The sequence below is a fragment of the Semicossyphus pulcher genome, unplaced genomic scaffold (genome assembly GCF_022749685.1).
Source record: "Semicossyphus pulcher isolate SPU_LCO1_2020_fin unplaced genomic scaffold, fSemPul1.0.p SCAF_1, whole genome shotgun sequence".
NCBI classification, from domain to species: domain Eukaryota; kingdom Metazoa; phylum Chordata; class Actinopteri; order Labriformes; family Labridae; genus Semicossyphus; species Semicossyphus pulcher.
In genome coordinates, this window is record NW_027211603.1 from 19781635 (window position 1) to 19846239 (window position 64605).

The following is a 64605-nucleotide window of genomic DNA, read 5'->3' on the forward strand; positions in this document are numbered from 1 at the left end:
TCCTCTGTCTCTTTCACTTTTTCTCTCTACCATCCCCAAACTCCTCCTCCGCTCTTCCTCTGCATGTGTGTCTCGCTCCCTCCTCTTCTTCTCTTTCTCTCTCTGCCCTTCCTCCTCCGGCCTGCCACGCTCTCATTTGTCACATTTACAATGGAAACATCCAAATTTACAGATGCTATCAATTAATCACCTCCGCTCTAATTACAATCCAATTAACCTCTGTTTCCATGTGCCATGCTGCAGGACGGCCGGCACCCTCCCTCCTCAATCACAGCGCTCAGAGAGAGACAGACAGAGCGACAGAGCGGGGGAGAGAGTGAGATTTAATGGAAGAAAAAGTAAGTCAGGAGGGGAGAGAGATACTGGAGGGAGACAGAGAGATAAACTATGTGGGCAAAAGTTACAGAAAACCTCGTCCACATTTACGGCTAGTTCCCTTTTTGATCATTAAAGGGAAGTCTTGTTGCTAAAGCATGCAGATATGTTAGACAATACTGTGCCTTTAACTTGGAGACAACTGTTTCCTGTTTCAACCCTGTGCAAAAGCAAGATAAGAAGCAATGATGTTGCAAGTTAGCTCTGGCACAACTTGACTGGCATCTTTGGGATGGACTGAAACACTAATTGTGAGTCCATAATACATCCATACATACTTGTAATATACACACATAGATGGGAAGGTGAAAGAAAGGGAGATAGGAGAGGAGACAGCCAAGTCATGGCAAAAAATGAGAACAAAATGAGAAGTAATGGGAGGGGAAGGAAAAAAATGAAGCTTAGCTCAAGAGCTGATGTCTCGGCGGAGGATCACAGGTGTGACTTGTGCCGTGACAATGGAAGAAGAGAAAGCTAGAGGAAGGAAGAGAGAGACGGAAGGAGAGACAGGGAGGGAGGGAGGGAGGGAGGAAGAGCTGTTGCTGCTGCTGTCAGGAGGATTGAGGAAAGAGGAAGGATGTGTCCATTACAGACGAGACTGTTCTCCCTGTGCAGCGGGAGACCAGACTGTCACCATGAACCACCTGTGTGCGCGCGTGTGTGTGTGTTTGAGGTGTGTTTATATGCACATGCACACAAACACACTCACATACATCGTAAGCCAATGTATCCGCTCCAACATGCACGCACATTTTGATGCATGTGCTTAGACCCATACATGGAAAATAAGACGCACATTAAGATGCACGCACATGTACAATACATGCATTAACATCTAGAACAGAAGCACACACACACACACACACACACACTGTGATCCAGCTCTAACACAGATGGATATACAGCAGCACTATTAGCAGCTCTGGATTTACAGTGGCCCGTCAGCCTTCAGCTTTTAATGCCACGTGGGGCCTGTTTTACAGCTCTGCCCCAGGGCCCCAATCGGCTTTCAATTAGCAGGTGAGCTGCAGCCCTGTTCCCAATCAATAGCCCAGTACAGGCAGGCTGCAGGCACCCTGGGGCCCCCAGCTTGGAGGGAGGAGAGCGGAGGAGGTGGGAAAGGGAGGGGAGCTGGCAAGACAGGCCGAGGTGGAATCATGCCATGCTGCCCGGCCGGAGGGCTGTTTGAAGGGGTTGGACCTGTCACTTCCTCTCTCTCTTTCCACGCACACACAAACACTAAGAAAGAAAGGCATCAAGGCGCAATTTGTCTGCAGATTCAATCTTCAATTCCTGCTTTTCTTAAACAAGACGAAGCAGGCTAATAAAATCGACACACTTAGTGAGGAGTGTTAACACGCTGTTGGCAGCATCGGAGGAGGAAGCTTGGAAATAAAAGCCGTGTTTCTGTGTGACTGAAGAGGGGATATGAATAAATAAAACTCACTACAAGTTAAAATCCATATTTTGGATTTCACAAACTCTGCAAGTAAAAGTTTGGAATCCGTTTATTCAACACAACCATTTTTAAAATCGGCTATTCAGTTTGATGAATGCATTTAATTTTAACACTCGCTTTGCTGTCGTTAATCTCTCTATACAGGGATAGTCTAAAATAAGACACAGATAGTCGTGCATGTTTCTTATGCAGCTTCCCCAAGTCGTCCTTAAAACAAGGGACAGTATTTTCAAAGATGGCGATAATGTGCTTTTCAGGAAAATCTCCGTTCATTCAGGAAGCTGTTGTGAAAGAGTTTCATTAGGCGCGTATGAATTTGTTTCAGAAAAAGCGAGACGGCTGATGTAAGGACAGATAATAGGATGAAATAATACAAGCTGAAGATTTTTGGCAGCGTGTCTTTCATCGAGGAGTCTGGGGAATCGGTCTCGTGCTTCTCTGCAGGAACGTCAATAAAAGCAACACGAGTCGAGTCAAACTCAGCTGATAAACTGCCTGACAAGAGCACCTCAATTTCTACACTTTGTGCTCCGGACATTTTAATGCTCCTGCGCTGGAAGTTAAATTATTTATGACTATAGTGCTGAATACAAATTAGGCAACTTATTAGATTTTTTTTTTTTTTGGCAGCGCACACACACACACACACACACACACACACACACACTCATGTAAATTGAGCATCTCCATGCATGCCCAGCTGTCAAATCTCTCATCAAGGCTCAGCTCGGTCCGACTCCGCAGAGAGGAAGAACCAAGCGAAACAAAATTAAGTGTTTCAATTCTCATCCACCTCTCCGGGACACCATCGCATGGCAAAATAGCCAAGTCGTTTTAATTAGACTCACAGAGCAGCACATGCTTTGGTCCCTACCTCCAACACATGAAAAAGAAAAATCCCATTCCCCTCAGTGACAGCAGAGAGAGAGAGAGAGGGAGAGAGGAAGAGGAGGGGGGGATCTGCCAAAGCTGGCAGCTTGGCACACAACCGGCATTCGCTGAATAACGGAACGGGGCGGCCATTTTTACATCATGGTGTACCGATTCCTCTGCCTGTTTCTTTTTTATTTATATATATTTGTGTCTCCTCCGTGTTTTGCAACCTTGCAAGAAGCTTGTAGCAAAGGGAGCGAGGTGCATGGAGGAGAGGTTAGAGAAGATTGGAGGGCATTGAGGAAGAGGAGCTAAAGGGCTACTGGAGTGACATGGGTGACTTTGAAGGCCACACAGCATGGGTGGAGGGGGTTGGGGAGGTGGAGGGGGTTGGACAGATAGGGGAGAGGTGGGAGAGATAACCAGGTCCCCTCCAACACCCTGCTCCTCTGCTTCGATCACTGCGCCGCTTTTTATCAGAGGGGGGCAATGAGGAGTCTTTGAAGGCATCCCAGCAGGAGGTGTGTGATTGTGTGTGTGCATGTGTGTCATATATGTGCATAGGCTTATTCGTGCAGGTTTGTGAAGCTTAATAAATGACCTCAGAGGCGTACTGCATGTTTTTTTTTGCATGCGTGTCTGCATGTGTGTTGGGAGAGCATCCCCGCTACAGCGTACATCTCACTCTGAGCGTTTGAGAGGCAGAGCTCGAGCTGCTGGAAGGCGGAGAGACAGGCAGCTCTTCCCTCCACACATCTCTGTTCAAAGGCACCATCAAAGTCTGGCAGAAATGTCAGTGCTGCAGGCAGGGGACCGGCCTCTGAATGTCAGTCCTTCTCAGGTCAACACCGAGAGCCAGCCTGCCTCGCATAGACAGACAGAGAGAGGGAGAGGGAGAGGGAGAAAGAGGTGGGAGGGGGGAGACGGAGAGACACGGGGAGTAGATGAAGATAAAAAGAGAAAACAAGGAGACAGTGATTAGGGGAACATGATAAAATGATGGAGGAAGTTTTGGAGGGAAGAGAGTGTTGAGGATGTAGATGTAGATTAGAGGGCGTTATAATAACAGAGAAGAGAAAAGAACAAAATGTTGGCTTTGGCTGTTTGTGGCAAGACTTTGTTTCATTCATTCTGTCCGTGTGTTCCTGCGGCTGCAGCAGGATGTCAAGTGACTCCGGGCCGGAGATCTAGGCGAGACTTTGAGTGAGAGAAGTAATAGGGAAAGAAGCTGAAATGAAAAGCGAAGCAGACAATGCACAAAAACATCCCTGCTTCTGTGTGTATCTGAATGGCTGGAATACACTCGCAGAGACAGATATAATAGCCACATACACACATGCACACACACACTCACACACACACACACACACACACCGGTGATTGTCCCGGTGCAGGCCATGAGGAGCCTGTCAGATTACAGGAGGGTAATTGAATGGTAAGGGAGCAGACAACACATCTAGCACAGCCGGACTCCAGAGGCGGCCGCCACCACACCAGAGCTCAGGGGAAATTCAGGGCCCACTTAATAGTGAATTGGAGATGGGACATTGCGTGTGTGTGTGTGTGTGTGTGTGTGTGCCAGCCAGGGTATGAGTTTTTGCGTGAGTGCTAGGTAGGTGTGGGACAAAGAAGAGCGCGGCCATGGCTGCAGCAAAAACTGGTCCCTAAAAATCTTGAGGAAGGTTGATTTGAGAAAGTACTTGACATGAGCGTGAAAAAACACCCTGGAAAATATAGAGAGGTGTCACACGGTATGGGGAAAGAGACATTAAAAAAGAATGAAGAACAAGAGATGCATACGAAGACAGAAAGAAATCAGAGGGACAGACTGATGCAGGCAGATAGAGGAAGCATAGAGGAAGGAAGATGAGGCAAAAGAGGTTTTGAGACGGAGAGAGTGAATGCAGAGGCAAGGAAAGGAAAAGATGGAGATGCGAGGAATGAAGGTGAAGCTGCTGAGAGTCCGTCTGCCAATGAGCGTCTCTAAAAGCAGATGAAATCGACAAATGAGAGTCGAAAGGAAAGCAATACATCGAATGGAGAGGAGTTAAAGATGTATGTAGATTTTATTTCCCAGTGGCTCTTAAATGGCAATGAACAGCTTCATTTTATTCCCATATATGAATGTGGAGAGCAGACATGACCTGCACAGTGCACACACACACACACACACACACACACACACACATTATGATAGGGATTGAAGGAGGTGTGAAGGTGTGTGAGACAGGCAGACAACTTCTGTTGGAAGCTTGTCTCTGTAGTCGGGAGCCCAACAGCGTGGTAGAAACTTCACACTGGTGAGAGAGACAGAGTCGGGAGGATGCACAGAAACTGATAGAAGAAGAGAAAAAAGGGAAAGTGAGAGACATAGGAAGAGCACAGAGAATAAAGAGAGAGAGAATTAAAGAGGGGGGGGAGGAGTGAGACAGGAAAAGAGTGGAGAAAACAAGGAGGTCTGCTGGGTGTAAAGTTTCCCCTGGATATGATATGTGGATATGGGGATGTCATGAAGCCTGTGAAGTGGAAATAATAAAGAATTAGGATTGTCTCTGAAGACAGGGGGAATTAATCCAAAATGAATTACGAAGGGGGGGAGAGAGAGAGGAGGAGAGGAGGGGGAAAAAATCAACATCAGCTATTTCCTTTTTCCTCTGCTTGGAGGCAGATAGGGGGCGGTTTGTGCGAGTACTGTGAATCCCATAAAAATTAAATTAATAACAAAGGAAAAAAACACACACACACACACACACACACAAATAGAAGCGGAAAAATTAGTAATACGGGGGTGGAGAGAGATAGCCGAACAGAGAGCAAGGGTACAGATGGAAAAAAAAACAGAAGACAAGAGAGAGATTTGAGGGAGCTGAGGGTGGGCACTGTTGCTGCCAGATTGCACTGCTCTTTTGTTCCCCCTTCGTCTTTCTGGAAAGTGCTGCCGGTGTTAAAGAGGAGATGCCACGGAGGCCATTGTAATAAATGCCACTTGTAAATTGCGGAGTGGAATTATACAGCGTGCAGATGGATCCATACGCCTGAGCAAAACGTGGCCAAAAAACCGGGAGCGATAATTAAGACTTAGGGGGTGAATGACAGAGCCATTTGTGACGACGGAATATGGCGTCTCCCAGCTCTCTGGGAAACAGAAGGGCTCGGAGAGGCTCGGTGTCACAAAACATTACCCACACAGCTGTTGGCTTTATGAGCAGCAATGGTGTACTCCCTTTCCTCCCTCCCCTCTCCCGCTCATCCCCTTCCACTCTCTATCTCTTTCAGCCTTCTCCTTCTCCACCCACGAACACCCGTCTCCCCCTGGTCACCACACAGAGGTGCTGTTCTTTCGCAGTTTTGAAAACGCCACCATCAGCTCTTCCATGCATAGCCGCCCTTTTCGCCTTTTTCGCTTCACACCACCATCCTTGCCATTTCAGAGGGACTAGACAAGGACTTGTACTCCATCATTCATACCCAGGGAGCAGGAGGAGGAGGAGGAGGCACTCGGCATGCACACAAATATAGAGTAACACCCGAGCTGAAAATTCAATAAAAAGCACTGACACTGACAGTGGTTGGTGCTGTTTTGAATGGGAGTTTGGGCTTACTGGGGCTCTGGGCTGACTGTAAAGTAGGAAGTTCGAATTCTGTTGTTTTTTTCTCCTCTCTTTTTGTTAAAAGAAAACATTTTCTGTATGCCATCCCTGCCCTCACAATGTCCACACAGCTCCATGCATGCTGCACTGCTGGTAAGGCTCAGGAAACATGTCCATGCTTGTTCGTACTGTAGTATTTCTGTCTGAAAATCACTGGACACTGGTTCCGTTGCTCTCCTGGGATTTCACCACACCTCCTGCTCAACAAGTGCACCTGTCAGGCACCTGAATACCTCTTTTGTTCTGCGCACTGCATACATCGTGGCCCTATCTCTGCGCAAACACAACCAAGAGAAACTCCTACACATTCATCCTACTTGGCGAATAAAGCGATTCTGGTTCTGATGTGTCCCCCAATCTCTGCCCTTTAGTCTCCGTCTCTCCGTAAAGTCCATCTATCTCTCTGCCTGGCTGGCCAGCCTGTCTTCTGGTCTCGTCTACCTCTTTGTCTCTGTCCCCGGGGCCTCGGCAGCGTGCAGAGTAGCCTTACGAAGTCTTAACTCAAACGAGACCCCTTCGCGCCCCGTTAAACCACCGACCTTCTCTGTCACTCCTGTCGCCCGCTGCCGCAGACGACGGGGGCCTGAGCTGCAAGCTAAGAGACCCCAAGCTCAATAAAAGTGTGGGTGATTAAACAACTCCCTGTAATTGCTCCTTTTGTGCAGGAATCAAACGGTCACACTTATTACGGAGGCAGGAGAGAGGGGGAGGTTGGGAGCGGTCGTTTCCGCCGAGGGCCAGACACCCTAGGTGACCTTCTGGCCTCCCGTCAGTGCTCCTTTATCTGACCAAACAACCTCTGTGTAGTGTGTGTGTTTACCTGCACAAGTGTGTGTGTGTGCGTGCTCGTGCCCAGGACGTATGTGCCAGAGTGTGTGTTAAGTATGCAAAGAAAGCAGCTGAAACGTGGCAAAATAGAGTGACACCAGAGCTCCCCTCAGTGGTGGATGTTGGAACTACAGGCTGGATCTTAGCAGTCCTCTGCCACCAGCCAGCTGGCTTTGGTAATGGGGGACAAAGCCAAACCAGGGGACCGTGTCCAACATGAGGGCCGGGTTTCAGAGATCATAGTAACACGTGAACCATACACATCATCTGCTACTCACACACACATGTACAGATATCAGTACAAGGGCCCAGGCACAGGCCCCGTCAAATAGGGTCAGCTCACGAAGGGAGGGGCCCAATTACCGTAGCCACAAATACACACATAAAGTGCCTTTCAAGGGTCCATGAGTGCTTCAGCTTCCCCGTGATTATGCCCACTCTCTACACACCCAGCACTTGTCGTACACATGCAGCGCCTCCTGTGCCAAAACAGCTATCAGATTGGACTTTTGCAGCAGAGTAGCGATGAGATGTGTCTGAAAGAGGAGAGCTTTCTGTGGTCAAAGAGAGGAAAGGGAGAACAACTATTAGAGATCTGCTCTCTTTCGGGGTGAAAGCGTACCTCGTCATATTCAACCAAGGAGTGGAAATCAATGTAAACTTGAATTCATTTGTGATGCAATAGAGTGAAAACATTTGGATGTACTTTTAGCTAGCCTGTAGGTACTGAAATATATCGGTCTGTCCTGCACCACTTCCTGCAGAACTGAATCAATAGCTTTGAAAGGGAAAATCAGTTCTAAGGCTTAAGGACTGTGTTGTCCTGTTTCATTCACTTATTTTTATTCCCTTTTAGATGATGTGATGTATGGGCATGTTTTGCCAATCCAATGCATATATATTTCTCATTTTGGTACCGTACAAGTAAAGAACTATTGGACTTCTTAGGTTATTGCCACAGAGGTGATTTTTCATCCTGTTTTCCTAAGATTTCTTTATCCATGGCCGACATTGACGTAGTCTCATATTTGTATGCTGTCTGTGACAACAAATAAGATAAATTATATTTCTGTAAAGTACATTTCAAGGCAGGAAATAATGGCTTTATGAAAAGAAGTATGATTGCAGATAATTGATTTACGCCACCACGTGAACTTAAGAGCAGATTTGATTGAAAGGAAAAGTTCCTCTAAATGTGATTATGCAAACAATACTTCATCAAAGTTTTCTGAGTAATTATATACGGAGGAGTTGTGAAAAACACAAGCTAGACTTTGAATAGAGGACCGAGGTGGTCTGTGTATCTGTCTGTGGAGTAATGGTGCCCCCTTCTGCCCAAACTGCCTGCACAAAGCCTCAGCAACAAAAGACAATTCTGCACTTAATGGTCAAATTGTTTCCCACCGAGACATCAAAGAAAAGGAGAGTGTATGTAAAACTGTGCAAAATCAGGCTTTATTCTTTTTTTTTCTGCATCTTCGCCTTTCATCATAATCATCATAATCACCATCATTGTCGTCGACATCATCTTTGAAAACTCACAGACAGCCAGAGAACCGATTCTCAGAGAGACTCGCAGCTCAATCCTCTTGGCAAAAACAGGCATCAGCTTTTAGCACAGTCCCGCAACACAATGAGTAAGCTGTACATGTCCACTTCTTTCAGGGGTAATACATTTCAATCGGGTCTCCAATGTGCGTATTTACAGTTTGCTCTTTTTCAGTGCCTCAAAGTCCGTTCAGTCGTTAAAGTTCCAGGAGACACTGAGAGCCCGTCTCAGTACACACATGGTTATGATGTTGGATATTATAGTCTTGCTATCTCCATAAATACTCTTCTTCCACTAGTGCCCGTCTACTGCAGGCCCGAGGACAGTCCGTTTCTCCAGCTTAGGCAAACTTTGAGTAAGTGCAATGTCTATTATAATGTCAAGAAAATACAAACCCACACGTACATACATACATACAGTACATGACTAACTGATAAACTTGATTAGCTATACAAGGTTGCCATTCTCCAAGGTGAAACCAAAGAGTTGCACATTAGTGCACATCATCCAGTGTCCACTATGCAGGGGCGGGGAGGATGTGAGCTCACCTCGACTGGATGCTGTCAGTAGATAGTTTGGTTAAGTGTCCATGATTTTCTGTACAGGAGATTTTGCAGGAGATTGTGAATCCAATGAGAAGTGTAGTGCACACTGAAAGAGATTCAATTCAAAGAGAGATTTTGTCCACTTAAAGAAAAAGTGAAGAACATTTGAATAAAAAGATGGCGAGCAACCTATTGTGGACATTTGTTTGGACATTGAACAGATATGCCACCAGGTTCAATCCAATCCACTTTTTTTTTCTCCAGGGACAATAAGATGATGGTTTTATACGTGTAATTAAAACAATATACTGTATCTATGTTGCTGGTTTTAAGTGGCACACCTCACAGGTACTCTTTGTTTTTACCTTCCACTCATCGTATGTCAACAACCAGGGAGCAAGGAGACATCAGACCCACTGTAACTGGGCCTCAACACACTGTTTCATTCACAGCATTGAAGAACGTCAGCTCTCATCGGTCTTCAACAGAGACACAGAATCAAAAACCTAATGAGCACAGTAGTTGATGAATATGACAAAATAGTACTTTTTTCTCTTTTTTTTTTAAATACCTTAGTACCAGGTTTCAGCCTTTCAAACACTCAGATGTGTGAAGTATTGAAAAATAACTAAGTGGAGGCTGGAGGAACAGAAACATTACAGTGAACATAAAGCATCTGAAAGTGCACACAGATTCAGACGTGGGTTCTGACTCTCAGCGGGATCGGCAGTAATAGCAGCCCTTTAAATGAAGCTGTGAGGAAACTTTTGTTCAGTCTTTCATGTTGCACTTTTTAGTCAAATAAAGTGTTTCTGTTCTTTTGAACGTCTAGTTGCTATGACCTTTTGAAAATGCATCAATGTCTTCATTTTGTCATGAAAAATCAGAACACAGTTAATAGCTGGATTTCTACATTTCATAATGTTATCAAAAACAAAGTGCCGACAGTGAATGTAACTAGAGTTCAAGCCACACCTCGCTTATAGGATACTGGGAACTTCATTCAGGGAACAAGGGGGAAAAAGATCATCCATCAACATGTCACAGACCTTAATATGTCATAAAACATCAAATGAATAAAGGGAGATGATGCCTTCACAAAGACAAGAAAAGAACAAACTTCAATGTGCATGTAAGTCCATCACTTGTTGCCACAAAGGGATCAAATCATCATTTTACATTTTTTTTAGTAGATATTCAAAGGATCAGTAAGGGTGCAGAAAAAAAGGGAGCAAGTCAAGTTGACCCAGGTTTTTTTAAGTGTTAGTTTGGACAGCTTCGTTCTGTCTTCATCAGAGGGAGATGGTTCTGTTGCAAAAGGACGTGAACTGAGAATAGCAGACTGACTTTTACACCTTTCTGAAGGTTAAATAAACATGTAAGCACTCGGAGAAGAGGAACAAAGGAGAGGGAGGGGGAAATGAGCGGACCAGAACAAAACGACAATAGAAATAATGTGCTCGAGAGCTCCCTCAGCCGTCAGTAACAGGCCTGAGGTCGGCTCGCCCAAACATTCACCGTCTGCCTGCCTGTGTGCCTCCGCCAGAGAGACTCAAGGAGAACCTCCATTAGCTGGAGTAGATCTGGGTCCCAATCACACGCATGATCTCCTTCTGCACCTTCGGCTCCTGGGTGTTGATGTTGGCATCTCCTACTTGGCCATCCTCATACCTGCACAAACGGATAGATTAGTTGACATGTGTTTTTCTTTAATCCCCCTCTTGTGCTGCTACTACTTTATGATATAAAAGCCCAGTTTAAAGTCTCATTATTAAGAGTTCCAGTTTACATGTATGTAATCAAGAAGGCATTATACTTAAGATAAAGAAATAAGCTTTCCATTACAAATAAGCCTCTGTGAGTTGTTCTTATCTGGGAAGTAAGTGAATTACTGCGATTGCAGAGCAGGCTTTGTTTAAATCTCCCAGTTATTACTCTAACAATATTAACCATTTCTTCAAGCTGAAAAAAAATACGACCATACACTCAGCGCAAGTTCTGAATTGAATTATATTTAGCTGTAATTTAAATTTGATTGCAGGCCATCTCAAATCTAATTTCCAACCCAGAAAGCAGCAGTGGACATGATAATAGACTTTGCCATCTGGTGAATTGTGAGTCCAAAGCGTGGACTAAAAGCTCTAACATCAGCAGCCAGTGTGGATGCCATGTTTTATCTGCTGAGCTCCAAAACACAGTTTAAAACATGATATTGAAAGGCTGTAAGCTGAGAAGAACCCTATCTAGTGGAGTGGTAGCACCACTTAACCACCAGCACTGTTTACTCACTGCTGATTCCAAATGATGAGGGATGTAGGACAACTGCAGCTTATACTGTCGTTTATTTGAGCATTTAACTGTGCATTTTAAATCGTGATAATGATTTTCAGACTTACTAGTAATCACTCTAACTGTATGTTGATCTGGGAATCATCAAGGATTTAAAAAATGAATACTCACACAAAGAAGAAGCGAGTACAGACGTGGTCGGACACTGGACACACCCAAATGTTGCCGTGTTTCTGCAGATCCTTAGATGTGATCACTGTTCAAGAGATGGAGACGCATTTTAAATTATTAACTGTTATTATTATGCACTCTTCTTCTTCTATTGTTCTCTTGTTGTTTTTGGTATTAAACAAGATAATGTAAGGCCATCCTCTGCCTGTTTTGTTTCTGTTTATCAACTGATTTTCAAACTTTAAGTAGACTGAAAATTGTCATCAATTCAATGTAATGTTTATTTGTTAAGAGAAAAATACACATGCAGGAATGTTTAATAAAGCCATTTTATAACTCCTACTGTACTTGTGATGTACTCAACCTTCACTATAATACATGTTTTATGAGTGTATACGCCAGCTTACCCGGAGACTCAGGTATACACAGCATAAAATGCCACATATCAATTACTGTCTCAGCTTTAACATGCATTACACCCTCTGTGTTTGTGATTACCTTCACACAGAGCGATGCAGTTCAGATTTCGACTCTGAAGAAATCTCGATTGTATCGGACGACTCTGAAAAGAAGAAGCGGTCAACTCAAGGTGTCTCTGGTTTCGAGAGGACTGAGAATTACAAACACAGAGTGTAACAGTCACAGCAAGGTTATACTCATAGTGAGAACTCATAAAAGACATCTTCAGAGACCTCAAATCCTTCCCGTCTGTAATACGTCCGTTCCCTCACCTGCGGTATGGTGTTCATGCGGTTGTAGCGCTGCACCAGCTCATCTTTGGTGGGCATACGGTGCTGTCCTTTCCCCATTCCTGCAAGACGCAGCACACAGAGAGCAAAGAACCCCAGAGTCAGAACGACCTTCCTTTCAGTCACTCAAGCTGTGAAAAACCTTCCTCTAGTGGTCCTGAACTGCTTCTACAGAGAAATTATTACCCACAGTGCCAACCTTCAGGTGAAGGTTATTGTTCCAAAATGCTGCTGAGTAGTTTTACATTAAGTGTAGCATCCATTACTCACGCAAAATGGTGACGCAGCAAGGAATTTTAATATCATAAATGGAAATCTATGGCAGAAACTGTTGGTTTTTTTCACATTAACATAAATCCATACCCATCCATGAAACTGGGAAACCTTTCCTAAAGGGCTTGTGAATAGTGCCAACAGTTGGGCTACTTTAGCAACCTGCTGACCTCCAGTCCAATCAGGACGGCCATAGTAGGACCTCAAAACCAACATCGTGTTTCAGTGGAAATACACAAGGAATGTAAGGTAGTGACTGAATTTTTAGTATAAGTGGCTCAAAATCCACAACAAACAAAAATAAAATAATAGAAAAAGCCAAAAGTAACACACACAGATCCACTGACAGCCCCACTTTACACAGCCACAGTAATGTATGGTGATGTATGTCACACAAGCTGAGAGAAGGCCTGAGGCCCTGCACCAAAAACACAACACAGAGCAGCGCAACAGCACGGCATGAAAACTCCCACGTATGAAAATGAAGTGTTCAAGGATGATCATCAGGCCATGTCACAAACACGGAGCTTAATAAAACGTAGAGGGGGGGCCGTAGAGGGCAAGGAAAGAGTCGTTCCTACCTGAGTATCCGAAAGATATGCTGGAGATGGGGCTCAGATAGATGCCCTTTCCGTACGCTGCCCCATGCAGCTTGGGTTTGAAAAGAGCAGGAAGGAAGGGTCACTGAGCGGCTGCACAGGACAACCTCACACATACAGATGTATTCACACGCGCGCTTACAATTCATACATGTCCTACTGTAGTTGAATAACAAAACGTAAGTCTGTTCCCTATGTGTTTTTGTGACAGTGTACCTGACAAACCCCACCGACCAGGCATATTAAATACACACACACACACACATGCAAATCCAAAGACGGTAGATAGCAAAGAGCCAAAGAGAGAAAAGGTAGTTTTGTAATTCCATTAATCTGTAACAGCCCCCTATTCGTCACACAGACATACCTTTTACCTGCTAATATAATTTCGTCTTATAACATGATGTAGCCCAGTGAAGATCATGCAATGCTTGTAATTTGTGAATGAAATTTGTGCATACAATTTTCAGCTATTCAAGGACTGGCTTCAAAGTAAAGATGACTAAGCATGAGGATGACTGAGAATGATGATGAGCCTCCACACAGGAACATCCAGAATTAAGGAAAAGAAAGGACCTCAGGTGCGACATGAACAAGTGATCACAGGCCACTGTGAAGCCAGGGAGAAACGAGTGGAAGAACAAAGAACGACTTGATAGATTGGAAATAAAAAAGTGAGGCAGATGAGGTCAGGATGTGGCACATTTAGATGAAAACAAAAGGAACAATAAACACGAGGTTTTGTTCTGGAGCTGGAGGCAGACTCCATTCTCCTCCAACTATGAAACACAATGACAGAGGAGGGGGGGTGTGTCAATGCTCAAGGTGAAGAGGAGAGGAGAAAGAGGAGGCAGACGAGCAGTGAGGCAAGATCAAAGATGGCGAGGTTCAAAAAGTTGGAGAACAAAGACGGCATAAATGAAATACATCAGCATGATAGAGCAATCAGGGCCGACGTGAAAGTTTAAAAGATCCTTGATATTCCTGATTTAATTGTGTTTCATCTCTTTTCAGGACGTGCCGGTGTATCTCCGAGCAGTCATTATCGACCGTATTGTGCAAATGAGACAATTCTGCGGCCTTTTTTTCTTATTATTTATCTATGTTTTACAGACCTGGGTCGCCGAGTGAGACGGCAACCTTGGCAGAATGATACAAAGATGCAGACATGAGTGAAACAGGAATATATGTGTGATAAAGAATGGTTTTGTTTTCTGCCTTAAAAATTATCCTCATGGTTCTCATGAACTTAAATGAACTCTCGAGGCTGTTATCTTACCTGAAAGCCCTCCTTATGCAACCACAGGAAGTCTATACTCACTAATGTGGAGTTTGTCCTTCGCCTCCTTCAGCTTCAGACCTAACCTACTCCGTGCTCTAAGTGGTTTACCCCAACAGGGCACACCGGCGGCTTCCCGGCATCACAGCTGACACCACGGCCCCCTCCCTTTGTCCCACAACAGGAAGGGACGTGCTGTCTGCTGCTGCCGGCTGAGGAGGCAAAAATGTGCCAACATGGGCCAGGAAAACCTCCAAGTGTGCCCCGCTCGCTAAAATGCCAATGTTGCAAAGCTGACGAAAAGGGAAGCTGGCATCCATTAACTGCAAAAATGAATCAGCCGGACAGCGAGCCTGCTCTGTCCGAGAGCAGGTTCACTGTCCGAGAGGAGATGCATCGTAAATTCCATCTAACTGCCAGGGTTACATACCTGCAGTTTGGTATAAGAGGCATTGACTAGTCCATTTCTCAGAACAGAGTGCCAGTTCTCTATATGGGAACCACTAGAGCAAGTGTAGAGAGGGAGAGACGAGAAAGAAGAGATAAAACAAAGTGCTGTGTGAATATAAATGGTGTGGATCTCAGCGTGCTGCCACTGTGGCCAGATCCGTGCTGTTTAACACCAAAGTGTCTGTAAAGTCTGATGCACATACATGGGACAAACATGGACATTTACGCTTATTAATCTACTTTTATATTATTTACTGTCTTTGAATATGTTTCTGCTACATCATTATAGTCCTTTACGTTAATTTCAATCCTCTCATAATGAAAAAGTATTGAAAGATAAAGCTGACGACCCATCACAGCTGTCTCTCAGTACAGGACGGGTTTGAATACATCTCCCTGCGTGGGTATCTGGACTGTCTTAAAATACAACACAGCGGTCACAGCAGTGTCATGAGTGTTGTTATTTTTAACTACTTTTGAATCAGTAAGACGTGTTTGTTCCCACATCCTAATAAATAAGCAAGGGACAATTTTGAATTCCACTTATCAGCTGTTCCAACATCGTGCAGATTCAGATTAAAGTGACTCATAGCATGTCGTTATATTTTGTATGTTTCTATTAATATCAGAGTAAAATGACGGCAGCCGAGCTGACATGGAAGTTTGGCGTTCCCTTGTAAGAATTATTAAATTTGTAGTAATAACCAGCAAAGAGACTGTAAGCACTGTTGGTGAATTAGTTGTACCCTGCAAGTTCCCAGATGGGCCGTGTGTATCTAAAATATTCAGCAAAGCCCCATCTGCTACAGTTCAAATCTCTATCTCACAGATAGTGCTGGCTCCAAGTGCTGGCTTAGCAAGGTGCTTTCAGTGTCCAAGAGAGCAGCCACTGCCCTGTGCTGTTATTTGTTATGGTCCCATAAAAATCTGCTAGAGTGGCTCCCCCGTCCGCAACATAATGACCAGGTGTTACCCTGAGACGCGTGCATGTTTGACAGAGTGTACTGCTGTACTGCTAAATTATGCATGCATTCCAGTGACTATGCATGATTTGAGATCAATTATTTACAGCAAGTGATTTCTCACATTATAACAGCCACAAGCTTAATAATTAAGCTCGCAAATTATTTTCTGATATTTTATACATAGCCTAAATTATTTTGACTCATGAGATTTATAAGCTTTAAAGTAGTAATTTAATGAAAATAGAGTGTCCATTGTATAAATGCAGTGTCAGCTAATGAGAGGAACAAGGTGGACTCACTGGAAGGCGAAGGTGCTGCCATATAGCTTCTTGGCAGTGCGAAAACGAGCCTCCTTGGCAGGGGGGCTGCTGAGCAGCAGGAACTGGTGGGAGGTGTGCATGAATTTCAGTTGCTATCACAATGAGGTCATAAGGGACAAATGAGAACAAGAGAGGGAGACAAACATACGGCGAGAATGAGCACAAACTGTCAAATTACATGATGTAGTATTAAATAAAACTAATTTGACATAGGAGACTTCAGAGAACGTTGTTCTGGTTTCCTACCCTACTCAGAGGCAGCTTGACGATATGAGATCTGTTACTGGAAATAATCCTGTTAAAAGACAGAAAGGACCAAAAAAGAAATTAAATAATCAACAATTAGCAAAGTAGCCTCCACTGTGCACTTTGCTTGAGCTACAAATGGCCTTTTTAAAGCACACATTTTGACTTAAGTAGCAAAAGCATGGGTGTTGCTAACATATCAGGTGACTGATTAATGATCATTCACCTGGTATGTTAAGTTTGTAATGATCTTACTGATTATTATTGCTGTATGTTTTTCTGAATTGACATTAAACCTTGTTTTCATGCAAAGCAGAGTACACTCGTGTTTGGAACAGATCCTCTCTACTCACCACTGCAGCAGGGGGTGGGCCAAAGGGTCAAGTTTGTCCATCTGTTTCTTGATCTCTAGATATGAGCCCTGGAAAACAAACAGGTAACAATGTGTTGATTTCAATCTGCTCCACATATTTTTATCCAAAGCCAAATGAGGAAGTGTCTAGATACATTCATATGATGTCTTTAAAACATTATAAAAAGAATAGCAGGAGCAACAGCTAAAACACCACAGTCCGCTACACACAGAGCTGGGTAAAGGACTGTTTAAGTAATACATGATTTCAACTGTGGCTTTGATCCACTGCTGCCCTCCCCTTCTTCCCCACCCATCTCCTTCTTGTACCTGGGTCATTTCCCGAATGGACATGACGCTGTCCAATGCTTTCTGCAGTCTTTCATAATTCTTCTTCTGTGTTCATCGGTTGAGCCAAACATCCATTGTATGCAATGAGAGAGGGAACAACATACAGGCATCTAAAATCACTTGTACAGATACCAGTTTGCAAAATATTGTAACTATTTAGAAATTCCTCCAATACATGTTGTTAAAGAAAATGTATCTTATACTATATGTCATGCATTTTAGTTCGTGACAAGCTACAAAAATGTTTTCAAGTTTTGTCCTGACAGCCGCAGAGGTTTTAACAGAGTGAGATTTATTTTTCACTAATATTAATGTCATCATGGAATAAAATGTGTGTATTGTTTTAGGTAGTTATCAAAATTGAAGCAGTGAGGATGCTGACCTTTGGGTTGAAGGCCAGAGTCTTGGGGTCATTGGGGTCAACGACTGAAGGGTAGGGCTCAAAGATGATGCTCTTACGAGGAGACTCAAGAGCAGCTCGACACATAGCCACAAGTAGGTCCACCACCTGAGAGGAGAGAGGTTTTACATTTAAATCATATGCCTTTATCTGATGCATGTGTTATAGCATCAAACTTTAGCCTTTGACACTTGTGTTTTGTTTTTATAACATACATAGCTTTTATTCTCTGATCTAAAATTAATTGGGAATTTCAGGAAGATAATAAATAGGCATTGCAGAAACAAAATACAAATCATATACTATCTGTTGTGTTGTTGTCACCTCTGCTCCAGTGGCCACCTCCTCTGCAGCTCCAGACATCACACCCAGAGTGTAAAAGGAGAACACGCACAGCTCCCTCGTGCAGACAGCAGGCTTTATAAACACAGAAGAACAAGGGAATGAAATGCACTCATTTCAATCTGTACTGCATATGTCCACAAAAACAAGCACACTCATGCACGAAAATACTGGAAATCTCTATCAACTACAATTGAGGAGAATTCATAAACAGGAATAGATTATTCATAAAGAAAGAAAACATAATGAACATGCTTTTTATAAGGATTTATAAATCTATACTGTTTCTCTTTCTTGTGTCTGGTACCTTCAGCATGGATCCATTCTGAAAGACGTGCTGTTCGTCACACACCACGCAGTACTCGTTGAGCGTTGGGATCCTCTGCTCTGAGTACTTCATTATCTGTTAGTAGGAAAGCACAGTTGTGTGCCCAGTTATCACTCCCACCTCATGTGCTGCCATGTAAAGGAAAAAAGCCTAGGCAGCAAAATTGTCGCAAAACTACAATTTTATACTACAATGCACAATGGGCCCCACCTCTTGTCGCAGTCTAAACAAGGTCAGCTATACACTGTATGATATTTTTATATGCTGGATCACAGGGTTTCTTATCCTCATATACAGAAACTGCTTACAGACGTTATCCTTATGCACATCCCAAGAGAAAAGTAACTGATTCGACAGATCGTCATGTTTATAGACTGTACAAAAGACTCTTAAAGTACAGGTTGTATAGTTAGACTCTTAAATCCTTGAGGTCTAACCTGCACTAAGAAGCCGTATTCCAAGGTAGGGATGTTCTTGCAGTGGCCGCCCGCCTGGGATGAGAAAAACAATTCAATCAGCTGCCTCGTGGTAATCTGCGCTGGGGCCCTGGCCGCTGGGACAGCCACAGTCTGATGAGTCAAGTGAAGACAAAGCATTATGGGAAAGGGCGCAGCAGCCATGTTACGGAAGGGGTAAGGAAAGGCTCAGGAGGGAACAGTGCAGGTAGCAGGTGACTGAGGAGAGGGTCAGAGTGGATCACAGTGCATTAAAACAGCATGAGAAAAAAGTGCCTTAAAAACAGCATTCATTATTAATGTTTTATGGAGTTGTGATTATAAAATCCTTATCATAGTATCATGAGTTCCTACATCCGTGTTTGTAAAGAGTGTGAGTGACAATTACCACAAAATGGCATGCAAGTAAGACACATTAAAGGCATATAAGAGGGAGGACAATGAACTCCTAATCTTAAAGAGTAGTAAGGGTACAGATTTGTCCGGACTGTCACTGACCTGGCTGTTGGGTGGATAGCTGAAAAGTTCCCCTTTAGGGTTCTTCATGGTACATGAGATAGAGCGGTTCATCAGGCGGGTCACTCTCAGCTCGGGGACGCTAAGCTTCCCTTTTAAAACTGTGTCTTGGATCAGAGGAAAACTTGGAGACCTGGAGGAAAAAAGACAAGATTCACATGCATCAGTTCAAAATGCTGATGTTAATGTTTTTGTTTTTTCCCATGTTTTTGTAAAAATTACAAACAGGCAAGTTTGACTTTAAAAGGACAACTTCGCTAAATGAAATCTGTTCAGGCAGACGCTCGAGTCTCTAACTGTTGTTACACAAGAGCCACTGCTTTTCAATTTCCCTCTCAGAATATTATCTGTACACACTCCCGACATGAGACTTGTGTCAAGTTTTGAAGATATGATGACAGTCCAGTTGTTAGTGACGCTGACCCCTTTCGAGCAGGCCGGGATTCAATCCCTGAGCACCGATAACTGTCAAAGCATCCCAAAGTACGACAGAGGCCAAGAAGACTCCTCTCCCCCAGGTGGAAATTGGTGTGAAATCTGTGAGCGTGTCAGATTTTGAATTCAAGTCAATCTGCAACATGCTATGTCAGAGCTCTCTTTCCCTTGCTTGTATTCTTTGCCATGGTTCATCTTTCATTGTCACACTTGGAATAAGTATCTCTGTCATTATCTTTAGAGCTAGCAGGACATTTTACCCCGATCCCTCAGAAGGTCAAAGAGTATTAGTTTAAAAAAGTGAAAAGGCATAAAATAGAGGCACAATATAGACGTCAGAAGTAAAACAGACCAGACTGTGGAAAGCATTGCCCGTAAAAAAGGATATTTACAGATAAAGAAATCTCCAGAATTACATGTTAAAGGGGACATATCTTAGCCGTGCAATCAACATTCTATTATTCTAACATGTTTTTGTATCACTTTGGCAAAGTTAGTTTCGTTTTAAAAATTGTATATATATTTTAATTCAGTTTTCACTTTTTTCACTGTGAACAATAAACACCCCGAAATGTGAAACCCATGCAAAATATGAGAATATCCATTTAAAAGATATTTAAGAATGTTTTGTGACCAGGTACAGATTGAATCACTGAAGTTTAATGGTGTGCAGTACATTTTGTAACCCTACACTTCTACATAATGTATTCTTTAGAATTAAATGTCCATCCACATCAACAACGCTTTGTTATTTTTTGCTAAAAATATTCGCGACAATTGAAATTTCAGTTGAGTTACACGAAGCAAGCATCACAATCCCAGTACAGCAGGTGAACTCTACTACTGGGAACTTCAGACATCTGTATAAAAATATCTGCATTAGACTTATATATATTGCATCCCTACTTCTGTACTAGTCTGTATTATTGGTCACTGTTAACACTCACCCTGCATTGGAGTGTCTGTTACTAGTGTAAAATGTGTAGCATGCTGTGTATGAAACCTGAATATTGTTGTATAGATGCCTTGAAGGGTAAACAGGGAGAGAAAGAGAGACCTACTTGGGTATGGGGGAGAAGATGCTGAGCCCGGCACGGAACTTCTTGATGGTTCCTCCGGCTTTGAACCAGCTGTGCCTCTTCTCCTGCTGGGCCTTGAGGAACTCATTACTGAGGTGCTTCCACTGCTGTGAGGTGAACGTGCTCAGGATCCTGCCGCGTTACAAAAAGGAAAGTTAAGCAGAAGAATTGTGAGTGAGCTTCTTTAAAACACCAAGTTTTGCTGTGCTTTTTTTATTTATTTTGAATGAGCAGATTAGTCACACATAAGACTATTATTAAGGTTTTTCCTTTTGCATCTATTATGTATGACTATTGGTGAATTTTAATTAAATAAAATAATAATCGGTGGTTTCCTGATGCTGTATACTTCAACACAATTTTACTTTTTATACTATGCACCATTTCCCTATAGACCTGATCAGGCAGTAAAAACAACAGATTACATGACTCACTTTTTGAGCTGCAGGCCGAGACTGAAGCCTTCTTTATTGGAGGGCTGGAACACCTCTACTGACGGCTCTGAGTAAACATGACTCGCATTATTACACAGTTGACAGATACACACAGGCTCTTTCTTTCACTCTCCCTCTGGTATAGCACATAGTGTACTCACCTCCCACGCTCAGTGAGTGGCACAAATACCTAAAGTCCCTCCCAGAAAACCAACATCCAACACTGACATCTTTACTCACCAGGTCCATCGAGGTACTGAGAAAGAGAAAAGCGCAGTCTCAGAATAATGGGCTCTGTTCTGATAACTTTCCAAGCTGTCGCAACCTCCTCCTGAGTCAGACACACATACACGTACACACATACACACAAATACACAGAGTTAGCATCCTAATTAGGGCCATTTCTCATGACATAAATAAATTATGAGCACAGGATGCATTATAAATGATGTGTTACTTTGCAAAATGTCAACTTTAGAATAGTAATGGGGAAAGACGGAGGAGGTGTGTGCAGGGAGAGAAGACTGCTGACTCACGTCTAAGAAACCGATGTTAATATGAAGATCGATGTCCACGTCATCGATGGTCCCATACTCCCTGTTCAGAGACACAACAGATCCTATTAATTTATCATGAGAAATGGTGCGCATTAAACGCTTGCATTTAAGTGATTTACCCCTTGAGGAGCTCAGTTTTTCCTATTTTGCCAAACGAGCCTATTTAAATAGCACATGATATCTTTAAATCATACCTGTGGGCAGCGTGCAGCATGAAGACGTACAGCAGACTAAATCATATCACCGCTAAGTTTTTTTGTTTGTGTGTGATTGTGTGTGTGCTGTACCTAACAGAGACAGCACTGTCAGTGTAGATATCTTTTACAGCCTCAATATCTGCATCCAGTTGAGGGTGGCGGTACAGGTCAGCAGCACAGCTCCCCTGTAACAAGCAACACTGGACACAATTACAGTACAGAAAATGCTATAAAAGTCGTTCTCGGATTGTTGTTTGACAAACTTAATGATACAAGTGTTGAATTTGTTACAATAATGTTTTCACACCTTTAAACTGCCAGTGTTTAGGTCATTTTGGTCAAGTTAGCATTCATAACTAACCAGTCAAAGAAGCTAACGTTTTCAACCAGTTATCTATTACTTTAAGCTAGCTATTTTAACCAGTTAGCTATTGGAGTTAGCTTTTAGCTAACTATTACCACCATTTACAAATTACATTTAGCTTTTTAAACTATCTGTCCATTACTTTAAACTATGTGTTTCAATTATCTATTAACTTAATGTAGCCATCTAGTTAAACATTTAACTGTTGCTATATCAACCATTCATCTGTTGCAATAAGCTATCTACTTAAGCATTTATTTAAAACATTTATTTCTTTTGCTATATCAACCATTCATCTGTTGCAATAAGCTATCTACTTAAGCATTTATTTAAAACATTTATTTCTTTTAGCATTCATAACTAACCAGTCAAAGAAGCTAACGTTTTCAAACAGTTATCTATTACTTTAAGCTAGCTATTTTATCCAGTTAGCTATTGGAGTTAGCTTTAAGCTAACTATTACCACCATTTACAAATTACATTTAGCTTTTTAAACTACCTATCCATTACTTTAAACGATGTGTTTCAATTATCTATTCATTTAATGTAGCCATCTAGTTAAACATTTAGCTGTTGCTATATCAACCATTCATCTGTTGCAATAAGCTATCTAAGCATTTATTTAAAACATGTATTTCTTTTAGCTTAATATTTCAACTGTTTATGTATTTTCTCTTTCATTCCTTTTTAAGGAATTTATAGATTACTTATGGCTGCCTGTTTAGACCTCTTAGCTAGCTTGCTAACTAACTCTTAACATACTCTCAATTGCAATACATACTGTTACTGCTGATTCACTATGGAAACATTTTTATTCAAATCAGTTTCACTTTTTGTCAACCGAGATACTTTTTCCCTTTCAACCACACCCCCAGCTTTTCATGGCATTGGGACATATTGCAATTCGGACAAGTATTCAGCCTCTCTTAGCTCTGGTCCAATATTAAGCTTGTTTTATATTTGCAATAAAATCAGAACATTTGTTTAATCAAGTTTTATAAATAAGAGAAATATCTTTTTCAGAAAAACATTAGTAAAACGGTAGGCACTGATCATTTCTGAATGAGATGAGTTTAGCCAAGGTGTCAAACTGCAGTAAATAACCCATTTTGTATCCTCCTATAATAAGTGTTAATGATAATCACTGGGCCAAGTTTGTCATACGTGTTCTTGGTGTCTAGACTTGAAGTCAGACTCTCATCTCCTCAGCTCTGAGTGCATATAACAGATCCCACACTTTCATCCTTATCTTCTCTATGCTGCTTTCATGTTCTCTGACTGCATAGAAATGGGCTTTAAGTCCCAGACTGGATTTACATTTCAATCACAAGACTTTGAAGATAACAGTAAAAAAGAATGACTAATAGATTAAGGTCCTATATGGAACTTTACGAGCTGAGATGATGGCAGCCGAGGAAATGAATTTGACAGTGTTGCTTGGCAATGATACTTAAGATTGTTTAGGGTGATAGTGATAGTTTAGTACTGTGATATGACAGAAAGAATTACATGTACCTGCATTGTACTTTTGTAGCCTTTGTGGTAAATGTCATATTTGCCATTGTCAGTGTGCAAACATGTATATTTCTGTTTAAGCCCAGAACCTTGTGGAAATCGATACATGCCTCACATTTTAACAAAAGACTCTGCTTCATATGAATTTTAATGTTTGAGCAGCTGGCAGTGAGAGATAATGATGGAAATGTCAACTCAGCTGGTCCATCTGTCCTGCACTACCAACGCAAAATATCTCAAAAATGATCCACCACACTGCCTTGACATTTGGGCTGAATATTCATAATCCCCAAAAGAAGGATTATAAATGATTTTGGAGTCTGCTGACTTACTGTCTAAGGTCAGCATCAGGTCAAAAAGGCATGTTGCTAACTTTCTATCTTCCCCAGAGGGCTTGTTCTTTCGTGTCTAGATATTCTTATCATGGATATTTCTATGATTATTATGGTAGTTATTGCTGGTGTTCTATGTCATATTTCTATTATTATCATTATTTTTATAACAAATGCCACTTCTTATTAGCCTATTATTATAAAAGTTGTTATTGTTATTATTGTTTTTACTGTCTGTCTGACAATCTTTGTGCATCTCCCTTGACACAACAGGTCGAGACAGATGGCCATACACCTATTGTCTGTTAAAAGCAAGTTTTTCCTTTTGTTGCTAATGGTTGAATTTGTCGGCCTCTGAAAATAATATCATAATAATAATAAGTAGTTTCGTCCTGCTCTATGTATATGATTTTATTATATATCTTTTGTTGTGATTTGCTGCTTTATAAATAAAAACGGATTCATTGATTCATTGAAAAAATCCTCTTAACCAAATCTGGTGGCTGTTTTCTTGTAAAATGATGCCCTCTTTTTTTCAGCTTCGTAATACAGCAGTAAAAAAATCTTGTCTTTCAACACATCCTGTCAGAAGTCATTTTCAGGTTTCTTAAGAACTAAAATAATATTATTCTTTAAACAAATGCTAATTTTAAACAGTTGTTTAAGGTTGCTTTGTGCCATTATGTTATGGGGTAATTTTTTTAAATTAAAAACTACATAACAACACTGACTAGCATTGGCAGTAAAAACACTACATACACCAGATTAAACATATACATTTAAAGGTTACTGTAATGGCTTCTGCTGTACCTGAATGCCATACAGGAACTGTTCCGATTCGTTTTCCCCATCCGACTCCTCGTCTGTCCAACACTGGCCTTTGATGTCCTGTGGGCCCACACATTGTGAAAAGGCCATTATAGTAGAGTGGAAAGAAAATGCAACCTCTTTCTATCATCCTTTCATCGCACATCCTTCCTCACATCTCCCTATTTAGCCTCCCATTCGTGGGCTTCAAAACATTGCTATATATAGCATCTCAAACAGAGAGGAAGATAAATGATTTGTTTCCAAAAGACAGGATACTCTGTGAATTCAGTCTTCAAAAGAATACTCAAGTGACAATTAAAGGGATGAAATGATAAAAATATCTTTCTTTTTTTGGTAAAAATAACCATGTTTGTTGTCATTGCTAGCAAAGATTGAAGCCCAGAGGTCCTGTTGCATGAACCTACCCCTTTCACATACTTGCTACTCCTACATTAAGCTAAAACACATTTTCCACTGTCTAAATGTGACATCTAAGTCATATGAAAGAACTACACCAATAGCATTCTTGCTTTCTCACCATTGGGTCTGCTGTTCATAGGGCTCACTCAGACAGGTTTAGGCCGTCGAATACAGCCAACCATCGCAGCCTTTTTCCAGGTGGAAGGCACGAGAACAGAAAACCAGAGAGCCTCGACAGACCAACCCTCCTTCTCGCACGCGTTAGCACAGCAAAACCTTGAAGAAGCAGAAATTCAAATTGAGTAAAGGAAGAAAAAATGAGACAAAGAGGCCATCTCCAGTGATGCCATGCTTTGTAAATAGTGCCCTCCTCCTCTTTTCTTTAAATGGTCTGCACTTCACCTTGCCATGTATCCTAGCAACAGCCATCTCTGCCTCCTTTCAGAGTGGCATTAATCACTGTGGAGAGAGTGTGTGGGAGATATGTGCTGTACGATCAGTACCCAGGATGTTTCCATTTCTTTGTTTTGATTTGTTTTTTTTCCAGGAATAACTTCTATAAATATCGTAGAACCAAAGGTTGGCACATCTTTATGGACACACTGTGAAAACAACACATCCACTGATGTCACTGCATCATTTGACTGATGTTTTTCATTTGCCTGGTAAATAAAGAGAACCGATTTGGAATGCCTAATAATTTTGCATAAGAAGAGCACGTGAAATATAATGGACATTTCTCACAAATTCAACATCACAAAATAACAGTTGCCTAAAGCGAAAAGCTATAAATGTGGTGATGTTTTGATTTACAGATAAATTACGACAAATTAAGAAAAAACAAACTGTTAACAACATCACTGATATTACTGAGGCAGCAATAGTTCACTGTATTTCAAAGCGACACATTACATTTTGTGTCAGGCATGTAAACAATGAGCACGGTGTCCTTTAAGTGAAGCTTAAAGCTGCAGATGCACGGTGGCATATTTCACACTGCGGCATCAGACTACAAATTAAAATTTAAATAGTCTAGTTCGTATCAAACCAAAATAATAACGTTTTCTTTTTAATATTCATCAAGACTGCATCCTGAGACAAACAAAGACCTGATGACAACGTAGCTTAGCACTACAGGACGGACTGCATTTACAAAACCATCAGTCATGAAGGCTTCTATGCTAGATATAGGTCAATACAATTTACCACCAATTGAACAAAAATTGTTTATTTTGTCTTTGTTTGCTGCACTAACATAGGAAAGAGCTCATCTTTAACATGGATTAGGCCATTTTCTACATGTCTAAACAAAATAATCATGATATACTGTGTTTTTGTCTTTCTGATTATGGATGACGTTTTTGTTACATTGGTCGGCTCCTTTCTTGTCTAAAAAAACCCTTCCAGACGTCAACTGCACCCGATTAAACACAGCTCCCTCGTCATCATCACGTCCTCCACCTCAGATCCTCTTTTTTTCTCTATGTGCTTGCTGCCATGTCCTCAACCCTGCTAGCGTTTACATCCTTTAACCCCCCCCCCCCCTCCCCAACATACCCACAGCCGCTGTCGTCTCACATACCAATAGAGCCGCCGACAAACTAGCCCCCCACCCTAACCCCCCCACATCCACCACCGCCATCACCGTCCCTATTCCTCCTTCTGATAATATTCAACACAAACACAAATGCAGTCAAGCGGATTTTCCCCTCCCCCCATGCTCTGCACCCTCACCCCGTCCATCCAGACTTACCTCCACAGAGGATGGAGACTCGGATGCTGTCCTTGCCTCAGCTGCTCCCCCTCTTAAAGGGCACACCTGCCCCTCTCTCTCTCCGTGGCGGTTTTCCACTGAAATGATGGATGACAATAAGCCCACAAGCATGAGATTTTTGAGAAATCACAGCCACGATCCCTAAATTCTGCCGCGTCTCTCTCTCTCTCAGTGCTCCTAGTGTGTGTGTCTGCGAGCAATCCAGCTGGCGTGTTAGTCTGTGTGTTTATCTATTGCAGATCTCTGCTCCTACTGCTGTCTTATATTTTGCCTGACAACACTGAGGGGTCTGAGCATGCTCAGTGAGGCCAGGCAAGCCAGTCATGTGACCTGCAGCTGACTGCACTGCTGCTGAGAAATAACGAGGAAAGATGGAGGAGAAATGGCTCTGCTCTTGTATATGCGTCTGCCTGTGTGTTTGTGTGTTGTCTTAGTGTGTGATTGCAGTGTCAATAACAATAATGCTCTGGAGGCAGGTTATTTTTGCTATTTAATGTCTTTAAATTTATTTTTTAAAAAGTCATAATGAATAATGAAATAAATATATAAAAATATACATGTTTCCTTCACACTTTAGCTGCCCTGCATGCTGTGTAGACACAGCTATACTTGGGTTCAATTAATCTAATATTTAATTTATATGACAAAAATCAGTGACAGTTACATCTTCAAAAATCAATATAACATTTAAAAAACATCTGTGTCTATGATACTGTGTGTCATTGTGTACATGAGTAAGGCAATGGTCATGGCCTCTGAGCTAATCAGTCTTTACCCTGATTATCTCAAGGTAATGTATCCATTTAAGAACTGATCATTAAGAATAGACGGATTAATGAACAGGTGCTCAGCCAACTGTCTGGTTAATGTGTGTTTGTAGTCCGGAAAGGAGACTTAAAGGGCTCTGATGCTTATGGTGCAAGATAAATATAGCTAATTACGCACTGTAAGACCATTTGTTCTATTTACAAAACGTTGTATCTAATGTTGTTATATGATTATCTGTACGATCATCAAAATGCAATTGTGTTGTCTTTTATGTGTGCCTAAATGGAGTTGTGTTCATGCACTACATTGTTTCCCCTTATTATTCACATCTAGTCATTCATGGTTGCAGTTGCTGTACTCATGCAGTAACAATACACGCAGAAGCATTTGGGACTCCTTTATGCTCACCTCTGAGATTTATCCAAGCATAGTCTCAGTGACTTACTGTACATCATGGCCCAGGCAATAATGCTGACTGACAGACAGAGGCTTGGCCAGCAGACAGGGTTACTAGGCCGCAGATCTCTCCCTCACCTGGACAGGTGTGTCCATTACCTTCATGGGGTGGCACGGAGTGGATCCAGACAGAGGCTGCCAGCAGCCAGTGAGACAGCAACATGGGAAGTGGAGGCAGCAGTGCTAACACCAAAACAGCTGCTAACAGGTAAGAGCAGAATGGGACAAAGGGGGAGGAGACAAGGACTTAGTGGAGAGTGCACCCTTAAATTAGGCTATTGTATTCTCTGTATCTGCAAAGTAAATAATACTTTAACAATTATCTTTGCAGGATTGGTTTGTCTAATCTCTTGCAAAGTTTTTTTTAATTAAATGTCACAATGTTTGAGATATAGTTGCAGTTTTGTCTTAGTCAAGGACTCCTTGGCAGAGCTGATTATCACAGCAGCAGTATTAATCAGCCAAGGGGACATTGTGACATAGCTGTCTAGTGTCTGCACTTGACAAACAAACAATATGCATGATTACAGACATAAAGTAGAGGAATTATAGAAACACAGTGATTCAGGGTATCCCTCCTAAATCTTTAATGGTACTGAATTATAACATGCAGAAGATATAGGCCTAGTAATGTAGGACTGGTAGTAGATTTTTTTTGTGCATCTTGTTATGATATAATTTTGGTTTTATGTAATTCTAGAAATTGTAATCAAAATGTGCTGCACCTTTAACATGATAAAAGCAAACTTATTTTTGTCCCCATAAGACTACACTAACTTACCTAACTGAGTGGAAAACTGTTATATTATTTTACACCACTAGATGGAGGTACTGCCTCAAACACTGCACAGTAGCAAGGTACTACCACATCACGAGGGTCCTTGATTCATCTCTCTTACATCCATTGACTGGCTGTAATCTATAAATGGGTTTGGGAAAGTGAACAGTAATTTGGTCTTATTATTGCACCAGTCTCAATAAATTCCATATATAATAAGGAAATAACATTGGTTTGACAGCTTTAGGACAATTACCGTACATTGCAACACGTGTGATGATGATTTCCTTCAACCCATGTCGTCAGCCGATGATTTGCATATAATTTGCCGATAATGGAGCCAAAAACATACATGACAGATTACTCATTTGAACGACATTAAGGGCCATTAATAAATGCAATGGCTATGTAACTAACCACTGCATTATTCAGGAAACTACTACACCACGCCATTCACAGTCACATGTCATGCTTCATGCTGTACTGATGCTTCCACGCGCTCTGATTGGCTCCCTAACTTTGCCAAGCACTTCCACCACGCATCTGCGTATCCCTCCGCGTCGTTTATAGTTTTGACTGTTTTCTGATGTACAACTGGAGAAATAGTAAAATATAGCACCTGTTTGGGTAATGTGCGATAGGTGTTGTCGGTACACATGTGCTCGGACGGTGTAATATATTTAATTTATCTATATTTTCTCGGATGAATATCTCTCAGCATCACTAGAAAGTAGTTCCGCAGAGTGAGGGACTAGGGAGATCACCTTGAGCTGAGCTCAGTGTAACGGCAGTTACATCGGTCCAAACGCTTCCTCATCCAGACAAGGTGGGTATCCTGAACAGGGGCTGCAGTATATCGACCTGATAACTTGTAGGACACTTGTGCTACTACCTTCTAAATCTTCTTTTGTTTTAATTGTATCTCTAGCGATATCCTGCGAGTTCCTGGGAATGTATGAGTCGGTCACTCGTGGCTTTCTTCCTCATTTACTAACACGCTTTTTTAAAATGAAAATTAGGTTTTAAAATGCCAGTACATCTGGACGTTTGTGATTCGCTTATGTAAGCCATTTCTAGTCCCACTTTGGTGATTGTTAAACAACGTTGTGATTGAAAAATGCTGTTTTTTAGGAGGATAACTGAGGGAATTTGTTGACGCACTGAGTAGATATTTCTGTTGCTAAATGCTAACCACTTAAGTCTTAATTTATTGCTAAACACAGTTCTTACTTCTAAAATGGTAAAATTCAACGTGATGCGTTTAGTGGTGAAGCTTGAAAAATCGCTTCCTGTTGCCTCCTGTTGTGGGCGTGACCGCTGCGTCTTCTCGGCCTCCCATTGGTCAGTTTCTGTGATGTTCCTAGAGCAGGAAAATGTGACGCAGGATGAGAACGTGACCTTTAGCGCATCGTCTGCACTGTATACAAGTGAATTAAATTAAAATACCCAGACGGTTAGACTCATGACATAAATGTACCAACGCTAAAACTCACAGGCATTGTTGAAAGTGGTGTGATGTTGTCTTATTCCTCCAAATGGCAGTTAGCCTGGGTTGATACATTTATCACGTTTATCCTTTTATTCATCCGTCTTAGCTGTTATATTTCCTCAGAAACACTCCGGCATAAATCCGAACCTCGTTTATTATGGCGTAAGAAAAATAACTGTCCTATGTTATGAGAGATGTCGTTTGCAATGTGTAAATTGCTGTAGCAGCTTCACTGCAGTAGCATGCTGCAGTGCTGACACATATAAGAGGCCTTGTTGACAGTCAGTACATGGGCAGGAAGGCAGCTTTTACCCTCCCTGTCTAGGTTATAAGTAGTTATGCTTTTTAGCTCTCTATCTGACAGCTTGAGCCTTTTCTCTGCTCATTTCTTAAATAGGAGAGAGAAGATTGTATGAAAAGGGATGGGCTATGTCTTAAGCTGCATTTCATATTTTAATGACAAATCCTTTTTGGTACATCTGCTGTGATGTATGTAGGGTATGTGTAGGACTTGCATTGCAGCCAGCATACACTTTGTTATGTTATGAGAAGTACTTGTTTTGTGTGTAACAAAACTCTGGAGCCACTGTCATTGCTATGTCCTTCCTAGCTAAAGGCCCAGATGACAAAATGGAGACTTTTTCCCAGTGGACCTGTCAGGTTATAATGTCAAATGACTGGGAATTTTGTTGAAGTGATAAGCCAGACAAGGGAGAAGATTACTTTGATCCAGGCTCTTCACTATGAGCAGAGAACTTTAAAGGATTGGTATTTATTATTTGCTTCAGCAGTATAAAGTCTCAATTGTCACAAATGACTCGTTATATCCTATAAAGATTAATGTTACAACAACAAATTAATATTTGTAACAACTTTATACTTTACCTTGAAGTACTGACTCTCTAATGACTCAATCTAAAGATCACAAAAACTGCTGTGGGAAATAAAAAGAGCACTTAATTCTACACTGTTAGGTTAAGTTACAATTTAAGCTATAACTTTTGATGTTTTTTGTAATTAACTAAGTACTTCATTTACCTGTTCTTGTGGTTAAGTTAGTTAAGTTGCAGGTGAGCTGCTGGTAAGTGCAGTTGATAAGGCCTTTTGCAGCTGGCTCTGCTCCCATGCTATCTATGCCCACAATAGCTGCATGTCTGCTGACTAATGCTACATTGAGTCATGATTTGGAACACTACCAATTATGGGTACTCCTTTGCCACTGCAGATGCACCTTACTGCACACTCTGTGCACTAATTTTGATGTAAAGTGCTTGGGTTAAACAAAACTCCATATGGTTTAGCATTTGTATTTGAAATGTATGAGATATGCACAGCATTCTGCATCATAAATTAACGTAATTCCATGCATTTCCCCATCTAAGGTTTGTTTTGACGTTTACATGCCTACATAGTGTAAGTACCATCATACATTCAGAGTATTAGATTTCTACAAACAGACTCAGCATGCTGTGTGTTGTTATTTTTAGCCAAGACTCCATTTTTAACCCTGGGGGGCTGCATGACCTAGGCTGGTAGTAACATTAATGTGACACTGCTGCGGTGTGCCGTGGTGAAAACCTCATGTACGCCCATGCTTTCAGATCATGGCGATTGCTTGGTCACAGCAGACGCTCTCCATGTCCTTTATCCTCATTGAAGGGATTTACTCTTGAGCTCCTGGAAGTGTCGCATGTATGCACGCATGCTGCAGCGGTCACTTCTGCGTGGACTGCTGTTGCAGGGAGAGGTTTGCTCATTGGCAATCGAAGCTGCAACAGTCTGGGGTTGTATTGGAGGTCATTGCTAAGAAGGTGCCTGTTTGTGCCCAGAGGGAAAAGGAAGATCTACAGGGGGTATGTAGAGATTATCTGCTAATGCTGCCTTGTTTGAGTGGGTGTGACTGAGAGCAACCGGCTACTGTCTCTGTGAGCTAGCTTGGATTAGCCAAGTGTTGCGTCACATTCATAGTAGATGGTAGTAAATGTCATGTCACCCTGATAGCAGTGTTGCTATGGCTGCTGATGATTGCATAGGCGTGTTTCACTGATAAGTGATTAGGACATTGTTTAGAGAGTCAAGAGACAGGGTGACTGAGAGTATGTTAAGAGGAGAGAGTGTGTCACAAAGGTAGAAGTGGTGGGAAGGGATTTAAGGGGATTATTAGCAGTCAGCTCTAAAGTTAGCCCTGCATCTGTGTCAGGGTTACCCTGGCTGCTGTTGTTCTTACGGCTGCTGTCCGGAGGTCAGACACGATAACCATGGCTGCCAGTCAGCCATTACAGCCAATGATGTAATTTGGTTTTAAATTGAGTTAACAAGCTGGGGTCAGACAGATCATGACTTTGCTGCATGTGGTTAAGGACAAGTTTCCTTAGCTAGTTATAATTCTTCTGATGGCTCCAAAAATAAGCCTTCACCTGAGGATTCAGGCTGAGTTACCTGAGGATGACATTTCATTAAACTGACAAAGATGCAGGCTATGCCTTGTTGGTTAATGAAATTTGATCCCATCATGACAGTAATGCAAAGATGTGATATGAGGAAAAAGGAAATACATACAACAGTAGTCCTCATCATCAGGTGTTTTTCCCCCCATCAACATGGCCCTGTACTATTTATATGAGCATTTTGTGAAATCACACACGTAGCATAAATAATTTTTTAAAAATCTCTTTCTTCAGAAAAATGCCTAAATCATAAATGAATAATGTGTGTAATTCTTGAGAAATACAGCACAGTAACGGTAACATTTCAGTCTCCCCTCTGCAGTCCTTCCTGGTGGTTGATCCCACTCAGACCCCACCTCTCTGTGGATGTGTGTGTGCTGCAGTGGTGGGATGTGACTGTGCTCACGTACAGCACTGGTCTGGCACTAGTATGCCCCATTGACTCAAGTGTTACATCATCAGTCAGCAGCTCTCATTGAGGGAGCCCATTGGTTTAGCGGGCCGGAATCCCCCACCATGATGCATTTGTAATAAGGATGTGGATGAGTAAGAGGACACTGTCTAGTGACACTGTCGAATGTAACAGTTTAATGGAGTTGCACCAGCCACACTTGCAACCATCAGAAATGTGTAATTTCCTCCTCCCTTGTGAGTACAATAGCAGCCTTTTCTGTCATTTGTCTTGAAGATGGGACCAAGTAGCTACTTTGTAACAGTAAATTACCATCATTGAGGGACAAATGCTTTTTCTTAATTCAGGACAGGTCTCGCTTCTGTGTGGACTTCATCAGAGAAGGAAGAAGGGCTTGTTTAAGTGATATTAATTGTTACCTTGTTCTGCCAAACAAGCAACCAGTGAGAGTGTTCTTTGTTGAAGGGCACTTCAATGTATAATTTAAACAAAGAGAACTTGATCCATCCACTGGGTGCTTTGACTGTCGCCTGAATGGCAGACAGTCACCATATTTTTAAGGTTGTTTGGTACATTTTACAAAGGGAATCTCTTTTACATCTCTTATACATTACCTTTTTGATAATTGTTACTTTCATTGGCCTTTTTTTTTCAGAAAGATCTTCACCATCATGACTTATGTAATATTGCACAAAGCTGGCCGTTTTCTGACCTCCTCGTTAGGCCCAGACCCAGTGTTTGAATTGCACAGATCTCTACTACTGACTGTGTCACCAGATTGTCTGTTCAAGCAGGCTTTTCAGCCTCAGTCAGCTGTGTTAGTTATGTAACCCCAGCATCTAGAGCCATAGTAGAACCAGCATTCCTCATCAGCAGTGAGCGTCCATGCTGCACGCTGTTCAAATACACCCGCCCCTTCGGCTGTATGTTGAGACATGCCTAGATGTTTTTGTAGTGTCTCTCATTGGAATGCCACACATCCATGCACACTGTTTGCACATGGTGGTATTAAGCCATTCACAATTGCACAGGATTTGTTGAGAATTCTCCTACATGCTATGTTGGCTGTTTTCTAGCCAGATAGGCGTGCCGAAAGTGTTGTGATCACAGCTTGGAAATTTCACCCCTGATGATGAGCTTCGTGATGCTGTTGTTGCCATGGGTGACTCAGGGAGTAGTGGGTGGGGGGTACAGAATGTACAATATGGTGTAGCAGCTCAATACGCTATACTGCTCTACTCCCCATGTGGAGTATAGAGACAGTGCAAGTATGAGTATAAATCTTCATTGTCCTTAGTCTAAGTAGCTGAGTTGAAAATAGATGTGCAATCTATTTCTGATAGCAACCAACATAATTAATTGACCACTGGGACATTGTCCTTCTTTAACATGACTACCACAAGGGCAGCCAAGCAGTATTTGGGTGCAGTTTGTTGCCAATGGGGTTGGATACAGTGCCAGTAATTGCTGGCTGGTGTGACCTCGTTCGGAAATAAATCCATCAGCCTGCAGTAGATCTATTAGACCATTGTGTTTTACATAAAAGCAACCAATGTGTAAAATTAGTTAAAGCTCCCAGCCAAACGCTATTAATGTTTGACTTTTGGCCGATTTTAAATCAGATTGGTTGACAATGCTGTAAGTTGTCGTTACTGTATCCTCTATACTTACTCTTTTTTCTGCAGGACTTCTCCAGTTGCACCAGTAAACACCATGCCTCATCCAAAGGTTCTAGACATGGGCTCTGCCTTCATCCAGACACAGCAGCTCAACGCTGCCATGGCTGATACCTTCCTGGAACACATGTGCCTGCTGGACATCGACTCTGAGCCCACCACCGCACGGAACACTGGCATCATCTGCACCATTGGTTGGTCAAAACTTTTAGTCAACATTTAAGTTGCTGAGATTTATGGTTGCTATTAGATGCCTGCAAGGCCTGTTTATGGCAATTATTGTCTTTGGGAACAGGGCAATGTTACTGCATACTGCAACAGTTGAACTGTAAATAAACTGTGTGCACTTACACAGCTCTTTAATAAAACCTGCTAAAAAAAATACTCTTCATCCTTTAATGAAAAAGAGATTTTCTTCCCATAGAATAAGTGTGCCCTCTAACGTCAGCTAATCTTTATTTGCAGGGCCGGCCTCCCGTTCTGTCGACATACTGAAGGAGATGATCAAGTCTGGAATGAACATCGCTCGCCTGAACTTCTCCCACGGCACACACGAGGTGGGTCTTACAACAATTCTGTCTACTACGTAAGTTGGGAAAGTACAGCTAACAAGTCACATTGTTAGAAGTCACGTTTGATCAAACATGGTTGTGTGCTTTATCACAGGAATGTGTCTGCTGGTTTTAACTATCTTCATGGCAGTGTTGACTTTTTTTAATCAGCTTTTGTAACTCTGCAGAAAATAACTATGGTGAAAGAAGGTCAACACAACTTACAGTGAACAAGCACGTCACTCATTATGAACCACTATCAGCTTGCCACTTTATGCAGGACTAGGCCAGTTTCCATGAATGGACAGAGTAGAAGTGCTAACTAACATAAGATTGCAGTTTGTGTTAGCTAACCAAGTTCTATTCATAAGAGATAGGTAAGGGTAAGGCAAAGATGGGACTACCGCACAATAAAACGGTTATTTTTACATAACAAAAGGTGATTATATAACCACATATAACCTAACCAAACAATCCCTAGATGCGGTAACTAAAAAGGACTGGCTAACTGCCACCAGCTTGTTACCAAGCAGTCGGTTCAGGTGAGGCGGTGTCTCACTCGCAGTCTGACTCTGCCCTCAGGCTCATGAAAGAACAAATTACAGATGCCCATCCTATTAATCAACAGATTCTATGATCCAACGAGAAAATGATACACATAAGAGAAGCAGTGCACTTTGAATTCATTTGAACTTTTCATAGTGTCACATTAGTAGTTGTTGGTTGATGTATGATAATTTGTGATGTGATGACTTTGTAGATTAATATTCTGCAAGAAGTTTTCTCCAACTTCTACAACCAGATATATAATTTCACTGCACTAACAGATACTGAGCTGTTCCTCGTGATCATAAGGATTTTACTGTCTAAGAATAAAGGACCAATTAATTGTTAGCAACATGTTTAAGTCCTCTTCAGTGAAAAGTATCTATGGTTTGAGTGGGTCTGTTTGTTGTTAAACCAAGATTTAAGGTTCAGCTGGATTCAGAGAACAGCAAAAGAAATCAGGGCCATGTTGGCTTTGTACCATTAATGCATCATGCGTAGCTCCCTGCCCTTCCTTTATCTCATCAGCAATCAGCACGACTAGACACTTTTATTGTGTGTACACACCAACAGCAAGGTCAGGCCACTTTTAATTAAAGTGGGAAGTGGAAAGTAGAGTATGTTGCAAGTCCAGAAAGTCACATTATGTCAAAACCAGTATAAAAAACATTGCAAAAGAGACGTCAATGAATTATAACTGTAATAATAAAACCTCGACTTTCTGAAGCTAACTCTTCAGAAGATAGAATTTTAAGCCCTGCAGCTGCGGTGGTTGACTTTGTGAGACTTAATCCAGGTTTTCCTATTGTCACAGTGCAGTGAGTGTAGCGTGGCTCAGTGTGTTGCCAGTGTGCAAGACATCCAATTTGATTACCTGCCACTTAAGTTATTATTCAAAGCTCTGGTCACCCTGACGGGCAGCATGAGCAGCAGACAGTCGTCCTCACTGAGACAAAAACTGCTACGTGTTCATCAGTGTGCACTTATGTCTGCATCAGTTATGACAGTGCCGAATTTTGAGGGGAAGGAAAGTTCACATCACTTCTATCATTTTCCACGTTTTAAACCCAAGTTGACCCCCTCTGCAGACATTATCACCACGGCACCATTGTTCAGGGCAAAGCTCCATTGTTGCTGTTGTCCTTTCAAATGAAAATGTATCGTCTATTGTTCAATAGCAACTGAACCGAGGAATTTCCCCCTGAGTTGCACTGCACTTCCTCATTCAGACTTTTACACAACATGCACTTGACACAAAGACATTGCAATCCTTTAAGGTGTTGTCCAAGGTTTCATTATAGCAGGACACAAAAGTACAAGGACACAAGTAGGGTTGGGCAGATGTCATCTTTTTTTACATGTCAGTAAGGTTGATAGAAAGAACTGAATGACCCCGTAGTGATGCTGGCAGTATGACTCAAGTTTATGACTGTGTGTGTTGTCCGGCACACCTTATCTTTTAATTGTCCCGGCCTGATAAAAGCAATAATTTCCTGGTAATCTAATAGCAGTGCCTTTGTCATATTAATTTTCATTTTGATTTATGTGACAGCGGCAAGATGTTGGTTCGAAATTAATAATTGTGTAGTTGAGTATCTTACTTATTGTATTCGTTCTGTTGCACTTCTCTTTCTTCCTCTAGTACCATGCAGAGACTATCAAGAACGTGCGTGAGGCATGTGAGAGCTTCGAGCCTGGCAGTATCCAGTACAGGCCCATTGGCATCGCCCTGGACACCAAGGGGCCAGAGATCAGGACCGGCCTGATCCAGGGAGTGAGTTTAGCTTGTTCTTTAAACCAAAACAACAGTCTTAATAATGCCCGTTTTAGCATGAAAAAAGAAAGTAAAACTATATAATCTTTTAATGATTAAACAGAGCGGCACAGCTGAGGTGGAGCTGAAGAAGGGCAACCTAATCAAGATTACCTTGGATGACGCTGACATGGACAACTGCAGCGATGAGGTCCTCTGGCTCGACTACAAGAACATCACCAAAGTGGTGGAAATCGGCAGCAAGATCTACATTGACGACGGACTCATTTCCCTGCAGGTTAAAGAGATTGGTGAGTGAAGGAGTGGCAAACAAAATAAGAAGTCTCCTGTGCTCCTTTTAGAATGTATAGAAAACACAGCACTACATGTACGTATACATATTGTATCTCTTAGATGTATTTAGCTCTGAAATCTTAAAAACCTGAGGAATGTAGAGGAAAGGAAGCTAGTTTGGTCTCAGTGTTCTGTATTATAAACTGCTGTCCAAACACAAATTTCACTATAGATAGAAAACACTGCACTGTTTAAAACCTTGTGAAAAGCTTCAGCAAAGAAATATTTCCTTGGCTCTCCAGGTACCGATTACCTCAGTTGCGAGATTGAGAACGGTGGCACCCTGGGCAGCAAGAAGGGAGTGAACCTCCCTGGTGCTGCCGTAGACCTGCCTGCTGTTTCAGACAAGGACATCAAGGACCTGCAGTTTGGTGTGCAACACGGAGTCGACATGGTCTTTGCTTCCTTCATCCGCAAAGCTGATGATGTACACGCCGTCAGAGCCGTGCTGGGAGAGAAAGGCAAAGACATCAAGATCATCAGCAAGCTCGAGAACCACGAAGGTGTACGCAGGTGTGTGTATAAAGTTGTGCTGTTAGTTTTTTATGTATTCCTTAGCAACAAGGCTCTGAACAACAGTTTACAGTTTAGATTAAAATGTCTTTTTCTGTCTCCTGCTCAGATTCGATGAGATCATGGAGGCCAGCGACGGCATCATGGTTGCCCGTGGTGACCTGGGAATTGAGATCCCCACAGAAAAAGTCTTCCTGGCTCAGAAGATGATGATTGGTCGCTGCAACCGAGCTGGCAAGCCGATCACATGCGCCACTCAGGTGAGATAAAAGCAAAAGACCTGCTAGAGAGCAACATACACAGATTTAAAGAAATTATTTAAAGAAATCTAACGCATCACATGAATATCATTCAGATGCTGGAGAGCATGATCAAGAAGCCCAGGCCCACCCGTGCTGAGGGCAGTGACGTAGCCAACGCCGTGTTGGACGGAGCCGACTGCATCATGCTGAGCGGAGAGACCGCTAAGGGAGATTACCCCCTGGAGGCAGTACGCACACAGCACATGGTGAGCTAATGTGTATTAAATATAACACTGTTAAATATTAAAAGAATTAATTAAAAGTAAAGCATAAAGACATAAAGTGAGGATTATTGATCTGTGAAATAATTTTGATTATGAGACGATCTTGCATGATTTCTCACTTTTAACTCGTTTGCATGTTTTGGTCAAAGACTGGGAGGTTACTCTTTCTCTTTCCTTATTTTTTGTGTTCACCTGAACACATCTGTCTCTCAGATGTCCAATGACGCTGCAACTTTGTTTCACTTGGCCTTACAGCTGCTAAAGCAGGACTGTTAGGCTAACTGGAATTATCTATCATTGATTTATCTATTCTTTCACTTAAATGCAAATTCACTGCCACTAAGGTATGCTATTTAATAATCAATCAACAATGAATCAATATTCCAAACAATAGTAATATTTTCCCTGCATATTTTCCATGCAGTTGGGATAATTGTGACAAATATTAAATGTTTTAATGACATGCTGAGATTAGATTTCACCCAAACTTAGATTAGGTGTCACCCTTTGTTCTATGTTTACCTGCCTTTGTTAATATGTCTTGATATCCCTAAAGTGATTCATCCATAAACTGATTCAGCCAGAATCACCCAACAATGGTTTGGCAAAAGAATCATATCATAAAAATAAGGCTGAGGCAGTAACAGCAGAATACAAATAAGGGGAACCATTTGTGTCTTGTTTATTTTATTTTGCTTAGGTTTTGTCATTCAGGGACAGAAACAAGTAAAAGACCTTTTAGAATCCTTATAATAAGGTCTTAAAGATTTCATACAGCAACAAAGCCAATAGTATTAATTGCATGGATGGACGATGCAGTTAAAGCTGCTTTATTCGTTCAGGCCTTTCTTGGCTATCCTGCACTGTTCTTGGCTACACTCTGTGTTTGCACTGCTATGCAGATGTAGCAGTGACTCAGCATTACTGCAGCTCCTGCCTTTGAGCTTGCTGTCCTTCTGCTCAAGTTGCAGTGGGAGCTTCACAATCTGAAGTAAATGACAACTTCTATTGAGCTCAAACCACATGTACTTATAAGCCTTATATTCTCCAGAATCGCATGGACTAACTCTGCTTCCAAGCCACTTTGACTATCAGACATCGTCCTTTTCTCATTAACATTAAGACTTTCTTCTTCATTCTTCCTGGCTGTTTCTAACCATGTGTTTACACGTCTGCAGCATGTGGCCTTTTAAATCCTCGCTCCCCTTTTTCAACTCCCAGTTGAAGTCAGGTTTTTCCATTAGTTATATGTGATAAATGTAATTAAGCTCAATTCAGTCATTTTGTTTTTTAAGTCCTAAGGTTAAATAGTCTTTTTTTATCTCAGTGGAGATTGGCATGAGTTGTACAGTATTATTTTACATGTAATGACATTATGTAAATGGTTGTGGTAAAACTTGGACTCTTGAATGTTTGAACGTTGATAATTCGCCCACACTAATTGCATACCTAAACTCTCCTCCCCGTCCCTGTCTTTCCTTTTCTTTTCTTTACCTTCTCCTGACTCCATCATCATCCCTCTTTGTTCCCCCATATTCCTGTCATTTCTCTTGTATTCCACCCGATTTTCCTCATGTTCAATCTGCGTGTGCCTGGTGTGGGAATGTCTTTGCGTGATGCATCTTGCCCTCACTTATGCCAGATTGCTCGTGAAGCCGAGGCGGCCATGTTCCACCGGCAGGTGTTTGAGGACCTGCGCCGTTCCACGCCGTACTGCAAAGACCCCGCTGAGGCTATTGCAATTGGCGCTGTTGAGGCCTCCTTTAAGAGCTTAGCCTCTGGGATCATTGTGCTCACTGGCTCTGGAAGGTAGGCAGGTAATCTGGTTCTGGCAGGTCGAGGAGGGCAATGGTATCGGAAGTTCAGGAGAGGGAGAGTAGGGCCAGACAGGAACTGTCTAAGGAATTTACTGGGAGAGCCTGGCAGACACTTTAAGTAGACTGCGGGTTGATTTTTAATTGAATTTGATTTCAATTTGTTTAAGTGCCTATTATTAAACAAACAGCTGACCTTCCTTAACCAGGAGTCTAGTTATACGATTGGCAGTCTCTCCCAGTGGTGTGAGTGACTTTGCGTGCAGTTGTTGTAACCCCCGCCACCCTTCCCTCATGGTCCGTCTGGGCTCAGATAGCACGAGAGGCCGAGGCAGCCACCTTCCACAGACAGCTGTTTGAAGAGCTGAGGAGACACTCCCAACTGACCAGAGACCCTTCAGAGGCTGTGGCTGTCGGAGCTGTCGAGTCATCCTTCAAATGTTGCGCTAGTGCCTTCATTGTTCTCACCAAGACTGGGAGGTAAGAAAGAGAAGGATGGAGGAGGAGTGGTCCTGGTGCCGAAGGTAAGGTGTTGCCAAATTAGCAGCAGCCTGTTCAACACGACTCCCGATTCTCCCTCCAACACCTAATGTGCTCTTACAGATCCCACTCTGTTGATTTTGTGTGTTTGTGTGTGTGTTTGACAGCTGTTACATAGGCTGGGTGGAGATAGAAGCAGATTTTGAGAGTGGGGGTTGTCAGTCACCATATTTACATGGCGGCCATTTTTCTCTGGCGTCACTCTTAGGGTAGGAAGCTTAATAATGTAATCCAGGTTTAAGAGATTCTGAAAAGCTTTTATTCCACCCCTCAATTTATCATCAACTGAAAAACAATCAGTAGTAAAAATCTGGAGGGCATGAGGCCAAATTAGTAGCCAAAAAAGTAATTTGATTGTTGCAACAGCTAGCTTTAGCATTCAACCAACTCCAAGCTAACATTACTGTTAGCTAGCTAGCATATCATTAGCTAGCTAGAATTAGGTAGGAATTTATGTGCTTTGTATAATATGGTGTAACAGTATCAAATGGTAATGTTTGCTAGGAATTGGTTTAATGCTAATATTAGCTGTCGTGTAATGGTAGCTAATATGTTATCGAATATGTTGTTTTGCTAGAAATGTGCCTGGATGTCTCTGTATTTTATTTTTGTGAGACTCCCATCATTTATATGACTAGCAAAGCTGGACAGCGCAGGGGGACATGGCAACAGCTTGCCTGAGTGTGATGTCAGAGAAAAATGGCAGCAGTTTGAGTATGGTTTATAAGCCCAGTCCCAATGTCCATCCCTCACAGATGTAATTCATCAGATTTCTTAAAAATAGAAAGTTACTACATAACCTCATATAGTTTATGAATCATGTGAAATTTAAATCTATTTTTGTGAAAAGATTAGTTAAACAAAGTATCATTTCATCTTTTTTGGGGTGGCTATTTCTCTGTCACCCTGTTTGTAACATTGTACCTCTTTGGGTTAAATTGTGGGCGAGTATACTGCAGTTCATTCCCACAGGGAGTTGATTTCACAGTGGGACAGGCCTGACCCATAACGGGTTTAACAGGAATGCCAAACAAAGAGTTCTGAGATTGGACATTTGGATTTGGACCTATTAACCATCTACACACTTGTGATACATCAGAAGTGTTGTCAATTATTTTGATATTGATATTTTGGCTGATTTGACCTCTCAGGGCTGTCTGGGTGTTTGCAGACTCTGCTCAGCTGCCCGGATTTTCCTGTTTTGTTTTACCTGTTAGGGCGAGGCAACATTTTTATTACTGTTTTGATTAAACCCATCGCATGCAAGAGCTCTGCTGCTCGTGAGAATAAATCGAAACCAGCTAGAAAATCTCAAAACACCTTTGTCGGGAGCAGAGTTTTTAATTGCACTGAAATACTTCTTCCAAGACTCAATCTGCATGGACTCAATTTAAAATTACAAAGAATAGTTTTTTATGTTAAAATGTAATTCAATATAAGGTTTTATTAATTATATTGTCATTATAACCATTGAGATATAAAATATGTAACATCTTTCCAAGTTAACTCAGCCTCTTACTGACTTGTGAAATGTTGAACAATATGAATGAAGGGGAATCTTTTATACCTAGCTCTGTGTGTTCTGTGTTTGTCTGTACAGGTCCGCCCACCTGCTCTCCAGGTACAGGCCCCGTGCCCCCATTATCTCTGTCACCCGTAACGCACAGACAGCTCGCCAAGCCCACCTGTACCGCGGCATCTTCCCCGTCCTCTACACCAAACCAGCCCACGATGTGTGGGCAGAGGACGTCGACATGCGTGTCAACTTTGCCATGGACATGGGTAAGCATCTGTCATGTTTCTAGTACTTTATACAACTATTTATCACAGCAGAAGAAAAGTTTTAAACAAGGAAGATAACCGAATTTAAAGTAGCGCTCTATGGATGATGGTTATAAAAGTTATCAAATATAAGACTTAAAACGAGCTAAGTTTAGTAAAATGTTTTGTTTTATTTCAGGCAAGGCCAGAGGCTTCTTCAAAGAGGGAGATGTTGTCATCGTCTTGACCGGCTGGCGTCCCGGCTCCGGTTACACCAACACCATGCGCGTGGTTCTGGTGGCCTGAACAGCCAGAGCTGCTGCTCTGCTTTCTCCCTCCACCTTCATCTATCTTTCATAGCGCTCCACCTCATGCTCCACTCCAGCTCACAGCCCTACTCATCAAAGACCTGGGCTCACAGACTCAACCGCTAAACATTTAGCGTTTAGCTAATAATGCAAAGAATTAAAGATATAAATAGAGTTAAGCCTTCATGGCCAGAGAGCTGTTTTAGAAGGAGTGGATGCTTGTTCCATACGATTCCACTTTATGTCTCCATTCCTTTCACATTTCACGATTCTCTCAATCAAACCAGTCTGCAGGGTCTCAGATTAATACACCCTGACCAGAAACTGCTGTATTTATTCACTCAAACACTTATATTATTAAAAGAGAACCAGTCTGAGAGTGAATACATCCTGGTCTGTGTGCATGCGCGTACTGGATCTTGTTTCGGTGGGGCTCGTGGTGGGGCAGGCTGATCTTCACAGAGCACCTTAAGTACTGTAACCGTTCACTGATCACACTCCTCTGCCGGTATAATGAACAAAGTTGCGGCATCCAAAATCAAAAGGGCTCCTCCTTTCAGTGCAGCCTTTGCTCCACCGCTCCACCCAAACAGATCCCTGTGTAGTGCTGTCTGTATGAAGTGTCCTCTCTTAAAGCCAGCGTTCACTGTGTTTATGTGTATCTGTAAGTGTTGCACTCCTTATTCTACTCCAGACAATGTTACATTCAATATTATACTTGACTTTTGTGAATGGTAAAGTTTTGTTCGAGGACATCCAATACTACTTATATTTTGTCTGACTTAAGAGAAATGTTAGTTTGGGATGTCCACAGAGGTGTTTGAGCTTGTTACTGTGTTTGTGTTATTAGATGTTATAAAGCCTTTACATTTATTTGCATTTGGATCATATCTAAGTTGGCACTAGTATGGTTCACTAACGTTGACTGATATGAATGAGCACTTTTAGGGTTTTTATTCTCACAAGGGACCTGTTGAAGTGACGCTGCTCTGTCCCCTTCAACTCCAGTGGGTGAGGGGTAGCTCCCCTCCGCTTGTAGTTCTCCTTCTATGTTGATGACTCACTGTAGCTGTCTTCATGTGTCTAACATGCTTTGGATTGTAACGCTAGAGTGTAAGAACTAACAATATGTAAAGGGGTAATATAATGTTTAGCTGGTGTACTGAGCTGTTCTAAAAGACTGGATTTCCATCAATAAAAGAGATGAGCACCTATCTTTACTCTGCCTGGAAGTGTTTGGTTTGAAAATGAATAATCATGAGTTTAAGTTTCTGCTAAATTTACATCAAAGTGAAGGATTCAGATGAACCGAAGAAGCTCAAGAAAAACTCTGACTCGAGAAATACAATTCTCATAAAAAAATGTATTTTATAAATGATCAGAGCTCAAGTGTGTTGACACATGAACCATACAGTATCAAATAATTTTCAGTCAAATAAGAAAATGTCTCAAAAAATTACCTTTGTTTGTGCTTACAAAAGTTCCTCACTGATAATATAAACCATTCAAATCATAAAGAACAGTTTCCACGCCATCGTAAATGTGTTCTATTTAATCAGGAAAGTGATCCAGCTTCATTACTGGCAGTCCTGGCTGTAGGTCACCCCCACCTGTCTGCGGATCTCGTCTTCCAACTCAGCCAGCAGAAGAGAGTCAGCATGGGAGATTACTGAACTCTCCTTCAGCCCTGCATGGGAAGATAAAACACTATCACAACATATACATTGTACAGCATATACTGTACAATAAGTCTGCACATCGGATTATGGTAATAGGGCATTAAGGTTTCAGATGCCCCCTGGTGTTGAGTTTGTGTATAACACTTAACTATGCAAAAGAAATCATGACTGAAAATAACCAAGTTTTTTTTACTGATTGAGCATCTTGAACATCAGTGTGTCACTTATAGAACATCAGTCTTTGTAAAATTATATTGTATTAACATTTCTGGAAAAGTGAATATTTGCAACTAGTTTGAAATTTGCCTTGTCATGCATGGTCAGCAATCACGTGCCTGCCGTTGGATTATGCTGTGTTCGAAATCCCATACTATACTAGCAGTATACACACACATACACATATATATATATGGCAGAAGGGGGTGCTAAAGCTAAAGAAGCAGCGGTTATTGATTACTTCCGCCTGGCGTAGCATACTGCAAAATGAATTTGAAAAGCTCCTCCATACTACATACTACCACTGAACGCAGTATGCAGTATACAGTATACAGTACGTAGTATATAGTACGTGTTATGTAGTATACAGTATGGCATTTCGAACACAGCCTTAGTGTGAAACCATTTATAACTTCCTAATTTCTCTCAATGAGAAAAGTTGTGGGTTAAAGATCAAGATGACGCAGAATGAACATCTCACATCTACTCATGCATTGTGATGTGTTAATACAATGCATGGCTTAATGATTATGTTGGTCTGGACAGTGCAAATTATTGCTATTTTTTTCTTATAGTTATATACTGTAAATGCAGACCAAAACACGCTGAATGTCACAGTACCTTTAAGCAAACACTGTCGAACTTCCTCTGCTTCATAACGCATCCCTGTACTGTTGAGGAAGTTGAGAGGCAGGTAGGGTTCTGGCACTGGGTACTGAGTCTCCTTCCCGTTCACCACTAGTGATGTGGGGCACCACATGTGGGCAGGGATCTAAAAACATGCACCAGCTGTTTTCACAACAATAACAGCAGAAATAACAGGAAGGAATATACAGTATAGTGTATGACGTTACAGAAACGGCTCCATCCTTGTCAAACAGAACACACAGTTGTCTCCTTACTTCCCTTTCTCTAATTTGTATCAGTCAGCATGCACATGCAGACGGTACAAAGTGGTACTGCACTCCCTGAAATGTATTTGATTATGTAGCCACACTGTGATGACGTACCCTGATGGTGCCCTTTGTGCCCACGATAATGGCGTCATTGGGCAGCAGCATGCCTGCAGAGCCCGTAAACACCGCCATCCTGTTCCTGGAGAACTTCAGAGTGACAACCACGGTCTCATCCACTCCTGCAACAGCATACAAACATACTATATGATTACTGAAGCAATAATAGAACATAAAACATGAATTCAGGTACAACAGCAGTGATTGTTGTCTTCTGTGAATCCTCTGTAAAAAAGATGTCAGTTAATTCCACTGTGTGTTATGTAGCAGAGGGATACTGTGTATAAGAAGGTAGGGCAACACCAGGTATCTGGACTATAAAACCTTAAAGTTTATTGTGCCAGTTGACACATTCAAGGACATAAAGTTGAGAGAGATAAGAGGGAAGTCTTATCAGACAGGAACACTCCCTTGGTTAAAAATTCTCAATTCACATACAGCAAGAATTACACTGGAAAAGAAGCTGGAGCAAACACTTTACAAGATACAAAACTCCCATCTGTCATCATATATGGAGCTGCAAACAGACATATACAACTGAGTGAGGTCAATGGATAACAATCCTCCCACTGTCAACTTGTGTGACCTGTGTGTGATTTGTTTAAAGACCAATCTAGGAAAGTTGCATCACAAATACTGTGCAAACACTATTCCCAATTTTATTCATGTGAACTTCAGAGGTTGTATCCGTGAGACCCTACAGTTGGCTTTTTCATCACCTGTCTCCTGGCACACCCCCATGGCCTGAATACACTCGGGCTTCTCTCCATTAAACACCATACATGTGAACTGCAGACAGTAGACGCCAAGGTCCAGCATCGCTCCCGCGCCCAGCTCCTTCTGCGTTGATCTCGGTACATGTAACACTGGCACGCCGAACTCAGATCTCACCATCTTCACCTCGCCAACCTCCCCCTGAGCCAGCAGCCGTCTGATCTCCACCGAGGCTGGGAAGAATCGGGTCCAGAAGGCCTGGAGCAAAGGAAAGGGAAATTAAAGCTATGAAGACATTTTATTTTTTTATTTTTTCTCTGCTCCATCTGTACCTCCATGAAGAAGACGTCATTGCTCTTGGCAGAGGCCAGGATCTCCTTCACCTCCTTGGTGTTCATGGCCAGTGGCTTCTCACACAGAACGTTCTTCTTGGCGTTCGTAAAAAGCAGACATGTTTTCAGATGGTAGGGGTGGATAACACCAATATACACAACATCTGCACACACATAACAAAAAAGAGGTATTTGACAGTCAAAATTCATGTATCAGTAAAATACTCACAGGAAATTAAAGCTGAGGTTTGTCATCCTTAAAGTAATTCACATCACAAACACAAACATGTAACAGCCAATCACCAGGGGTCCGTTTCACAAAGCAGGTTCAACAAACTCTGAGTCTAACCCTGAACTCTGAGTCGATCTACTCTGAGATAGGAAACTCTGAGTTTTCGGTTCCAGAACAGCTGATCAGAGTTAGTTCAATCAACTCTGAGTAGGTTCAGCCAGAGTTAAGTGCGTGCACGCTGACTATAAAAAGCCAGCATTAATGGAGCCCCGATACCACGATTCACCATGACAACGGTACACAAAAAGAGGTCCTCCTACGTCACACCAGCGGAGCTCGAAATCCTCATGCGGACGTTCAGCGAATACGAGCATGTTTTTAGAAAAATAAAGTAACACGGCTGCAGCTGCAAAAGAGAGAGAAGCGGCGTGGGAAGAAACTGCTGCTCGAGTAAATTTGCAAGTGTGAACTGGTCTATTTATTTAATACTTAATCACGACCGGAAGCTAAAATTTATATTAATTTAGGAGCAATCCAGCGGGAGAAAAAAACATGCATGGAAGCACTTCAATCATATTTTAAATATGAAACAGATGAAATATCATTCAGTGGCTGTTTTAATGTGCATTAGCTTTATCCCTAACATGATGCTGACTTCACATACATTATAATTCATGTTGATTAAAATGAATGTGTTAGTTTAAAAAAAAAAATCCAATAACTTAAGGTGTCTTATCTGAGTGCTCTCGGCAGTGGTGGTGGAAAATCTACAAATGATGACTTTGACACAGATTTGTCTTTTGATTTTTTTATCATAATTATAAAAGACTTTTGCAAAGCGGTCAGAGCAGCACAGAGACGCAACGTTTCTTCTTTTAATTCGGTAACCGCTCAAACACACGCGTGAGACGGGCTGAATGAATGAGGAAGTCGAATGAGGGTTTTATATTCTAGAGGGAGGAGACGGAGCGAAACTCTGAGATTCCTGAAGAAAACCTGCTCGCGACCAGGTTAGGTTCATAGAGTCTGTTACTACGGTAACTGACCGAGAGCTTAAGTGACCTCCCTTTGTGAAACGGAAAACTCAGAGTTTCCCTCATTTCAGGGTTAACAGACTCAGAGTTTTCAATAAACCTGCTTTGTGAAACGGACCCCAGGTCTGCAGAAACTCACCTATGTTTGGGTCTCTGGCCAGCTCATCATAGCTGCCGTATGCCTGCGAGATGCTGTGCTTTTTGGCAAACTCCTGTGCATCCTCTAACTTGCGAGCCGCCACAGCCACAACCTGTGATCACAGTTTTATCACATTATTTATTACAATGCAGTGTTACTGTTCCAAGCACTATATTACAATCTAGCTAGTTGCCCTCTGTTATCCTGGTTGGAGGCTGAAGTTTAACCTCTCTGTGTACGGATATCTTTTTTCCCTCAATATAGACAAAATGCCTTATATTTTCCTACTCAAACACTGAGGTTATTTTCAGTGATTGGAATTAGGGTAACACAATCACACCTAGCATTTGTCATTTAAAGTGGCCATCCCCCTAATAGTGCAATTTTAGGCCTTCATAAAATTTAAACAGTTGTTTAGGATAACAACTCAGCTCCCACACAGTTGTCATGAATTTGGAAATGAAGTCCAAAACGTTTCGTTTGTTGTCGTTGTTGTACCAGGCTCTGAACGTGTTTAATACTGCTGTAAAGTTAATCATTTTGATATTAGCCGAGATATGGGGATAAGAGATGGGGATTGATTTTCTGTGACTCTGATGACGCTGACTCTGTTTTGGAGTCAGCCTCAAGCGGCCACTCGAGGAACAGCAGTTTATGTCACTTCCGTATTGGCTTCATTTTAAAAGCCCCGGATGTTACCTCTTAGTATAAATAACGACAGCAAACAATTTTATTGGCAGTTTCACATAGAGATGTCAACTCTCGTTCACTTCAGTGACCCGGATCTTCGGATCTCGTTCAGCTGAACGATTCGTTCATTACATTCGTTCACCAGGTCGTTCAGTGACATTTCCGGTTTACCCGTAACTCACTCTCACTCGTTCACGAACAATACGGCTCCCATTGCATTACTGGTCTTCTTGTTCAATCATCATAAAATAACAGTTACTTGGCCCAACTATATTAAAAAGAAAATATTATATTTATGTAAAAATAAACATTCATGTGTTATCTCATCTTGCTGTTGTGTCAGTTTATTTTTGAGCTGTTGTAATATCTTTTCTAGTATTGTACTTTACTTTATTTCTTTATTTCAGACACATACGTCCATATCTGTACAAAACACAATACATAAAATAAAATACGAAGACTACAACTTCATTGTGCGATCAGTTCATCATAGTTTATAACGCAGCGCGGGGAGAACACAGACGTTTAATAACGTGGACCTGTGTTCAGATCTGTCTGTCTGTCTGTCAACAGAGACTGCAGTCTGCTGTGTACTACATATATTTTACACAGAGCTGTAGATGATCAGGCTTTATGATCAAACTTTTATATCTCGTCATCACTTCAGTCCGCGATGACCCGCTCCCCCCCTCCCTCTGTGCAGATGCTCTCTCCCTCTCAGCGCTGCGAGTCTGCATCACCGTTTTTATGATATGTTGTATTTAAAGTTTAACGGAGGTGAATGAGGCTCCTTATATATTCACAGGGCCTGATGATGTAATATATTTAATCAGAGTCTGAGTCTGTGAATTGACTTGTATGTACAGATGCACCTAATCAGGTCGCTTCGTTCAGTGAACGAGAGAGAGAGAGAGAGAGAGAGAGACATTCGGTCAAGCGATACGTTCAGTCACTGTCACTCGTTCATGAACGATGATACGTTCAGTCGTTCTCCTAACCAATGATGGTGATTTGATACATTAGATGTGATACAAACAGCCCTCCTCTGAAACGCAATTGGCTCGTGCTAACATCAATCAGTCTGGTTTCCTAAAAGAAGAAGTGGGGAGCCAAGTGAACGAAAGGAACGACTTTGATGCTTGAAAGTGAACGGATCATTCCGTTCACTGAAAAGATTCGTTCTTTTTGAACGAATCGTTCAGGACCGAAACATCTCTATTAAGAATGACGGTTTTAAATGCTGTGAAACTTTCACAGCATTTAAAACCGTCATTCTTAAGTTTCAACTTTCGATTAAAGTTTTATACGCGATTCATTTGAGGCTGCTTTTGAATTGTGTTTGCCTCAATTGATTTATTTCTGCATTTAAAAAAACGTACAGTAAATCAGGGTTAAAGAGTGCAAACGATTTCGCAAGTACAAGGAATTTTACGTGTTGGAATCAAACAATCTGTAAATATGCTGCAGACTTTACCTTGCTGTGTATGTAAACTCACAAAAAAAATGGTGACAGTGGTTTACAGTTGAAGATACCGGTTGCAAATCCACAGCATGTCTTTATGTTCTGATAAACAGTGATAATTTAGGGTTGTCAGGATTAGCAGGATTAGAATACAGTCTGCACGGGCGAGAAGAGAAGCCCAACAGAGTCCTCAAGTGTTCTCTTGCATTTAAAACACTGTCTCATGTCTATGCGTCTACTCAAACTGATACCTGATGGTCTTCAGGAGGAAGAGATTTCAGGGCTACAGTGAAGTCATGGCTGATTTTCCCCGCGCTGCAGATTCCCCACCTGGTTGCCATGTTGGACAGCAAACTAGCTGACCGAGGGCTGCTTCCCAAGTCTCTTATTTGATAGCTCCTCGCCCGAACCGGAAGTAGTTCCGGAGCCGCCATATTGAGGACCGTCTCAAAGCTTTTTTTTATTATTATTACTACATAACATACATACAAGCATACATATCAGACAAATAACCCCTCCCCCCACCCCTTCCATAAAACACAACAAAACAAAATAAAGCAAAATAAAAACAAACAAGATAATATGGTTATTTTGATTATTACAAACATTATTGCCAGATATAAGCTACACATCTCTTTATCTCTTTATCTGGAGTACATATTGAAACTTTCTAGAATTTGTTTTGACCGTCTCAAAGCTCTTATCGCTGCTCGGAGGAGCGAGGAGCGAGGAGAGAGGAGGGAGTTCCGAAGAGCGATAAGCGAGGATACACGAGAGCAGCCTCCACGGAAATCTTTTACTGGCCGACACGCCCCCTTATTACAGATCAGTTCGTGATTGGACGCTGCAGCAGATCGGACTTATGTGAAACTTCACAACATCACCGGAGTTTCATACCGCAGAGAGGAAGAAGCGGACCTTAAAACAGACTTTACAGGGCGCCTTGAAACCGACTATAAACAACGTCGGTATAATGAGTTGGTATCTGACAAGCTGAGATCGTTTAGAACGAAATATTGATCATAACTTGTCGTAAAATATATAAAATGCAGTGAATAACTGCAGATTTGATTTGTTTGCTGGGTCAACATCTGAGTAAAAATCATCTAAAAATCAAAAGCAGCAAAAACAGATTCATTTCTATTAAATTTAATCTAAAAAAAATACCTCTTGTCATGATCAGTTATTCCCCTGATAACTTTTATTATGGATGAATGAATGAATTCAGAGGGAGCAGGAGAGTCTCTCTGTCAGCAGGTAACACTTTTCATTCAGTCACGTGTGAGAGTGATCATCAGTGAGGTCGGGTTTGATCAACGTGACGTGATTTCTATTTATCCTGAAACTTTTAGCCTAATAAATCATTTTCATAGTTCATGAACAGACAGTATTTGGGCTTATTAAATAATTAATTCAGATCAGATTATCTGTGATCAAAAATGTAAATAATGAACAAATAATATAAAGACATAGTGCTGGTAAGAAATGTCCGTCTGGCTCTGCAGCAGGAACACAGACTGCAGCCTGTTCTTCATGTGCAGGTGTTTGTTAAACAGGTAACAGGTTACAGAGACGAAACACTGTTACTGTGTGTTTTATTTGAATTAATACAGAGCACATGTGTGCAGACACAAACAGCTGTTAAAGCAGACTGACAGCTGATCCAGCGGTGATCAGATGACGCGATAATCAAAAACGGACGTCGCAGCACGTGACGCTTCATCGGAAAGGACGTCTCATGTCTCTTAAAAAACATTCCCTCGTTTCCTCTCTCCTCTCTTGGTTTCCTCGCGTCTCTCCATGCATCTCTGGTGGGAGGGACTAAGACGCAAGTGAACGACGCAAGTGAAGGGAACATGGATGCAATTTAAGAGACTTGGGAAGCAGCCGAGGTATATAAACAGTGCATTGAAAAAATTACTCTGTCCCCACCACAAGATGGAGACATAGTATTAATTTTAACTGTGACGTAGCACTAAAATAACGTGATGATGATTCGTGCCTGCAGTGGAAAAGCATGACCTTTGGATAATGATCATAAGACATAACACAAGAGTAAACAAATATCGTATATATATCTTTCTTTTTCTATCCATACTCAAAGGGATCTTTCATTTATTTAATATTTATTATTGTTACTGTTTAAGCTATTTTGTAAATCTAGTATTCACAATTTGACTATCTGACTCACACCCTACTCTATATTTAATTTTGCTTGTGACAAATGGTGCAAACTGGTATTGTGCTTCACTGACACTTAACTTGGGATGTATAAAGTATTGACCCTATATGTATCTTTATTAATTAAAAAAATAAATAAAGAAAGAATAAATGCATAGATATTTAACTTTCCAATGCATTGGTTGTACTACTTCTCTCGATGGGTTAGGGTTTTTTTCATGTAATTACCCTGAGTGGTCAGAGGTCAGCCACAAAACAGCTTACTGAAGAGCTGACATGTGCAGGGACGTTTTGTTTAGGCCAATATTTATCATTATATTGCTAGAGGCTGAGTGGTCTATTTATTAAACCTCTTTATTAAATGAGTAAATGCAGTAGGGTAACAGCACAGGGAGAACTATGTATGTTTAGAGGTCCTTCCTAGATACATATCTGCAGCATTTCAGCATTATTTCTTAACAAGCTAAATAGAAGGAAAAAGAATGTGAAGCACCACTTTACATTCATGTCCTGAACCCTGTACAAACGAGGCCTCCTCCAGTTTTAGGAGTCCTCTGAGCCCAAAAGGTTGAGAACAGTTATTAAATAAGCCATGCTCTTTGCTGACTCATAAAGGCCTTTCTGTGTCCCAACCTTGAAAAGCAGACAGTGCAGCCTATTTTCGTATGGAGAGCATGAATCTATTTGTGCGCGGCTGCCGGGGTCAGACATGACAGAACACTTTGATTCAAATGTGCCACTCGAAGTCTCTCTGCAGCGGATGATATTTGAAATGAAACAGGGCTTTCACAATCAATCCTTTATTGGATTCATCAATCACACACCTCGCAGTGACAGATGGATATGTCTTTAAAGGCCCAGGACTTGATTACAGGAGGGTTACACATGACATGCTTGCTCTTATTTGTTTACATTGGGATTAGTCTGGTTAAAGACATGTTTCCAACCAAATCTTTTTTTTAATCTGACAGTGTTTGTCATGCACTGTTTTGTACGGACCTACGATGTGTTTACAAGGTGAATCTGGGGTAGAACTGGCCTAAAAATGCAAAAAGTACCAAAGCTCTCTGTCTAATATTATGTTGCCTCTGTGAAGCTGGGTCTGCTCAGGCTTTGTCACTCAATGCTGTGCATGATCTTCTTAAAACCAAACATCCAAAGCCCGCCTGCAGCAGCTCCCTCCGTTCCGCCTGAGTAGGTTTAGGTCAGGTGAAACAGACCGGCTTTGGAGTGATGTCACTGGCTGTCCTGGCTGAAGGCGACTCCCACCTGCTTCCTGATTTCATCCATGATCTCTGTCAGTAAGACGGAGTCAGCCAGAGGCATCCGTGGGCTCTCTTTAAGCCCTGCAGATGAAGAGGAGTTTAACAGGGAAATGAGGCTGATTGAAAGACGAGTCTGTTTATGACAACAGTTAAATTATGCACATATTCCCTGTGTCACAGCAGGGGTTTAAAGATTATGTAAATTAATATAGGAGGCAAAAACAATAGGAATATCGGACTGCATAATGCTAGAGGACATTTCAAGGACTAATAACCAATCTGAATGCGATCTGGTTTGAGTATTCATCTAAATTCAAACAAAAAGCCTCATGAAAGCCACATTTCACTGAATTGCATGGTCTTTCTTTCACCTTACCTTTGAAATGTTGGTTTCTGGCTGTTCAAACAATTTCATCTCTTTGAAGACAAATACACAACTTGCCTTTTATCATGACCTACCTTTAAGCAGGCACTGCCTCACTTCCTCTGCCTCGTAGCGAAGCCCGGTGCTGTTGGTGAAATTGATAGGGAGGCAGGGTTCAGGCAGAGGGTACTCCGTCTCCTTGCCGTTCACCACAAGTGTTGTCGGGCAGTGCATGGGGCCGACAACCTGGAGGGTAAAGAGGAAATAAACTGCCGGGTAAATCCAATCACTCAACTCATAAGTTATGAAAAGCAGAGAGTGTATGGATCTGTCTCTGAATACTTCAGTTTAATTAAATGTGAAAGTAATTAGCAGTCAGTTCAGTTTTTGCATGTCTCAATCATTTCTTAATTAAGCCAAATGTTCCTGTTACAAGACTAGCATAGCATACTCGAATGGAGCCCTTGGTGCCGCTGATGACGGCATCGTTTGAGAGTTTAGTAGAGATTGAGCAGGCGCAGAAGGCAATTCTGTTCCTGGAGAACTTCATCACCACAACCAGCGACTCGTCCACTCCTGCCAAACATTTAAAAAAGTCAATCATTGTTACAGTTAAATTAATTCCTACAATACTGCTCTGGATATCAGTTAAATTCCCCTTTCAGGCTTCATTCAGCTCAGTTCACTTCAGGTCATTTCAATGCATTTTTGATCAGCACACTTCAATTAGGTCAAATCAGTTCAATTTTGTTCAGCTTTCCTGGCATGACTTTTTGATTAAAAAGAGAGGAGGTCACAAAAATACACTATTAAATTGCCAAATATGCCATATAAAGGCAGGTTAAAGATAAGAAATGCTCATTACATGTACAGTGTGACGGTCTTACAGTGAAGGATATCTTGCTGTGAGACATGCAGTTACATATTCCCCTGCCACTTTTACTGCATTACTGTATTCTCGGGGGAGGATTTGGATTAGTCTGACATTTTAAAGATAAGTCTGGGATTTTCTGTGTGAAGAATTCTTCCCTAAGGTGTTTGCTTTTTGGACAGCTCATAAAAAAGAGATTTTCTGTGTCCCACTGAGCATTTTTATTTTCTCCTGTTTAGTTTACAAAGAGCAGTTTCAATAGCCAGCTTGAGATCACTGATTCATGCTGTGTGGTTAATGATACTAATCTACATCTCACCTCTGCTGCATGACCCGCGTGCTGAATCATACCTGAGTCAAGCAGAACCCCTGTGGCCTGGATGGACTCTGGCCTCTCCCCGTTGAACACCATCAGCACAAACTGCAGACAGTACACGCCGATATCAAGCAGCCCGCCACCACCCAGCTCCTTCTTTACTGAGCGGGGGATGTGGAGCTGAGGGGAGCCGAAGTAGGCCTTTACCAGCTTCACCTCCCCTACCGCCTCCTCCGCCAGCAGTCTGCACACCTCACCGTGCAGGGGGAAACAGCGGGACCAGATGGCCTGAGACGAACAGAGTAGACAGTTTGCACCACTGCAACAGTGAACAGTTCATACTGGAGTTTCACCTGAGCAGCAGTTTATCACCACAGCTCTCAACTTCCTCCACCTCCAATAAGTGCGGCGGCAGATCAAACATGCTTCTGAGAAAATGTTAAAGCTAACAGGCAGCTAGCTAGTTAGCTAAAATGGAAATGGGGAAACAGCTAGCCGTTATGTCTTTAGGTAACAAAGTCGATCAACGCACAACACTTAAAAACAACTAATTAACATTGTTACATCTTGTGTGTCATATCCAAGGTCGAAAAATGACAAGTTTTGGTTTCACAGAGGCCTATACTCTGGTCTCTTTCTTGGCTGGCAGCTGTAACTTATAGGTTGTCATGACTGATACAAATAACTTGAGAAACAATCTACAGACTGTGAAAATATTTAAGGTGTTGGTGAGCTGATTTTCTAACCAAAGCAAGGTTTACTCCTAATTGCAGTATTTATGCTCAGCTAAGCTAACTGGCTAATAGCTGTGGCTTCATATTTACCACATAGCAGTGAATATGGTATTTATAGTAATAGTATAGTAGTCGGAAAGTAGTAGGAAATCAATAATGCAAAGGGTATTTTTAGGTATCATTTTAGGTACATTTTATTACCTTTTTATCTCCAACACACCTTCTTTGTGTTCTGTTAGCAACATCCTTTACCTGCAATGACCCCAACTGCCAGCAAGTGACCCCAATGCAAATGTCTACATGAATGTATCTCTGCAAAATTACCTCCATCAGGAAAACATTGTTTTTCTTGGCTGAGGCGACGAGGTCCTTCACCTGGCTTGAGTTCATGGCGAAAGGTTTCTCACACAACACGTTCTTTCCAGCCTTGAGGAACAGCAGACCAACTCGCCAGTGCTCGGTGTGAAGCACTCCCACGTACACGACGTCTGTGAGGAAACACATGTTCCAGACTCACCCTCAAACACTGACACCAACACACCATTATGGCTGCCCATAGCTCTCAACTCACCAATATCTGGGTCGTTTGCCAGTTCCTCATAGCTGCCATACGCTTTAGGAATATCGTGCTTCTTGGCAAACTCTTTGGAACGCTCCAAGCTCCTCGATGCAATGACTGCTATCTGTACGAAAGAGAAAAACACACACACACACATGTATCTCAGTGTTTCTCTGTCTGCAGCTCTGTTCAGTGCAAGGAGGACATCCTGTGTGACAATAAAGATGCAGTGAGCTTGTTTAGATAGAGTACCTGGTGATCTCCAGGAGGCAGACTCTTCAGGGCCACGCTGAAGTCGTGGCTGATCTTCCCTGCGCCGCAGAGTCCCCATCGGGTTGCCATGTTGAATTGGATGGTAAGTGACAAATGAGCAGGGTGGTGCTTTAGTAAAGATGCGAGCTGCTGGCAAGGTATGACCTTGGGAAAGGTTGCACGTTCACGGGAAGAAATGCACTAAACTGCTCCGCCTCAGAGCCAGCAGCACTTCAGCAAGAAGGCTCCTGCATTTATATGCTGCGGAGGCAGGATGTGTCACCTTCCTTCTGCTGTAACCCTGAGGTACAGGGTGCAACACACACAAATAAACACACACACGCTAGCACTGTTGTGCTGTTGCTGACACAGGCCTTTCAATCCGGGCTGAGGTGGCTTGCACCAGTTGTCTCTGACAATCTGTAACAGGGCCATCATTGGGGCTCTTATTATTAACACGCTAACGGGGAAAGGTGCACAGTTTAATGTGTACAGAGCGGGGGTGTTCATCTCACATAGATCAGCACTCTCACACACTAGAAAAGTCAAGTATTGGGTCCAGGAGCTGCTTTGTTTCCCACTGAGGGCGGCAGTGATTAGCCTGCGATGGTTTGACAGCCCCACAGAGGCCAATGATTAAACCACGGTCTGGTGGGGGTTGTTGGGGGTAAATAGATCTGCTGGGTTCACAGAATGACCATGGAGCCCACGGCAGTGCAATTTAACTGGCCAGTAAGCTGAGCCAGGATGACTATGGAAAAGCATCAGCTCAGTTGCCCTTGAGCTAAATATTATCCGTTTAGCCAGGCAGGCGGGTGTGTAAACTTCCTGCCGCATGCTGCCAGTAGAGGACACTGTGTTGTCAGCGGAGTTAACTCTCTCTCTCTCAAGCTCTGAGGATTTGGCATGGCTCATTGTAAGGAATTATATAAAGGTTTGCAGAATAAGGGGTGAGTCAAGAAGAAGACACAGGCACTTTGGAAAGTCTCTGCCTCAAGTCATATACAGTTTGTCGATCTGTTTGTGAAGAAAAAAACCCGATAATTTTTATGTGTGTAGTTACTTTGAATTCAGCAGGTGTTTCAAATTTTAAACATGTTTTCCTGCAGTAAAAATATTGTTCCATTTAATTTCGCACTGAATTTGACCTACATTCAAGTCATTACCTTACACAGTGTATGAGTTTTCTTCTCATTTCCTGCAGGTACTAAATGGTGATTGGATTTACATGAGAACATAGTCTCAGTGTCAGCAGCGTCTTCATTATGAAAGAAGAAAAAAAATCATCAATGACTCTCCTCGCTGGCTTTCCTTTTGTGTTTCACTTCCAAATGAATTCTGGGAGCTGTGTGCCGTTGTCATAACAACAAGGTGCCAGCTGGGCAATTTGTATGCAAATGGCATTGGGCTTGGCCTGATATCCCTGCCTATACCACAGGGCCTGGACTTCTTTTTCCACTTTCTTTTTCTACTTTTTCATGTGAGAAATGGCACAAGGGCACAGTAGTATTTCTCTGCTAGGGTTACACGGTGACATCACCACAGGTGTTAAGAAAAGAGGTAGAGGTGTGAAGAGGGAGGTGTAACCTGACAGGGCGAGTGCAACTAGATTTTGAATTGGTGTGAAGCAATGAATTGGTTTTGAGTTGACTGGACTGCCAGCAGACAGGCACACACCGCTGAGGCTCAGGTGGTCAGGGGAGGGTTTTCTGGACAGGACTAGGACAGGGTTGCATGACAGCCATGACAGCAGGGACCCCATTTTTCTTCTCCTCAGCTGAGCTATGGATGCCTCCTTTTCAGCAGGGACTGAAAACCCAAATTTCCTGCAGAAAGCAACCCTTCCCTGCATGAGCTCAAGGTCATGAGGAGAACAAGCCTGTAGGCTAAACTGATCCGTCTCTCGGTTTTAATGAAGAGCGGCTGACGAGTGGGTATCACATGTAGGAGTTTTGGGGGCTGCGATTCTGAGCCTGGCCCGGGGAACGAGGCGGACGGTCAAGACAGCTCAAGAAAGTGAACAGTGACGAGCCGAGTCATTCAGAAACTTGGCATGCGGAAGGAAGCCAGCGCCTCATTAATTCAGCATGGCCAGGACGATTGCCTTCCACTCCTATCACTTCTCACTGTCTTTATTTGATTAAGAATTCATGCATCATCTCTTGTCTTCATCTCTTTTCCACCAGGGCACGGAAGAATGGCATCCAATGGGTCATGTGACCGGTCACAACAGTTTCCTGAGACGGGGGCGGATCAGTTTGCATGTGAAGGTGGTTGATCACAGCAGACAGTTTTGTTTCACACATTGTCATGTCATTTCATCTGCGTTTCTTGCTGTCAGAAAGACTCTGCCCCTCTTTGTCATTGACAATGGCAGTGCTCCAGTGTCAGAATACAGCCTCCAAACTCAGAATATGCTAATGATGGTGCCAATACTTTTAAACTTTATATTTGGAAGGGCATACAAGAGGGCTGCAACACATTTCACTTTTATTTGGAAGTACTGCTGATGTTGTTTAGCGCTCTTTCTAATTTAACGTAATTACTGAAGATAGTAAAAACCCACATTGATGCCTTGCAACCCCAGTTACTTTGTAACAGCCCATATTTCATCAGCAACTTCAAGTTAATGGGAAATAAAAAGGACCGGAGAGAGGCAGCCTAATCCTGTTTGATTGATGTGGATATGCAGAGGCTTTTTTACCCCCTCCTTCAGCTGTCAGTGTAGGTGAGAGCCATTTTGCTGCTGTGTATTTTTTTCATCGGGGGGGAAAGAGGAACTGTGTTGCAGCAGTTATATGGGCTCACCATCACTCCTTCATCTCCGTCTCAAGGTCACAGCAGAGGAAGGGTGACAGGCGAGACAAGCGCCAGGAGGTGCCAGCCATTTTGAGGGGGGATGTTGGGAGTTTGATGAATCCAGGGAGGGAGAAGAGAGAGGAGAAGTGTGCAGCGAGGAGTAATAAGTCATTTTATCAATGCTACAGCATGTTCTGATGTGTGGGCCGGGTTATTTTTTTTCCATTAGAAAAAAAAAGTGTGATAGAGGGAGACTGAGAGAAACGAGCAGAAATGGGAGCTTTTGAATCGCCCAGCATTGTGGCGGCCCTTTGAGAGTCCTATCTGTGTCTGCAGCACACACACACAGGGAGGCTGAGCTGCGGAGCAGGAGGAGCATGCTGGACCAGAGCTGACTTAGCAGCCTCTTCATCTGGATGTAAGTGATGGGGAAGGGAGGGAATACAGCCACACATAGAGCTATTACATCAAGTTACCATTCCTCATTTCGACCCACTCTTCATGTATTTTCATGGTTCTTGTCAGCCAAATCCACATTTGCAATGCCTAGGCGTGTTGTGTTTGCACGCCTCTATATGGCTGAAAACACTCATGCAAAAAGACAGGAGGGATACATTATTAACCAACATGTCCGCAGGGTGGTTATTACATTTTATTCTCATCAGTATTCACTCCCTTGCCTGTTTTGGGGTCCAAATTCTGCACTGTTAATTGCACAGTGCAGAACAAGCAAGCTCTAATCGTACCAACTGTGCACACTGCTACCCAAAACACCCCTGAGCAATGTGACCGAGTGCTCACATCTGTGAGACAACACACTCCAAGCTCATTTTAAGCTAAATTTCCTCTTGTGTAACACCTGCAACGTCTCACTGCGGTGTGATCTTTATTTATACTAAGTAATACCAGTTATTTTTTACTCCTGAGCAAAGATGCAGGCGGACATTGCTTACCTTTCAAAATAAAAGCAGGAAAAATTAAGAGCTGTTTGGTGAAGTGAAATCCGGTTTAAAATCATTTGGGTAGATTCATCAATCCCTTCACAGAGAAGAAGCTGCACATAACTTGTGTTTACCAAGGTCATGATAATAGATATGCCATAATATGTCTCCTCTTTCCTCTTATTTTAACATGTAATGGGGCAAAAAGAGGGTTTTCCAACCAACAAATAAAGCCCTATGATGAGAGGTTTTCTTCTTGTGGTGAATGTTTATTCCTGATTGAGTGCTAAACAACGAGACTACTCTATCAGTGCTGTTGTTCCACTGGAGTATGTACTATCTGTCTCCATTAACGTCAGTCTGAATCTAGGGAACATGGGACACACACACTTTTACTTTCTATCTTTTCGTACTCTATCTCTGTCTCGTTCAATCACACAACACAAAACAAACAAACAAAAACATGTTTCTATCTAAGTCCACGCTGGTGCCATCTTGTATCTGGCCGGCTGAGATTGTGAGAGGCGTCACGGAGTCCATCGCAGAGCTGAGGTGAGTGGCAGATACCAAACTGTATCATTCAGCTGATAATGTCCATTTGAGGAGTGGAGGTCCATCAGCTCCACGATGTTCTGCGGGTTCTGACATGAAGCAGCATCGGGGATGTGATGTCTGATGCAGCAACATTCTTGTCATTGATGTGATAATGAAAGTGTTTCTGTAGGGTCATTCAGGGACATTACACCGTGACATTTGACACAGAGCATTAGCATCAGATGTGGTGGTGACTGACGGGTTTGCTAAAGAGTACTAAAGCATTTCAGGATCAGCACAAACCAAAAGATTTCTCACAACCTGGCAACCCAAACGTTGCCCTCATTAATGTTTCAGTACTGATTCATAAGGCGTTAGATGATTAATTATGAACCCACTCTTTGAGAATTTACAAGTAATGACTCATTAAAAAGTTGTTCCAACACTGTATAGCAATTTATGTAATAATATAAATATACATTTATTCATACTGATGAGTCATCTCTTCATCAAAATGTACGACTTTGTTAGAAAAGTCAAAAGTTTAAACCCTTTCCTCAGCACATGGTGAGACCTCCCTCAGCACACTTCTTCCACCACGTGACAGAAAAACTGTTCACCGAGACCAATGTAGCTGCTTCACCCACCTTCTGATTTCCCCCTCCATCAGTGGTCCGTATCCCCCCTGTTGGCCGTCACACTGGCTCCTCCGGGGGTGGGGGGGCCCAAGCCATTAAGCAGCCAACACACTCCGCTGCTGCGTCTCCCTGTTTAATTGCCTGATAGGGCTTGTGATATTTTTATCATCCGTCCTGTTGCGGATGGCTGCCGAGAGGGGAGATGTGTGTGTGAGTTTGTGTGTGTGTGTGTGTGTCTTTACGTGTCATGCCTCGGTACACCTCTGACAAGAGAGCTGCCTCTTTGCTGCAGGAAACCCTGCGCTTCTGTGCACCTGCATATCAAACTGTGTGACCCAGCCTCTCAGCTGTGACATAGCACACAACGTCCAGACCTAAATTCAGCTTCGGCTTTGACGCCTCATCATCATCACCGTGCTACAGGCAATGAATCATTTCTTCAGCGCTGTGGAGCTCTTTTATTTGGCCTACAATCATGAGAAATATTTCCCCACCTGCAGCATATAGTTGTTCCTACATAGGAGGAATTCTCATCGGTGGTGACGTTTAAAAATGGCTTTGGAAAATACAGTGGATGGATTTATCAGTCCGCGCTGCTATCAGTATCAGATATGGTGCTTTTTCCTCCCTGAAGACTTTATACAATTTCCAGGTTATTCTGGCCTTCTCTGTCCTGCACACACACACACACACACACACAAACACACGTATAGGTGACTGTAGCACTTCCCTGCCGGCTGTTTATTAACAGGATGCTTGTCCACAGTCAGAGTGATTTAGGGCTTTGGGGGGAGGTGAAGGGAGGAGGAAGAGGTGTCAGTGGGGGAGCAAAAGAGAGAGGGAGAGGAGACAGCATAGGATCCTTTCAGGAGCTCCTAACTGCAGACCAACATAAAGTGAGGAAGAAAAACCAATCCTCTCTTTTTCCATGTGAGTTTTTTGGCAGGGGATTAGGAAGTGGATTTCACCTCGCTGGGATCGCTTTGAGTGCAAGCTCTGTCTTATGTGGGAATTATTGAATTCGTTCAGCAACTCCCTCCGTGCGGTTTAAGACATTTCTCCGCAGTCACTCCACACACTGATTGGTTTCAGCCAGTTAGTCACACTATCTCACAAAGCCGGCGCAATTTCTCCTAAAATAGGTTAAGTGTAAAACTCCGAACCTTGGAAAAAAATTATTAGGGGAAAATGCACCAACACATCATGCTTAGTCTAGATTTTTCTTGCAAGACTGTATTACTATGAACAGTTACCATGCAAACTATAAAATTATTCTGCTGCACTATATACTTCCTTTTAGAGGAATATAAACAAGATTTGACCATTCTGACCCTTGTAATTGTTAATACACTTGTCAAGCTGTCCATTCAGAGGGAGTGGAACCAAATAAAAGTCATACAAATATATTGATAAAATTGAGTCTTCATTTATAGCAGGTCCTTTTTTTAGCCAGAAATGATAAAAAGTTGCTGAAACAAATCAGCTGTGACAAGCTCATTAAGGTAACGTTACCTCCAGTAGTTAGTTAGTTTAAGCTACTCATTGTGTGGCCTCTGTGGACAGTAACTCTTTGCTGATACTGTCCTGTACATGTATGTAATTTATTCTTACAAAAAATGTCTTGCACTCTTCTGTCTAACATACCGCTCACTGTGTGACCATGCCTA

The 64605-nt window shown here is 42.1% G+C and overlaps 4 protein-coding genes across 10 annotated transcripts; 1 reads left to right on the forward strand and 3 right to left on the reverse strand.

The window, feature by feature from the left end:
• Positions 1 to 8618: 8618 nt before the first annotated feature.
• LOC138586749 (protein mono-ADP-ribosyltransferase PARP6) lies at positions 8619 to 27533 on the reverse strand. Of its 5 annotated transcripts, none has more exons than XM_069657916.1 (23): positions 27261 to 27533; positions 25626 to 25783; positions 25088 to 25165; positions 22157 to 22251; positions 21849 to 21909; positions 21553 to 21643; positions 21313 to 21379; positions 20861 to 21010; positions 19347 to 19497; positions 18831 to 18884; positions 18373 to 18468; positions 18048 to 18140; positions 17706 to 17831; positions 17303 to 17368; positions 16974 to 17041; positions 16621 to 16669; positions 16354 to 16466; positions 15070 to 15142; positions 13343 to 13412; positions 12471 to 12550; positions 12238 to 12301; positions 11740 to 11824; positions 8619 to 10950 (listed from the first exon to the last, which is right to left on the reverse strand). In XM_069657916.1, the coding sequence occupies exons 2-23, from the start codon at positions 25626 to 25628 to the stop codon at positions 10848 to 10850; spliced, it is 1836 nt and encodes a 611-aa protein (XP_069514017.1). In that variant the 5' UTR covers positions 25629 to 25783; positions 27261 to 27533; the 3' UTR covers positions 8619 to 10847. The 5 variants fall into 5 exon arrangements, with proteins under 5 accessions (XP_069514017.1, XP_069514016.1, XP_069514015.1 ...); XM_069657915.1 differs by having other exon boundaries at positions 17303 to 17365; positions 18831 to 18962; positions 22157 to 22266; XM_069657914.1 differs by having other exon boundaries at positions 18831 to 18962; positions 22157 to 22266.
• A 2493-nt stretch (positions 27534 to 30026) lies between these two features.
• pkma (pyruvate kinase M1/2a) lies at positions 30027 to 45193 on the forward strand. 3 transcript variants are annotated; one of them, XM_069665214.1, is made up of 11 exons: positions 30027 to 30109; positions 35317 to 35501; positions 35773 to 35864; positions 38047 to 38178; positions 38282 to 38468; positions 38754 to 39024; positions 39134 to 39284; positions 39380 to 39532; positions 41193 to 41359; positions 43505 to 43686; positions 43865 to 45193. In XM_069665214.1, exons 2-11 carry the CDS (start codon positions 35345 to 35347, stop codon positions 43969 to 43971), a joined length of 1599 nt encoding a protein of 532 aa, XP_069521315.1. In that variant the 5' UTR covers positions 30027 to 30109; positions 35317 to 35344; the 3' UTR covers positions 43972 to 45193. The 3 variants fall into 3 exon arrangements, with proteins under 3 accessions (XP_069521315.1, XP_069522879.1, XP_069522100.1); XM_069666778.1 differs by lacking the exon at positions 41193 to 41359 and adding an exon at positions 41678 to 41844; XM_069665999.1 differs by lacking the exon at positions 30027 to 30109 and adding an exon at positions 33847 to 33867.
• Positions 45194 to 45322: 129 nt separating this feature from the next.
• On the reverse strand, positions 45323 to 51825 carry dhdh.2 (dihydrodiol dehydrogenase, tandem duplicate 2). The gene is made up of 7 exons (XM_069667897.1): positions 51736 to 51825; positions 49333 to 49444; positions 47928 to 48091; positions 47601 to 47853; positions 46879 to 47003; positions 46490 to 46640; positions 45323 to 45660 (listed from the first exon to the last, which is right to left on the reverse strand). Exons 1-7 carry the CDS (start codon positions 51823 to 51825, stop codon positions 45551 to 45553), a joined length of 1005 nt encoding a protein of 334 aa, XP_069523998.1. The 3' UTR covers positions 45323 to 45550.
• A 3076-nt stretch (positions 51826 to 54901) lies between these two features.
• On the reverse strand, positions 54902 to 58116 carry LOC138590412 (trans-1,2-dihydrobenzene-1,2-diol dehydrogenase-like). Its single transcript, XM_069661052.1, has 7 exons — positions 58027 to 58116; positions 57787 to 57898; positions 57540 to 57703; positions 56517 to 56769; positions 55746 to 55870; positions 55390 to 55540; positions 54902 to 55011 (listed from the first exon to the last, which is right to left on the reverse strand). The coding sequence occupies exons 1-7, from the start codon at positions 58114 to 58116 to the stop codon at positions 54902 to 54904; spliced, it is 1005 nt and encodes a 334-aa protein (XP_069517153.1).
• Between the last annotated feature and the right edge of the window lie 6489 nt (positions 58117 to 64605).

What these genes read in the sequence shown, in the direction of transcription:
- LOC138586749 (XM_069657912.1), bottom strand. Translation starts at nt 25,195, where the DNA reads ATGGCCTTTTCACAATGTGTGGGCCCACAGGACATCAAAGGCCAGTGT. An exon ending in ATCTTCTCCCCCATACCCAA is followed by an intron (nt 19,498 to 20,860) that starts GTAGGTCTCTCT and finishes TTTTTCCTCCAG; the next exon opens with GTCTCCAAGTTTTCCTCTGA. An exon ending in GCTATCCACCCAACAGCCAG is followed by an intron (nt 18,963 to 19,346) that starts GTCAGTGACAGT and finishes TTGACTCATCAG; the next exon opens with ACTGTGGCTGTCCCAGCGGC.
- pkma (XM_069665214.1), top strand. Translation starts at nt 35,345, where the DNA reads ATGCCTCATCCAAAGGTTCTAGACATGGGCTCTGCCTTCATCCAGACA. An exon ending in CGATCACATGCGCCACTCAG is followed by an intron (nt 39,285 to 39,379) that starts GTGAGATAAAAG and finishes AATATCATTCAG; the next exon opens with ATGCTGGAGAGCATGATCAA. An exon ending in CAACTTTGCCATGGACATGG is followed by an intron (nt 43,687 to 43,864) that starts GTAAGCATCTGT and finishes GTTTTATTTCAG; the next exon opens with GCAAGGCCAGAGGCTTCTTC.
- dhdh.2 (XM_069667897.1), bottom strand. Translation starts at nt 51,825, where the DNA reads ATGGCAACCAGGTGGGGAATCTGCAGCGCGGGGAAAATCAGCCATGAC. An exon ending in TTCCTCCTGAAGACCATCAG is followed by an intron (nt 49,445 to 51,735) that starts GTATCAGTTTGA and finishes CTGTGATCACAG; the next exon opens with GTTGTGGCTGTGGCGGCTCG. An exon ending in GGGGGTGTGCCAGGAGACAG is followed by an intron (nt 47,004 to 47,600) that starts GTGATGAAAAAG and finishes ATGCTGTTGCAG; the next exon opens with GAGTGGATGAGACCGTGGTT.
- LOC138590412 (XM_069661052.1), bottom strand. Translation starts at nt 58,116, where the DNA reads ATGGCAACCCGATGGGGACTCTGCGGCGCAGGGAAGATCAGCCACGAC. An exon ending in AGGGGTTCTGCTTGACTCAG is followed by an intron (nt 55,871 to 56,516) that starts GTATGATTCAGC and finishes AATGTTTGGCAG; the next exon opens with GAGTGGACGAGTCGCTGGTT. An exon ending in GAGGCAGTGCCTGCTTAAAG is followed by an intron (nt 55,012 to 55,389) that starts GTAGGTCATGAT and finishes CTTCATCTGCAG; the next exon opens with GGCTTAAAGAGAGCCCACGG.